General features: G+C 34.4%; 3 protein-coding genes across 5 annotated transcripts in view; 1 reads left to right on the plus strand and 2 right to left on the minus strand.

Moving 5' to 3' along the window:
- Positions 1-1,454, plus strand: part of LOC130976360 (O-fucosyltransferase 23-like) — a 2,182-nt gene extending 728 nt beyond the window's left edge. Inside the window, exon 1 of the mRNA XM_057901209.1 lies at positions 1-1,454. This exon is cut by the window's left edge and continues 728 nt beyond it. Within this exon, the coding sequence (XP_057757192.1) occupies positions 1-1,233 (1,233 nt within the window). The 3' untranslated portion in view covers positions 1,234-1,454.
- An 18,614-nt stretch (positions 1,455-20,068) lies between these two features.
- Positions 20,069-23,571, minus strand: LOC130973379 (uncharacterized). 3 transcript variants are annotated; one of them, XM_057897864.1, is made up of 4 exons: positions 23,098-23,571; positions 21,432-21,780; positions 21,145-21,333; positions 20,069-20,473 (listed from the first exon to the last, which is right to left on the minus strand). In XM_057897864.1, the coding sequence occupies exons 2-4, from the start codon at positions 21,660-21,662 to the stop codon at positions 20,390-20,392; spliced, it is 504 nt and encodes a 167-aa protein (XP_057753847.1). In that variant the 5' UTR covers positions 21,663-21,780; positions 23,098-23,571; the 3' UTR covers positions 20,069-20,389. The 3 variants fall into 3 exon arrangements, with proteins under 3 accessions (XP_057753847.1, XP_057753849.1, XP_057753848.1); XM_057897866.1 differs by having other exon boundaries at positions 21,432-21,816; XM_057897865.1 differs by having other exon boundaries at positions 21,432-21,862.
- Positions 23,572-45,085: 21,514 nt separating this feature from the next.
- Positions 45,086-45,805, minus strand: LOC130973183 (40S ribosomal protein S17-4-like). The gene has a single exon (XM_057897622.1). It carries the CDS (start codon positions 45,714-45,716, stop codon positions 45,282-45,284), a length of 435 nt encoding a protein of 144 aa, XP_057753605.1. The 5' UTR covers positions 45,717-45,805; the 3' UTR covers positions 45,086-45,281.
- Positions 45,806-72,089: the final 26,284 nt, after the last annotated feature.

Consider the following 72,089-nt stretch of genomic DNA (forward strand, 5'->3'; position numbering starts at 1 on the left):
AAGATATCATCAAATTCCATAAGCTTGAAATGTGTGTTTGTGCTTGTTGCTGTTTTGATTCTTAGAGCATTGTTGCTTCCTTCAATCCCTGGCTTAGTTGGCAGGGCTGAATGGGGCAACATTGTTTATATTCGCAATGATTCGCAGTCTGGAATCGCAGTTAGGCAAGACAATAAGTTCTTGGAGGTTCCTCAGATTGTGTGGGGACTAAACAACCAGAAGATTGCATTTGCAAGGGCTTGTCTCACTGCTCGAATGCTCAACCGAACTCTCTTAATGCCTAGTCTTAGTGCCTCTCTGTTTTACAAAGAGATTGATCTCTTGCAACCCATTTCATTTGACAAGGTTTTCCAATTTCAAAAGTTTAATGAACTTTGCAATGGCTTTGTCCGGTTGGGGAGATACTCGGATCTCTCGAATCCAACACAAGTTCTTGAATTGCAGAAAGGGAGTGGTAGAAAGTGGACATTGGAGAGGGATTTGGAACAATTGAGAGAGCATAGCAAAGGGAAATTCGATAACTATCAAGTGATTCGAATAATTGGGAAGAATCCATTCCTATGGCACGATCACTGGCCGGTGAGGGACTATGCTAAGGTTTTTGAGTGCTTGGTTTTGGTGGATGAGTTTGCTAATGAAGCAGATAGAGTTGTGTCTAGGATTAGAGCAGTTTCATTGCAGCCTCTACCATATGTTGCTGTCCACATGAGAGTAGAAATTGATTGGATGATTCATTGTAAGAAATTGGAACAGAGGCTAAACACAAATCAAATTTGTAGCAGCAAGGATGAAATCATTCAAAGAGTTGCTAACATTGAAGGTTTGAAGACTCCAGCCGTTGTTTACCTCGCCGTAGCCGATAAACTCCTTCAAAATTCTTCGGTGTTGGAAAGTTGGGGAGAAGGATTTCTACCATTTGAGAAGAAGAAACTTGGTGTGGAAGGAATTTATAGCAAATATCCATATCTGATCCAATCTGCAATTGACTATGAAGTTTGTTTGAGGGCTGATATCTTTGTTGGGAACAGTTTCTCTACATTTTCAAGTCTCATAGTTCTTGAGAGAACTCAGAAGATGATCAAAAAGGGTGAAAGTGGAACCAACAACATAACATGGCCTTCATATGCATATAACATAAAAGGAGAATCAAATGGCCCCAAGAGATGGATCACAAACATGTCTGATTTAAACCTTCAAGCAATTAGCTATGGCACTACTCACATATCTTCTTGACAATTCCTTTCTTTCTGTTCTTAATTTCTCTTTAGCATGTCTTCTGTTTGTTTATTAACTTGTTAATGTTTTGTGTATAATTTCTTGTATAAAAGTTTCTAATGATTTTTGTGTGAAGTGAAGTGGGGTAGAGGGCCATGCTTCACTTTCAAGTAACTATAGACGTGTATCTCATGACCAAACGCTCTTTTAGTTAATGTCAACTTCTTGATGTTGCCAATTCTCACGGCATATAGCCATATATTATATTATCAATTAAATAGAAGAATGTTATATGTATCATTTTTGTATATTTTTTATATTAGAAATAATTGATAAAAAATGGAGAAAAAATAAAATGTTTGTTTTTTATACCATAAAAAATATAAAAAAATTATACAAACATCATTTTTCTTATTCAATGTGTATTGTTTGGTTCACATTGTCCACTTTCATGGAACCAACCCCCAATATTTAATTTGATCTCACTTCTTTTTAGGATAAATATAGGAGTATTAGGTAAGTTTATTAATAAATATTTGTTTCTCATCATTATCTACATGTGAAGGAGAGTTTCGCTGTAAAGATGGCTTGCTACTTCAAATTGAGTTATCAAAGAAAAATGAATTAATTTGATATTTTTTTTTCCAATTATCTAGTGTCTTTTATTTTGATATCAAAATTGCTGAATTTATTTTTTTAAGTAAATATTAAATATTTAAAAATGATATATTTTTTATATTTTTAAATTAAATATTAATTTTTAACTTTGTACATAATTTGTTGAAAGTTTATGTTTCTTAGAAGCCTAAGGTCAGGAAAAGACGAACATTCCCTTTTACAGTCTGTTTATACTTTACTTTTGTTCCCTTCATTCTCTTTTGTCGTTTTCTTCTTCTTCTTTTCGATATTATTGAAGATGATGATGAGCTATTCATGAGTGTCCTAAGTTTTCAGTCTCAATACTTGCCTTTAATATTTGTGGTCACCTTGACCCACAAACCCAGGGGTATGTACCATGATTTGTCTTCCAAAAACATGAATCAATCCTTTTAGAGAGACAAAGAAGGACAAAAAATCAGTTATTAACTTGGTATTATATAAAATTAAATATTGAATATAAAAAAATTATTATATTCTTATAAAAAATTGATAAAATAATATGTATAAATATATTTTTTTATTTATAAATAAAAAGGTTTGAAATAAGAGTAATTTTTGAAAATATTATGTAGCATGAGAAATCGTATTAACTCATATTTTATTCATCAGTAAAATAGATATGGATTTATTTTAAAGTGTGAGTTAGAAATGTATTCATATTCAATATGTACATTTACAACATGTTTCATAAACTTATCATATGCAACTGCTAGTGTTGTGAATGTAATAATGAGATTATGAGGGGATGTACAAATATAGGAGTATATGTCTGTCTTTCATCTTCGTTTGTGGAGTTTGTTTCCTTTTTTAATGATAACTAAGGACGGTTCATCTGTAAATTTGTGCTCACTTATTATATGATTAATGAATTTATGTTAGGCATATCAAAATATTTTGTTGACATATGAAGTTTAACTTCAATTATTAAATATTTATTACTCAAAATTTTTTTTTAAATATTTTTATATATTACAAGATTTAATGTTTAATTCATCTAGTTAAGTAGTTTTCCTTCATCATCTAATAGTAATGATACTATTTCTACATCTGATTGTATCCCTATTCGTCCTACTCATCTTACTGATTATTATATTTCTACAATTCCGATTGGTGATATTAAGTATCCATAAACTCTAGCAGTTCCTACTTCCTACTTCTTTTCTTCTTAACACTCACTCGATGATAACTAGCTCCAAATCTGATATATATTTCTAAACCCAAATTAAATTTTTCGGTGGAAAAGAATTTCATCAAACTGACAGCATGGATTATGATCAGATTTTTAGCCTGATAATTCGTTCCTCCATTATTTGATTAGTTCTCAGATTTGCTTTATCGAAAGGGTGACAATTTAGACAATTCGATTTTCACTACTTTTGCGTAGTCAAATTATAAATTAGCAGGGATATATCTTATCTTTTGATGAATTTTTTCGACCTTTCTCTTTCCGTAAAGTTATATTTCGGCTTGAGCAAAATAAAGAAGGTGTAGGTACTTGCAAACTTCAACGCTCAAATTAGTGAATGAATAGCCACCAAAAAAAAAAATTAGTGAATGAATTATCAAATTGTACTCATATGTCTAAAAGTGCCTTATTTTCCTTTTTATAGGATGGAGTATCCGATAATTCTATTTTGAATATTTTTCTTTAATGAAAAATAATGATGTATTAAGACGTTTTTATTTGGACGACCGTTTACTAATAACCAATCTTATAACGTTTATCACCAAGTTATAGCACATGGCCAAATTATAATAGTCATATCATAGCCCCAAACTCAGCCTAGTGAGTATTTTAATAAAATAGGTTGAGCTTTAAATGATTGGGTATAATTCGGCGTGATATAACTAAGGAGCTTCAGTTCGACATATTTTATTAAATAAAATACATAAGTAATTAAATGAAATAAATGCTGGAAATGAAAAGGTCTTGTCAGTCAGAAAGGAAAAGCCGTTGCAGTTACCAATGCATTGGTAGCCGTTGATTTGAGAGAATAAAAAAGGTGTGATTTATTGTAGAAAGAAACTGAACCGATTTCATTAAATATGCTTTTATACTTTGTTGGCATCCTGAGAGGTATCATAAAGTTAATTTCTTTTGATGAAAACATGTTGAAAAAAGAAGGTTTGAAGAGATGAGTAAAAGAGGTTAGCTTCAAACTCTGTCATTTGCATTTTTGCATTCACTTCTTTCTTCATATTTCTTTTTGTTTTCAGAAAACGATGGATAAGAAAAAAGAAAAAAAAATACAAAAGGTTGATTATGACGGTTTGTATGAGTGGGTTGATGATGATGTTAAAATACAGGATTCTCTGTTTGTGGATGGAGATAATGTAGGTCAGATAGATGCAAAAAAAATAGTGAGAGAGGGTTCGGGTGTTTAGGTTGAGTTGTTGTCATGCACTAGGGCAGAACGTGTGTTTCATAGAAAGAGTGATTTTGAATTTTTCTACATGCATAGTTGTGTATTAGAGAAACTTCATGTGAAGCTTCCGTTTACGGATTTTGAATATACAATGCTAAAACAACTAAATTGCGCTCCCTCTCAGTTGCACCCAAATGATTGGGCGTTCCTGAGGTGTTTTGAGGTTTTAATGGAATTTTTTAAAATAAAACCTTCATTGAAATTGTTCTTTTCACTATTTCAAGTCAAAGGGGTTTAGAAAGAAGTTTGAGTAAACATGATAGTTTCATTGGATTTTCGATATCAATCTTCCTTCAAAGATTTCAAAGAAATGTTTTTAAAAGTGAAATCGGTTAATAAAAATTTTTCTTTTTGCTTGGATGAAAATCTGGGTGAGAAGTTTCCTCTTTAATGGTGTTGCCAACCACAACATATTTTATGTCCGGAAGAAATAGATCCGAGGAGTGAATGTATAATCGATTTTTTGGTGGAGCCTATTGATCTAAATAATTTAATATCTATTTTTGAGTTGCTCCCATGATAGGTGGATAGTGTGGCTGTGGTAAACTACCTCGGTAAGCTATCACATATTATATATATTTCTATCAAATGGTGTTTGTTTTGAAATGGTTTGTGCATGTTGTAGGTGGAAAATATCCTGGGATTTCGGTTGTGACTCTAAGAGCCCGCCTTAAAACAAAGAATCTCAAGAAGGATGGTTGATGCACCACTATTTCGTGGTACATCTTGTGCTTAATTGAGTGAATTTTATCCACTAATCTCACACTTATTCATAGAAATCGCATGTTTTACATTTTTCTTCCTGATTTTGTGCTATGATTGGAAATATGCTTCTTTGGCCTTAATTTTCCTAATTTTAATCCTCTTTTATTATCATTCGATGCTTTGATATGTGTGTTAAGTGATTTCAGGGTTTATAGGGCAGGAATGGCTTAGAAGATGGAAAGGAAGCATGCAAAAGTGGAAGGAATACAAGAAATTGAAGGAACTGCTAATGCTGTCAACCCTGACCTCTTCGCATTCAATCGATCATAACTTGAGCTACAGAGGTCCAAATGAAACGGTTCCAGTTGTGTTAGAAAGCTAACATCTGGTGCTTCAAAATGATAGATAATTTGCCATAGTGGCCGTATAGATAAATGATGCGCACGCGTCGTTCTGCGGAAAATTCAGTGACCTGTACGTATCAGAATTTGCCCCCAACGATTTCTAGGCTGTTTTTGACCCAGTTTTTGACCCAGAAAACATAGATTAAAGGCTGTAGAGTGGAAGAATCATTCAAACATCACACACTTCACATTCACATAATTTTAGGTTTTTAGATGTAGTTTTCTAGAGAGAGAGGCCCTCTCCTCTCTCTAGGTTTTAGGATTTAGGATTTCTCTTAATTTTAAGTTTATTTCTTCCCAACTCTAGGTTCAATGTTCTTTCAATTTAGTTTCTCTTCTACTCTCATGTTAGATTCGATTTTTCTTTTAATACAATTTGAGGTATTTCAGACTTGTTGCTTCTTCTATTATTTGTTATTAATTGATGTTTGCGATTGGTTATTTGGATTTAATATTCCTTGCTAGTTTTCTATGTTTTTATGTTGTGCCTTCCAAGTGTTTGATAAAATACTTGGTTGGATTCTAGAGTAGATTTTTATCCTTTTGGCCTTGGTTGAGTAATTGGTGACACTTGAGTTATCAAACTCCTTTGTTGATTGGTAATTGAAAGTTGCTGATTGGTTTGGATCCCTCTAAAGCTAGTCTTTCCTTAGGAGTTGACTAGGACTTGAGGAATCAAATTGATTAGTCCACTTGACTTTCCTCCATAGTTAGAGGTTAACTAAGTGGGAGCAATGGACAATTCTCATCACAATTGATAAGGATAGCTAGGATAGGACTTCCAGTTCTCATACCTTGCCAAGAGCTTTTCTATTTATTAGTTTATTCCATTTGCAGTTTACTTTTTCTTGTTCTCTTATCCAAAACCCCCCTAAAACATACTTTTCCATAACCAATTATAAGCACACTCCCCTGCAATTCCTTGAGAGACGACCCGAGGTTTAAATACTTCGGTTATCAATTTTATTAGGGGTTTGTTACTTGTGACAATCAAGTTTTTGTACGAAAAAATTTATGTTGGTTTAGAAACTATACTTTCAACGAGAATTTATTTGTGAAATTCTAGACCACACAAAAATCCGATCGTCAATGGTTCATCGTCGAACCCTGCCAAAGGGGATAGGGAAGGTGAGGTTGATCAACCAAAACCAGGGAGAAGGAAAATCATCTTTAAAAAGAGGAAGTCCGAGCCTGTTGATTTAGATGTGTCCGACGATTTGATGGAGAAGGAAATTCCTTTAGTGGAGCTTAGTACGTTTGTGAATAGCCAACAAAAGTTGCTTGCTTTTTTTTTTTTTGAAAAAGGTGATGGTTTGTCATTGTGGGACAAAAAGATCCCTTATATGGTTGTTGCTGATGAGATGTTGCTGTCATCAGCTGATGTGACTTTGGTTGAAAAAATTGGCAATGTTGCTGTAGATCAATTTTTGTAGGTTTGATTCTATAGTTTCATTTACTTAGAATATGGTCTGCAATATAACTGTTTTTTTATAGGTTCTTGGACTCTGACTAGCTAGTATTGGTCAGAGTGGGAAAGTAAAACATAAGAAATTGTTAGGAAAAACAGAGGAGATGGCTAGTTTGAAAGAAGACCTAAATTTGAAGAAGGACGTATTAGCAGAGATGAAAAAGAACTTGGTAGAGAAAGAGGAGGAGCTCAACTCAGTCAAGAGAAAGTATGAGAAGGATTCAGAGATCACAAAGAAAAAAGAAAGTGAACTTTCTAACTTACAGAATTAGATTATTGAGGTGACGGTTAAATTGAAGAATTCCGAGAAAAATCGACAGACTGAAATTTTGGATGCATTTACTTAGGGTTTTGAGGAGCAGTGATGCAGGCCAAGTTTTTAGTTGCTAAATGGGATTTTTCCCAGATGGACCCAAGCAAAGTTGTTCGTGAAGGGCTTTTAGTTGATGATGAAAAAGCTGCAGAGGAAGGAGATGAAAATGTGGCAGACTAACTTGTTATTAGAATTTTTTGTTTTTGTTTTTTGTTATCTTGTTTAAAGATAACTGTTTGATCTTTAGAACTTGCTAAAAACTGGTATTGTGTATTCCTATGAATTTTTTGCATTTTGATCAGTTTTTTTATAAGAATCTAGTTTTATTTGATTCTGATAGATTGTATTTTGTTTAGATTGAATGTTTGATATTTTGAGGTATATACCTGGGGTTTTTAGAGATTGGTGGTCAATGATTTGAAGGTAGTGACTAAAGAATTGATGTGTTTGATTGTTTGATTTGAGGTAGTTGGTATTATGCTATACCATAATTGATACCATATTGTTTGAATTTTGCGGTATTTCGGATAGAAAATTTATTGAGTTGGTAGAGGCACCTTATGCCAATTTGTGATTTGGTCACAATTGAATAAGTATTGAGCTTTTGTATGTTAGAGTTAAGAGCAATTTACATAAAACGTACTAGTCATTTAGGAAGTATAACTTGAATTGAGAAAGGCATGTAATCAGTAAATAAATCAGAAATTGGAACAAAATGTTTAGAGACATTTATTGCAAATGTGCAGGTAGGCTTGCCTCATTAAAACCTCTCCAAGCAAAATCCTGTATGAAAAAACTCTTGTGAGTAAGAAAAAGGGTACAAGCCTGTCCCTGTCTTTTAACTATAATAATGCTTTAACGAAGAGATAGTCCAAGTATTACGTAAAGTTATACCATCCAAATATTGTAGACGATATGTCCCATTTCCTAGAACTTCAAGAACTCGGAATGGGCCTTCTCAATTTGCGGTTAGTTTTACATGTGATGAAGGTCGTCTAGCCTGTTCAGTTTTCTTCAGTACTAAGTCATTTGTTTGAAATGATCGGGGATTGTCTTTTTTATTGTGTCACCGAGCTATGTTATGCTCATTGTTCAGTGACAGAGTGTTGCGATGTCTTTGATTTCTTCAACTGTATCCAAATCTATGCGCCGGACTTCAGTTTGATCGTCAATCTAAGTCGTAAAGGAGGACTGAAAGATCTCTAAAGGGATCATAGCTTCAGATCTATACACTAATATGAATGGTGTTTCTCTTGTAGTTGAATGAATAGTAGTATTACATCCCCATATAATTTTTGGTATGAGTTCGCCCCAGAGTTCTTTGGCATCATTTAGTTTTTCGATAAGGCATGTAAAATAACTTTATTGGCTGCTTCTACTAAACCATTTGTTTGTGGGTGCTCCACTGAAGCGAAGTGTTGTGTTATTTTCAAGTTCTGCAAAAAAGAGGTGAATTTTTTATCGACAAACTAGCGGCCATTGTCAGTGATGATATGCTGAGATATACCGAATCTACATATGATATATTTTCAAACAAAGAAAATCATTTGTTGAGACGTTATTTTGTCCAAAGGTTGAGCTTCAATCCATTTTGAAAAATAATCAATAGCAACTATTAGAAATTTTACCTGGCCTAGTGCTAATGGGAAAGGGCCGAGTATATCAAGCCCCATTGATAAAAAGGCCAACATACTTCAGAATAATGTAATACCTCGGCTGGATTGTGTATAATCGCAGAGTGCTTTTGGCAATTACGTCAAGCTTTTACTTTGGCATTGCAATCTTGCTGTAATATCGACCAAAAGAATCCGGCACGAACTATCTTAGAGGATAGGCTCGAGCTCCAATGTGGGTTCCACAAATACCTTCATGAGCTTCTGCTATAGCTAGGTCGGCTTCTGACCTGGAGAGACATTTTAACAAAGGACAAGAAAAACCTCGTCTATATAGAGAATTGTTGAATATTGTAAAGAAAGATGCTTGTCGTCGGAATTTTCGAACATTATTAAGATTTTGTATGATATTCCTGGTTTTAAGATACTGGATATAGGGCTATCGCCAATCTTCTTCCTGAGTGACACTTAAAACTTCGGTTAGAGTGATACTTGGTGTAAGCAAAGTAGATTGATAAAGAGAATAAATGTGTGATTGTGTGCTTTTGAGTTTTGATAAGATATCAGCTCGGTGATTTTTCTCCCTAGGTATGTGATGGATTTCAAATTTAGAAAAATTAGAAATCAATGATTTTACAAATGCCAAGTATTTTGTTAATAAAGGGTGTTTGACAGAGAAAGTTCATTTACCTATTGTACGACTAGTAGAGAGTCACAATATACATTTAGTTCCGAGATGTGTAGATCAATTGCTAACCTTAAGCCCGCAATTAAAGCCTTGTATTCTGTTTGGTTGTTGCTTGCTTTGAAAGAGAGGTGTAGAGAATGTTCAAGGACAAATCCGTTATCCTTTTCAAGTAGGATTCCAGCACCACATTCTTGAGGGTTGGATGCTCCATCCACATAAAGGGTCCATTGCATGTGATGCTCATCCAAATTTGGAGCAGTGAACTCGGCGACGAAGTCTACTAAATACTTTGACTTAATCGGTCCTCTGCTTTGGTATCTAATGTCAAATTCAGAAAGCTCCATGGATCATTTGATAAGTCGGCCAGCCAGTTCCGGTTTATTGAGGACCTGCCGCAATGGTTGGTTGATTCGAATGTTGATGACATGACTTTGAAAGTATGGTCGGAGGCGTCTAGCCGAGAATACGAATGCCAGGGCTAGCTTTTTTATCTTCGGGTAGCGAAGCTCGGTATGTTGCAAAGACTTGCTCACAAAGTAAATAGGTCGTCGCATTTTGTCTCTTTTTGTAACAAGGACAAAGCTTATAGCCCAGTCAGTAATTGATAGGTAAAGATAAAGCTCTTTTCCCTGAGCAGACTTTTGTAAAATTGGGAGGTTTAAAAGAGTAGCCTTTAGATCAGAAAAAGGATTTTCACATTCATCGTTCCAGTTGAACTTGTTTTTCTTTTTCAATGTTTGGAAAAAACAAAAAGACTTAGAAGCTAAACATGACAAAAAATTAGATAGGGCAGCAAGTCTCCCTGTTAGACATTGTACTTCCTTGATTGTTTGTAGGCTTTTCATTTTCAATATTGCTCAGCATTTGTCAGAATTGACTTCTATACCTCGGCTTGTAAGCAGGAATCCTAAAAACTTGCCTCCTTGTACTGCAAAGGCACATTTCTCTGGATTTAGCTGCATGTTATAGCATCTAATTTGATTAAAAATTTTAGTGAGGTCGTCAGCATGCTTGTTGCCGAGCTTTGTTTTTGCCACCATGTCATCAATATAGACCTCCATGTTTTGTCCTATATGGTTTGCAAATACCTTATCCATGAGGCACTGGTAGGTTGCGCGCATGCGTTCTTAAGTCCGAAAGGAATGACTTTATAGCAATAATTACCATATTCAGTTATAAAGGTAGTTTTATTTTTATCCGAAGGTTGAATTAGGATCTGGTTATATCTAGAATATGTATCCATAAAACTTAATGTTGCGTAACTAGAAGCATTATCTACTAAAGAATCAATAGAGGGTAAAGGATAAACATCTTTTGGACATGCTCTGTTGAGATTGGTGAAATTAACACACATGCGTCATTTACCATTGTGTTTTTTTTTATCATTACCACGTTAGCCAACCATGCTGTGAATCTGATCTCCTGTATGAAGCCGACATTGATGAGTTGTTTTGTTTCCTCAAAGGATGCTTGCTTTTTCTCAATGCCAAGGTTGCGTTTTTTCTGGGCTATAGGTCGAGCAAATGGATTGAGTGCCAACTTGTGAAAAATGATCAAAGGATCAATCCCAGACATATCAGCAGGGGTCCATGCGAATAGATTGGCATGTTGTTGTAAGAATTGTTAAATTGTACTCTTTTCCTCCCGGCTTAGAGTTGTACCTACATAAGTAAATTTGTTAGGGTCGTTAGTGAAATATACTTTTTGTAATTCCTTCGTTGGTGTTGGTCGCTTGATGAATCCGTATTTGATGATGATTTTTTTGTTAGAATTGAATGGATTTCATCACATAAACTTGCACTTATTCCCTTGAATAGCATGCTTTTGAACTTTCCTCCCAAATTGTGCTTGATTATGAAAACATGCTCTTTTGTGTCCAATTTGATATATTTTATTCCAATTACCTTCCATTTGATGCCTTTATCTTGTTTGTGAGTGATTTCAGGTGTATAAGATGGGAATTGTTTGGAGAAAATGGAAGAAGAGCATGCAAAGTGGAGGAAGCATGAAGAATCAAAGGAGATGAGTTCAGAGACGTGTGCGTGCGCACAGCCTCTTGTGCATACGCACAGGAGCCAAAGCAGAGCGCGTGGATCATTTTGAGCGCGTCGTGCGTCCAGCTAAGCATCGCCTAGTGTGCGTGCGCACAACCTTGTGTGCGTACGCTCATGAGGGAATTTTCACAAAGTGTGTGGACGCACACGCCTGTGCGTCCGCACAGGTGTCCGCACAAGTGTCCGCGCATGACTTCATTAAAGGAGCACGTGACTCGTGATTTGAGGGCTTTGGAGGCCCATTTCTGAAGTCTCTTAGCTCATATTGGAGGGGGAATGAAGGACACAACATAGCATATCATTAGTATAGTTTAGGAGTAGTAGTAGAGGTTTTTTAGTTTTAGTTTTCTCTAAGTTTTTCATCATCTCTACTAGGGTTTCTATTAGGGTTTTATATACAAGTGTCATTTCCATTTTGATCTTGGATTTCACTAATCTTATTGTAAGTATTCTCTTATTCTTACTCTTTGTAGTTACATTGTCATTACTCTTTCTTCTATTTCAAGTTATAGTTCAATTTCACTTTTCTTTTGCAATTTCAATTTCTTGTTGATGATTTTGATGTTTGATGTTTGTTATATGCTTTCTTATGTTATTCTTATTGATTGAGAGCAATTGTTGCTTTTAGTTTCAAATCTTTTCTCATTTTTCTCATGATTAAGCTTTTTGCCCACCAAGTGTTTGACAAAATGTCCAATATGGTTTTAGGCTAAATTTTTGTCTCTTGGCTTGGGTAAAGTGAGCTATTGGGTTCCTAGAGTTGGAATGTCCAATATTTAGTGTCAATTCTTGGATTGTTAATTGTTCTTGTTCCCACTAACGCTAATTTGTTGCTAAAGCAATTAGCAAGCAATTTAGGATTTGTGGGTTAAGAACACTTATGCTCATTTAACTTACCTTCCAATGTGAGGGTTGATCAAGTGAGACTAATCCATCATAATTGTCATAATTGTGGTTCCAACAAGGAAAGGACCCTTAGCTCACTCCAAGCTAAGACCCCTTTCTTATGCTTTCAACCTTTCATACATTGCTATGTTAATCTCTTTTATACTTTACTTGTTCATATTACATAGTCGGTTCTTTAATTTCTTTATTAGTTCAATCATTACAATTTTGCATGTTCTTTTATTGTTTTATATGTTCATTTCTTCATTGATAACCCCTTGATCACTACAACTGGAAATTGCACACTCATTGCCCTCAAGTAATTCCTTGGGAGACGACCCGGGAGTCAAATACTCTCGGTTTTAAATTGGTTTTGAGTTATGTCACATCTTGTGAAATTCCAATTTGATCAGTGGCTGATTGTTGGGTTTGGTCTATGCTTGCAATGTTAACCCTCTTTTAGTGTGAAAAAATCCAAACCTATGCAATTTGGCCGTCGTCATCGCTCAAGGAACTCGGCTCTTGGATCAAGGTCTGCTGGTGCTAGGAGCTCGTCAAAATTATGGACATTGTTCACTTGGGCTCCTATAGCTCGATTTGGTAATTTAAGAATGATGTTGTAGCATTGACAGGCTTCACGATGGTCACTGTGAACAGTTGCAATGAGGTCATCCTACACAGGAAACTTAACACAAAGATGAATTATAGATACTATAGCGCCGAACTTATTTAGAAAAGGTCGGCCAAGTATTAAATTGTAAGGACTGAAATAATCAACAAATAAATATTGAACGTCAAAAATTTTGGATAAAGGATGGTCACTCAATGTGATTTGTAACCACAGAGATCTCAATACTGGGATATATTTACCTGAGAACCCTACCAGGTCTCCAGTAGAGGGTTGGAGTATGTTATTGCTCAGCTTCATTTTCTGGAATGTAGAATAGAATAAAACATCTGCGCTGCTTCCAGGATCGAGCAATACTTTTCGTACCAAAAGGTCTCCCAGATGGATAGAAATAACAATCGGGTCATCCAAATTTGTGGTGTTTGCATTGAAATTGGATGGATGGAATGTCATTTGTGAAAAATGAAAAGGTGGCTGGGTTTCATTTAAACTTCCTTCAACCGAGAACATAGCTCAGTATGTACATTTTCAGGAAGAGCTTGAGCCTCCCCCTCCTGCAAAACCTTCAGATATACAATTAATGATTTCTCGTGGGTGGTCAGGATGAGTATGAGGCGTTTTCTCCTTATCTCGAGAATATTATTCTACAGAGGTGTGGTCGGTAGATGATGTGGCGCATTTTGAATGTGGCCACTGATGTATTTGTCTAAATGGCCTTACTGAGCTAATCGCTCTAACAAATCCTTGGTGATCACACACTCGTCCGTAGTGTGTCCATACTTTTGGTGGAAGGTGCAATACTTGGACTTATCCACATTCTTCATTTCTTGATAATTATTGGCCTTCCGTGGAGGCTTGATGAGCTTTCCATTTAGGACCTCTCTAATTATGTCGTCTTTCTTTGTGTTGAACTACGTATATGAATAATAACGGGGAGTTAGCTTAAAGTTCTTCTAGTTATTCTGAGCTTTATCCTCGTCCTTGTTACTGTGGGTTTTTTCTGATTTCTGAGCTTGACGAAGCTCCTCAATCTCCATTCGACCTTTGGCTTTCTCCTTGAACTCGGTGAGTGTTTTTGGTTTTGCTACCGAGATTGCTTCTTGGAATTTTCCTAGCCAAAGTCCATTTTTGATGGCATGTAGATGCACCTATGGGTTAGGTAATTGCTACCTTTGTAAAGCAAGTAATATAGTCTTTTAGGCTTTCATTTTGTCCTTACGTGATTGTATTCAGGTCACCAGGATCATGTAAGTAAATAGAAGACGCAACGAACTGATTTTCAAAAAGTTTTGCCAATTCCTGAAAATGAGAAATAGAATCTGCAGGCAAAGAATAAAACCAATCAAGTGCAGAATCGTCTAAAAAAAGTAGGAAAACAATGACATAAAAGAGTGTCAGAAGCTCCGTTTACTATCATTATAGATCAAAATTTCTTGATGTGCTTTCTTGGGTCGCCCAACCCATCATAAGGAGTTAAGGTCGTTGGCAGAGTGAACCACTTGGGCATTTTAAAGTTCATGACATCAGCAGTGAATGGACCGACAACATTGTCCATTCATTCGCATCATTAGCTCGTCGACCTTCTTTGTGCCGCTGAGTTTCAAAAACGTGTGTTGGATCAGATTCATGTTCCTCATCTTCTACTCGTTCATTATGATCGTCATTATTTTCAATTCGAGTATTGGTCAACTCGACTATTTGATTTGCCATTCTTTGATTTTCTTATGCCATGCACTGATTAGCCTGTTGTAACTCAATTACCATTCGAAGTAGCTCAGAGGGTGTTGGAGGAGGTTGATCAACCATAGGTGGATAAGAAAATTTTGAGGCCTAGGAAAAAAGGAAGAAATGGTTTTATTTCTTAGACCCCACGGTGAGCGCCAGTTGTTCTTGCATGGTCGAACTATAAATCAGCAGGGGTATGTCTCGTCTTCCGATGGATGATTCTGAGCTTTCTCCTTCAGTAGAGTTATACCTCGGCTTGAGCAAAACAAAGGGGTGTGGGTACTTGCAAAAGGCACTCCGACGCTCAAATTAGTGAATGGATTATCAAATTATACTCATGTCTAAAAGTGCCTTATCTCCCCTGGCCTTTTATAGAATGGAGTATCCGATGATTGTATTTTGAATATTCTCCTTTTAATAAAGAATAATGATGTATTGAGACATTTTTATTTGGACGACCATTTACTGGTAACCGATCTTATAACGTCTATCGGAGTTATAGGATATGGCTGAATTATTACAACCATATCATTAACAAATTATTTTTAATGGTCAATTGTATAAACAAGTTTATATGTTTCAACCTCCTCACTTTGTCAGCTCTAACAATATGCAGTGGACAAATTACATAAAACACTTTACATATTAAAACAGGCACAAAATCTGACTTTTTATTTGTTCGATTTTCTTTCTTCCTCTCAGGACTGACTGAGGAATTTGATAAAGAATGGGCCAAAAAATTAAAATTTTGTATAATTAAATATATATGTTAATTAATTTGTTTTTATATAAGAAAAATGTTAATAAATGTTTATCAGATAAAGAAGTAGTTATCTAAGTCCTTATAAAATAATTATTTTGGTTTAAGATCTGATAAAATATAAAATTGATTTATTTTTTATTTTTTAATTAATTTATTTTATTAAATATTGATGTGATAGTAAATTATATTTTTATATTTTATATAATAAAAAATATGACATGAAATAATATAAATCAATTATTTTAATAATTTTGTTACATATATTTAAAATATATTTATGAATAAAAAACAATTTACATATATAAATTATTTTGAGATTAAATTTATACAAATATAATTTTCTAAAATAAGTTAAATTTGTCTTAAACCAATTCTACGTAAATTGCTACATCCTACCACGGTTTAGAATTTACATGTAATTCGTCACATAAATCGATTGCAGATTACTTTTAAAAACACCATCATAATCCGCTACATTTATCATGGATTATGAATAAATGGGCATGCATAAACCGCTAGACGCTGAACAAATAATGAAGTATAGAGGCCGTTGTATGGAAAGACTACCGTTGGAATTAAGTCACATACATATTTCATTTTAACAAAGTTATTGGTGACTCATATTCACTTAATTCTTCACTGATTTTTTTGAGAGACAGTGTTTCTAATATGATGCAGCACGTAATCTGCGATGGTCTCTAACAAATTATACTTCATTATTTTTTCATAAATTACAACCGTTTCTAGCAGTTTATGCATTGCTATTTATTCATAATCCACGATAGAAAGTAGCGGATTATAATTATGTGTATTTAAATGTAATTTGTAATAATTACATGTAAATTCTAACCGTGGTAGGATATAACGATTTACATAAAATTGATTTAGGACACGAATGTAATTTGTTTTAAAAAATTCTATTTGCATAAATTCAATTTTCAAACGATTTATTTATGTAAATTATCCTGAATAAAATATATAAAATATATTATTTTATTGAATTTACTAATATGTTATAATTTTAATACCATGCTTCCTCTTATATAAATACTTATATACGTAGATGATATTATGATTGTAGAAATGATAAGACTGAAATTTTCTAAGATCTTTTAGGATTTTGAGGTTACATCTATTATCTATTATATATTACTAATTTTATAACTAAAATGTGTTATATATTACTTTTTTATTATAATTGAAATTAAATTTTTCTTTTCAAAATTAAAGAGATTCTCCTCTCCTCCCTATCTCTTTCTCTATTTCTTTTATTTCTTCATCACTTTATCTTTCTTATATATCATTATTAATGACTTATTACAAATTTGACAATCAAATGTATAATATGACATTCTCTAATTGTATTCAAATTAAATTAAAATTAAAATTGAAATATAACTATATTATATATTATATATTATATATTACTAATTAATTTAATAACCAAAATGTGTCACATGACACTCTCTTATTTTCCTTCCAAAATTAATAAACTCCCTTCCTATATTATCTTATCTACTTTTCTCCTTTTTCTATTTCTCTCAATCCTTCCCACTTTATATATAATTTATAATTTATATTAGTAATTTGACAAATCAAAATGTGTCACTAGATATTTTTTCATTACAATTAAAAAAAATCTTTCAAAATTAACAAACTCCATCTCTCATTCTTTGTTATCTTTCTCTCTCCTTTTTCTCATTCTCTGTTTTTCTCTACCTTTCTGTTCTACAAAAAAAAATTAACAACATAACATAATTCAAATAAAATATATTATTATTATTATTATTATTATTATTATTATTATTATTATTATTATTATTATTATATGCATATTTTTTAGGATTAAGTACAATTTTGGTCTCTAACATAGAGGTCAAAAATTTTTTTCGTCCCCAGCTTTTTTTGCCTACAAAATGCTCCCAAAGATTTAAGTTAGTTTTAAAATCATCATTTTTACCAAAATCTTAATTTTTATTACCAAATTATTCCTAATTAAAAAATATATATATAAAAAAAGAAAAACGGGTTAAAGTGCTAGGGAACGGAATCACGCGCACGCACGCACGCACGCGCGTGTGGGGTTCAGGGGTTCGAAGAGGGAGAAGGGAAGGTGGGGAAGAAAAGGGGAAGGGAATCCGCCGCCGCAGCTCGTCGTCGTTCGGTCGCTGGATCTCGCCACTGCTCCTTTGGGCTCAGCGGAGGTGCTCAATGGCGGTGGGTTCTGGTTCGAGGCAAGAGCAGGGGAAAGCTTTGGGGGTTTTATGATGGTGGGTAGAGGAGAGGTCGACGGTGATGGTGGAGCTCAAAGAAGATGGCGCGAACTGGAGGTGAGTCGAGGGAGGAGAAGAGGGCTTCGCGCTGTAACGGTGGCGCTAGGGTAGCGCGAAGAGTGAAGAAGAAGAAAAGGTGGCGGCGCTATGATAGAGGATCAGCCAGGAGACCGTGAACAGAGGAGAAGAGAAAAGATGAGAGAAAGAAGAAAAGAGAAAGGAGGGTGGTTCGGGTGGCTCGCCGGCTTTTGCTTCTGCTTCTTCCTCTTCTGCTTCTGCTTTTATTATGTTGTTGATTTCTGATTATTGTTGCTTCTGGTTGCTTCTGCTTCTTGTTGATTACATTGTTTCATTGTTGTTGTTGTTGTTGTTGTTCTGCTCCTGCTTCAGCTCGTGCTCCTGCTTCAGCTTGATTACATTGTTTCATTATACAGGTTTATTGATCCATTATCTATTTTTTTAATGTTTATTACATTGTCTGATTATTGTTGCTTCTAGTTCTGCTTTTGGTTCTGATTCTGTTTCTGCTTGATTTTGGGAAAGAAGGGGAAGGGCTATTTTGGTCTAAATGACGGTTTTAAAACTAAGTTAAACCTTCAGGACGATTTTGAAGGCAAAAAAAGGCCGGGGACGAAAAAAGTTTTTGGCCTCTAGTTAGGGACCAAAATCGTACTTAACCCTATTTTTTATTTTATTTTAAAATTTTACTACTTATCTTTCTAATCTATATTTTCAATTTTTTTTTCTTCAAATATTTATTACATATAATTTAGAGAGAATACTAATGTTGTGATTAAAAGTTAGTATCAAGATTTATTTTTTTTAAAAAAATAATTTTGAGTTAATTTTATAACTATAAGTATAAATTTTTTATGCTAATATCTAATTTTATTTTTATATATATAGAGAAAAAAATATTTTTAAATAGTAAACATAAAAATTAATTATTTTTCTTTGTGTAACAGACTTAACACCTAATCAAATGTAAAAATATACACGTTAAATTCTTTTGAATTTTAGATAACGAATGTTAAAATTAATTATTAGTAAAAAATTAAACTTTTTCACATGAAAATAATAGCTAAAAATCTTATTATTTAATTTTTTTTATTTATGGAGACCCTGGTCTTCTTAGCTGGCGGGACTTTTGTCCCCTACGACTTTTTTATAAAAATAGTTTAATTCTATAAATCTTTTGTAGAATAATTTATAATGCCAAAACAAAATAGAAGTAATTTTAAAAAATTATATTCCTGTAATGTTATAACAAATAAAAATACTAGTATTTACTAAACATGGGACTGCATATTTCTCAAACTAAGAACATGATTGATTTACTCTTGAAACTGGAATGGATAAATCTTAGTGTAACTACACCAATGTTCTCTTCTTAGAAAATTATTGCACAAAGGTTTAACTTTTTGGATAAACTTACCTTACCTATATCTATTGCTGGTGGCTTGCAATATGCTAACCTTACACGTCCTGAAATTGCTTATTCAATGAATCGTGTATGTCAATTCATGCAATAGCCGCTACAGCAACATTGGACAACTATAAAGAGCAACTTGTGCTATTTATGTGGGCTGTTCATTTGTCTGATGGTTTACTTTTATCTTCTGTTATTGACTTTAGAATTCTTGCCTTTTCTGACATTGACTAAGCTAATTATTTAGATAATGGAAAATCTACTAGTGGCTTTTGTGTTTTTGTTGGCTCAAATTTGATTTCAGGGTCCAACAAGAAGCAGGATAAAGTAAGCAAATCCTCCATAGAAGCGAAATATGACTGCTTAGCAGATACCAATTCAGAAATCATGGGATCCCGAAGTTGTTTTGTGAATTGCACTTCACACCTTTGGTTGTCCCTATCAATTTTGTGATAATCCGAGTGTTGTCCTGCTGTCTAAAAATCTAGCACTTTATTGCATAGTAGATCCAAACACTTCGAAATTGACTTGACATCTTCTCAAATTGCATATGTGCTTACAAATCCTATTACACAAATACCTTTTGAACGTTTTCAAGAAAAGATTCAGTTAATGCAGTTATGTTAGTTATAGTAGTTACTTGAGTAGGAAAGTCTCCTCTCTATGAGCCCATATATATAAGCATGGTCTCTCTGTAAACAATACAATAATAATAAACTTTCCCTATTAATCATCAATTGGAAAACTCTCTTTCTCAGTTATGTTCACAGTTATAGCAACTTCAGGTTAGTTTCATATTCCATAGTATGAGAACATATGTAGAAGTAGAATAATTATATCTTATTTATATGAAAACATATATAATTACATAGAAACATAAAATCCCCTCAATAATTCATATTTACCAAACAATTCTATGCAATTTTCCTGGGTAAAAAGGAAGATAACTAAAGTAGTTATTATCAATTGCGACAATTTTATGCCATCACAACAGAGCATAAACCACTCTTTATATCAAATGTGTTTGGCATAGGGGGCTGAAATACAGTATAAAATTTAAAGGATCAACTCGGTGTCAGGCTAATGGAGATTGAACAAAAGAAAGGGCAATTAGAAGACAAGCTTAAAACCCAGGAGAAGTTATAAAGAACCGTGTTTCCCACACTCTTCAGCTCTAGTAACACCATCCATGAGAACATCAATTGTCCAATCCTTCAAGTCCTCCTGCACACACCATGTGAGAAAAAATCAGCCATAAACACCGCTGAACACAGAAATAAACAACCCAATGCAGAGTCATAACATTGAGTTAAAATTCAAAACAGTGACTAAATGCTCCCATGTAAACAGGCAAAATTCCTTTAACACATTATCTAAACCTAAGCTAGGGCAGTAAGTGTTAAATCCCAAATGGGCAGCCTTGCTTTATCATGGGAACTAATGACTAGCAATCTCTCATTGCACATACTTGTTCTTATAATAGGTTCCGTGTATCATTTGCAAGCATATACTTTACAGGTCAAATATATTGGATATAATGGATCTTGGCACACCGGTAAACATGCATATAACATGTTTGGAGATCCATTGGGAGGCTTAGAATTTATTTTGAGAAGTTTGCAAGTCTCAAAATCAATTCTTGCATGCACTGCCAATAGAATTAATTTGGGGAGAAGTGAGTTTTTTTTTTAACCTCAATCATTTTACATCGAAATCAATTCTAACTAAATCAATTCTACAAAAGCATACACTAGTTTCTCACAGCCACTACTTCAAAGAATATGATTGGCATACTTAGCAAAATGCATTATCCTTCCATCAAATTAAACTCATATGTACTTGTAAGATAGCAGAATCAGAAGTAAAAAGTTTATATAAAAATGTAAGTTGCATACAAGACACAAGGGTTCTCCAGTTCTGATTCTCGCATTAGGGCGGGCAAGCTTGGACTCAAACGGGGTCCTAGGCCGGAGTTCTCGAACCTTGTCCCACTCCTCGCGGCTCAGCATTCTCACACTTCCCTGACCAGCTGGAGCATGCTTGATCTTCCGCTCCAGCAACTCCTGAGCCCTTGATTCATCATACTACCAAGCAATAATTCACTCAGTAATTTTATCAAACAGGTAATGTGCAAAACCATCTTCAGGCATGATTAGTGCAACGGGGTCATATATATGGTTACCATCATGAGGAGCTTGGCAAAGACTACGATGCCAACGGCGGCGACAACCATGGGCATGGTGGCGGTGTCGAGGTACGACAAGTTTTCGGGAACTTGGACGATGAACTGTTCCTTGCTCTTGGGCTTCCTCGTCTTCCTCTTCTTCTCCAATTCCAATGCCTTCTTCTTCAGTGTTTCTGTTGGGCCATCGTGCCGAAGCGTGTGCATCAATCTCTGCCTAATTATGTTCATTCTTCATCTACTCAATCACAACCACGTACAGCCAATTTTGTGTTTTTGGATGACCAACGACAAAGTCTGACCGAAAGGCAGAGGCTGCAGTGACGATGTGACTGTTGTGATCAAGGTTCTGAAAACCAGACCGGTCATCAAACTGTTTTAGTCACTGGTTCATTGTTTTATTAGTCTAACCGGTCTAACCGTGATTCAACCTTCCATAATAAAATAATAAATAAATTATAAACAAACATCCTAAATATCTTTTAAATTTAAAACCCTACGTAAAATATCACCAACTAAATGTAATTAATCATCAAAATATGCAATAACTTGCAGCAAATTTGTTGACAATTAACATAATTATACTTCCATTTAAAAATAGCTGGATTGAATTACAATGCACAAGTTAAAGATAGAGAATATTGTCTTAATGTAGCTAAGTCAAAAAGTGAAACAAAAAATGATAGTGTTGCACAATAAACACACAACAGAGCCCGAAACAAACACACAACACAACAGAGGCTGAAACAAAAACACAACAAAGCCTGACACAAAAAGAATCCAACACGGAGGAGGGGTAGCAAGTCGGCGGAGATCAAGAACAGAGACAGTGCAACCAAACAATGAAAACAGACTGGGCATCAATTTAAAAATACATTCAGTGAGCAAAACCAATCAACCAAGTACTGACTGGGCATTCGGAAAAAAAAAAGAATCAAAAGAACATTTAAATCACAGCAAAAACACCAACAACAACAGGAACATTTAAAACAAAGCAACCCAAAAAAAATCTAAAAATCACCATTGCTGAAAACAATGATTTGATCCGTGTATGCTCAAAGAATTAAAAGCTAAGCTTACAGGAAAGTGAAGAATACCAAAACCAAAGAACCTTCAATCACAGCTTAAATCAAGAACAGAAAATCACAACAAAAACAAAAAAATTAAGAGTAACAGAAGAACAACAGAACAACAACACAAGAACAATTAGCAAATTAACAAATTCACAATAACGGTTAAAATTTAACAGAAGAACACTAATGCAAGTGGAATCATCATGCTAATATGTTTTCTGCAAAGATGCTATTTGTGCAGCTAAAATTTCCTAATTACTAAGATCCAATTATTCTAATTTCACATGCAATCAACTTACTAAGTTTCTAAAAGTTAGAAATTATAAAACCAACCAGTAACATGGTTAAAGCATTTCATCAAACATGTTGAGTGCGGTGAAATTAAAACAAAATAAGAGGATTCAAAGCTTAATATCAATGTGATAGAGAAGAGAACATAACTACTGTAACTTTAATTCAGTCTATGAAATAATCCAAACCACTGCCAAATCAAATAGTTACTTATTGTAATAGAAATCAGAAGTTGCAGAGTTTGAAGCAGAGTATTGGTGTTGTGTGAGTGTATTGTCTGGTGGCGGGTTTAGGGAACTCACGGCGGCGACAAAAGATAGCAGTTCTACGGCTAGGTGGAGCGCGCGGGTTGGTCGCAGTGTTTGAAGCAGAGCAACGTGGCTTCCAGACGAACACGAATGCGAACTCGAACGGTGAACGGCGAGCGAACGCGAACAGTGAAAGCCGAGCGAACGTGAACGGCCAAGAACGCGAACGAAGACGACAGCTGAACGAAAACGCGAACGTGAACGGCAAACAAACGGCGACGGAAGCGCGGCTGAGCAGACAAAGACGACGGACGCCGAGCTCGAGGAAGCAGCCGCGATTGGTGACAGCGAACAGGGGTTGAAGACTTGGATCACGAGGGAAGCTAGATAGACGGACGGATGGCGAACTTTAACTTTGAGTGCGACGGACGCGGCAGTATGCCACTCCTTGCGGCGGTGGTGTAGGCTTACAGTGCTAGCGATTTTCGGCTGAGGTTGTGATTTTATTTCTTTCTGAATGAAAGAAAGAAAGGGGGAAAGGGAGAAAGAAACGAAGGAGCTTCCATTTTTGTGTAAACCGAGCGGGTTCCGGTTCGGTCCAACCGGTGTCCAATTCAACGGTTTTTCACAGGTTTTCTAAACGACGGTTTTACGTATCTGACCCAATCGCTAATTGAATCGGTCCGGTCGACCGGTTCGATCTGATTTTTAGAACATTAGTTGTGATTAGCAGAACTTATGTTAATGATGATATTTTTCTAGCCTTTTTAATTTGAAAAAATTTCACTTTTCTCTTCTAAAAGATATTAAAATGACATTTTCTTTTTTTCTTTAAAAAATATACCTTCCTATTACTTATGATTTTTTTAAAAAAATAATCTATTTTAACTAACACTAATTTTATCCATTTTTAAAGAAAAAATAAATTATTTTTTATAAAAATACCTTTTAACAAAAATTTTATTTATCAAAATATCCTTTAATAAATTATTTGTTACCGATTAAGTTGTATTTTTATTAAAATATTATTTTAAAAACTTTTTTAATGATTAAATTATTTCTTTTCTAAGATATCATTCAATAATTTTTTAATTATTAAATTATAATTTTGGCAAAATTTTTGTTAACAATTATTTCTGTATTTTACTATTAATTTTTTATTTCAATGTTATTATTTTAACGTTAAATAAAAAAATCTTAACACTGTTAATATGTATAACAATTAATATTAATAAATAATTTGTTTTTATAGAACTATTGAAAATTATTAACAACTTTATCAAAACTTAAAAATAAGTCAAGATAGATAAATCTAAAATTTAAAAAATTAATATTTCATTTTTTTACATCTTTACAAAGCAAGTTCTTCAATAATTAAAAAAAAATTACTGAAGGGTATCTTAGAAAAAAATAATTTAATCATTAAAAAAAATTTTAAAAAATATTTTGAAAAAAAATGCAATTTAATCAATAGAAAGATAATTTGTTAAAGCACATTTTCGTAAACAAAATTTTATCACAAAAAAAATCAAATTTTCGTTAAAAGATATTTTTGTAAAAATAATTTAATTTTTTTTGAAAAATGGGTAAAGTTAATGATAGTTAACACAAAAAAAATTAAATGAATTAAAGAGGGAGTTTTTAAAAATTATAAGGGAGGAGAGTTTTACTTTTACAAATAGAGAGGAGGAGAGTGTTATTTTAGCATCTCGATAGTAAAATTTTCTCTTTTAATTTTAATATTGGGATAGGAGTTGTGTATAGTGTGTTTCTTGGAGTGCAGAGTGAACGACGAGGGTGTGATGGCTGCATGGAACAAATTGGACAATCCGATTGCACAAATAGGAGGTACACAAATTGAACCATTCTATTTGCGTATTGCAAGCCACCCATTATCCATGCAGCTCCCCAGCCCCTGCTTGTATCTCCGTGAACAACCCCAACCATCCCTTTTTACTCAACATTCTTCTCCCTCCCCCAACTCCACCTTCTTTTCTCTTCTCTAATTGTTGCGGTAGAAATCCGTATATGAGGAAAAAATTGCCACCATTAAAAACTGTCCTTCAACAATGCTAAGGAGACGAAAAATAAAAGACGTTAATCGTCCAGAGCTTTACATTGTTAATTATCTTGATCATCTTAATTATGTAAATTTTTATTATCAAATATTTTGATTTAATAAAAATAATAATAATAATGTTAGGGATTAATATAAATATTATAGTAATAATTATTAAGATTATAAGTATGATAAAATAATTATTATTAATGATTAAAAATAGTCAGTAAAATAAAATAAATTTAGAAGATATTTGAAAAATTATTGAATTAATTATTATTATTATTATGAGTATATTATTTATATATTTAATTAAGAATTAATGACTTGTTATTGTGTGTTGTTAGTTAAATAGTTATTTGATATGTTTGTTTAATTTATTGTGTAGTACTAGAAGTGAAAATTTTAAAATTGTTTAAATATAATAATTAATCATTTTTTATTTTTAGTTAGTGAATTAATTAAGATATATTATTATTATTGTTATAGTATCATGAAAAATAAAAACCGAATAAATTTAGTGTAAATTTAGGTAATAAACTATGTTAGTAATACTAAATTTTAAATATGAACTTAATAAATTATTTATGATTATTGATAAATTTGGTGATATATATATATATATATATATATATATATATATATATATAATTTAATTGAGGTGTTTAATACTTTTTAAAATTATTCTGGTTATATAAATAGATAATAAAAAATAAGAATTATTATTACAAAATAAATAGATTTTTGACATTAAAAAATATAGTTTTAATGTATCTAATAATAATTAGATTTATATTTTAGTTTCATTTAAGGTTTATTGATTATTATTAGAAGCTAATAAATATAAATGTGATTTTTTTGTAAAATAGATTTAGTATATTTTGAGTAGTTAATAATATAGTTGTTAATATGATTATGTTTTATTGGTTAGTGATAATAAAAATTTGATTTTGTTAAACTTAATTTGTTAATTGAATATGGTTATCTATGTTTAATGTGATATATGGCTACGTTTTATAGGGTTTACAGATGTTGCAATGTAACTACTTAAAATTGTTGAATCTGTACAATCAAATCGTAGAGGGGCATTTACGAGAGACTGGTTTTTATCAGGTTTTCCAGATTGGCATAATTCAATGTCAATCGGCATTGGTTAATGCTCTAATTGAGAGATGGTGTCCTGAGACTCACATATTCTATTTTTTGGTTGGTGAGTATGCTGTGACGTTGGAGGACGTGGCGATAATTCTTGATCTTTCAATGAATGGTCTGCTAACCTTCAGTAGTTATGAGGCCTTAGAAGCCGAATGCTTGCACCAGTTTGGTGTTGCACCTAGGAAGACAGACTGTAGAGAAAGCTTTATAAAGTTGACGTAGTTTCAATGACTGAAAGATTATTTAGTGTTGGTTGATGATATTCACATTCAGAGGTACGTCTAGTGCCACATAATGTTATTATTTAGGACCATTATCTTTGGAGACAAGTCTGGGGCAGCGGTGCACTAGAAGTTTTTGCCGTTGCTTCGTAATTTCGCTGAAATCATACAATTTAGTTGGGGATTGGTATGTCTGGCACACCTGTATAGAGCATCATATAGGGCATCTCGTATCGACTGTAAGGAGATTGATGGTCTATTGACACTTTTTCTTACCTAGACTTGGATCCGTCTACCATTTCTTGCGTTGATTCTTGGCAATTCTCGACTCTTTCTGATTGTAAACAGGTAAAGTTAATTACTATCTGCTTTGAGAAAGTGTAACACGTTGTATTTTAAATTTGATCAATAAAAGTTAATTAATGGATTGTCTAATGTCAGGTGGCGTAACTGGGAGCGTGCTGATCAACCTTACAAATTTTATTCTCTTGCTCACTTTAGAAGGTCGTTGGATGATCTGCAAGAAGGACAGGTATGTTGTAAAAAATAAATATCTGTTTTTGTTTAGCCGTATTATTATTTGGTGTGTAATTCTCTTTTATTTTCAACGTGTACAGTTTGTTTGGGAGGCTTATGCAATTGGTCGCATTGAGACAGACGTAATTCCTATTGACATCCGTCAACGTTCGGTTATATGGAGTGCCACGGTGCCTCTGATATCTTTTGAATGCAATGAGTGGCATGCATCCGATAGATTAAGGAGATAATTTGGTTTGACCCAGGGCATTCCTCATCAAGAGTGGGATCTATGTGAAGCACACGACGAAGTACTGACAGGACCCAAGAATCAAGATTGGTCTGGAACCCACTCTTTTTGGATGATGCATTGGACGAATCGGTATAGTCATGTTCTGTCTGAGCCCCTGGTGTCTTCACAGCATCCTTTGAAAATTTAGATGCATTGGTATCGAGGTACATATGATGTCCACTTGCATTAATCAGACCTCGTATTGCAAGAGAATCATTAAGCCTGTAAAATGTTGTGTTAACAAGTGCAGTGACTGGGAGATTGTGCGTGTAACACCCCACCACACAGAGCTTTACGCTTAAGTCATAAAATAGAAGTGGTGTGGTATTACAACCTCTAAAATAAATAAATATATATATATATATATATATATATATATATATATATATATATACGTAAAATAATTGAAAGAAAGTGATATACAAGGAGCCTTGAAGGATAAGTAAAGCAAAATCGCAAAATTAAAAATGCAACGCTCAGGAATAAAGTTACTTGTGTACGAAGAAACATACATACACACACACACACACACACACACACACACACATATATATATATATATATATAGAAAGTGAGAATAAAAGGTCAAGGGTACAAAATAAACAAGCTCATAACTCAGCCTGCGAAGCTAAGGTTGGCCAGAGGGTATTTACGTACATACATATAATCTCAAATCTAAAGTTGTCAAAATAAACCCTAGTTCTCCAACCAAAATCCTCTATGAGACACCAAAGTAGAATACATAAAAGAAGAAATTTAAGCATATATATATATATAACAAAACATAATAGCCCAAACTCCTATCTTCGCTGCAATAGAACTTTAGACGCCTAGCGAGGTGTATCTCGACCTGCATCTGAAAAATAACATTATTGTATGAGATGAGAACTGGGGGTTCTAGCATGGTAAAGGTTCTGCATACATAAGATATAAGGTTCTGAAAAAGCCAGAGGCAATCCTAGAACTCTAACACTCAAATTATAAAACTTAAAGACTTAAAACGGAAACCATAAATAGGGATAGTTCTCTAAGGTTCTTAAACTTAACCAAATTCTAACTAAAACTCTCAATACTCCCCTTCCTCCACAATCCTCCAAAACACCATAGTTAGACATGAAGTATTTATCTATTGAAGATTCACATATTTTTCAGTGCCTGCTGTATTTTTATCTGCTTTAGTAGTACAATATATTATATATCTGCCTTATTGTTTGCGATAATTTTATAAAGTTTGATGTGATTTTGGGAAGCGAGAAAATCAAGGCAATTGCATTTTAATCTTAAATGTTAGCTCCATTATGCAAACATTGTTCAAGGCATTAACAATTTAACATATTGTTGTATGTTGTTAATTTCTGATCTTTTTGTTCCATGCAATAGGCTCCACCTGTAAGGCCCAAGACTTTTGAAAAGTCCTATTTTAAACTAATCTCAAATTATATATTTATTTATAGTTTTAATTTTAAAAATTATTTTTAGTAAAAATAATAAAAGACAATTAATTAGATTTGAAATAAATTGAGGTTTTTATCCAAACTTCATATTTATGGATTATTTTCCTATTCATGATTAAAGTTCTAGAAATTCGAGAAAATAACGAAGTTTGGCTATTTAAATTAGAATTTTATCTAATCTCTTTATCTCCAAGTCAAGAAAACTCACTTTTCATAATAACCAAGTAAATAACTTTTCAAACTCATTTCTTATCAACAACCATACACCACTCACGCAATCAAGCACCCCATATTCCAAACCAACAAACCATCATATCCACAAGACAAATATAATCACAGAAGTATATCTTTTTGCGTCAATATCTATTTATCACAACTCTATAATGTAAAATAGATTTTAAGAAAAAATCTACCTAAATAAGTCAAAACTATAGACCAAACACATCACCGGAACTCTTTTCCTCTCGACCCGACATTGGTAACAGCCGTAATCACAGCTCCACGGTGTCCGCATCCACAGCAGTAACTTAAATTCGCCAATGTGCAGCAACTGGATCTCGATCCTAAAGCATTAATATCACTGAGTCTTAACAACATATAATAGAACAGCGACTGACAGAGTTCGAAATTGAAATAAGGAATAGCTTATCGTACTAAAGAGGAGCGACTAAACCAAGCAGCCGCAATGACAACAATACTCGCTATAATCAACGGCTTAAAGCAAAAGTGGTAGTAGTGTAATGGTAGCTCCGATAGCGGCGTACGACAGAGCAACTCGCGATAAACAATCCCTGGCACAAACAACCTCAGCAACAACTCTTATAGTAACCAGGATTTTAACCGATAATAAGAGAAAACCAGAACAGGGCTAGGGTTTACCAAGAAGGTGGTGGCTCCAGCGGCGATTTCCGGCGACCAAAGGTACGGCGGTTGAAGCTTCATCGACGGTGACTTGGTAGTGGCTTGAACGACTTCTCCTCTATGCGCGCTCTGCTTAACGGAGACGGACTCAGAGGCGGCGACGACGTCACACGCAGCAGCAGTTCGTGATGACAACGATGGCAGCGCTGGCTTCATGGCGAGGAGAACAGTGGCGACAGGGACCCGCGGAGACAACGACGACGCGAGGGCAGGGATTTTCCTTCCTCGTGCTCATTCTCTGCTCTCAGACGACAGCACGGCGACCGAACAACGGCGGTGCTACAGTGGCGCGACGACTCCTCTCCCTGCACCGGCGATGATGGCGATTCGGGATGAGGGCGACGACGGCGGCGATAGCAAGACACGAGGCAGTTTTTCTCTCCTTCCACTCGCGGCTCTCTCTCTCTCTCTCTCTCTCTCTCTCTCTCTCTCTCTCTCTCTCTTTCTCAATGACTCGACGTTGACGGCGACGGCGGCTCCCAGCCCCACCGGCGCCGTCCCCTTCCTTTCCCCCTCATCCTCTCAGCTCTTCCTTCCTCCCGTGCCCCCTTCTTTCTTTCCCTTTCTTTTGTTTCTTCCTTCTGCAGGTTAGATTAGGAAAATTAAAATGAATGTGGCGGCTATGGTTAGTTTAGGGGGAAGTAGGGTTAATTTGGTTAAAATTAAGGTTTCATTTGAAAATTAGGGTTTTGTGATAAAATTTGGGGATTTTGGATTAATCTGAAATCTAATTAAATCTCTAAAATTATTCTAAAATATTATTTATTGTATCAAAATACCAAGTGATTTGAAATCAAATACTCTAATTGAGATTATAAGGTAATATAATTAATTTTCTTTATTTATAAAAATATTATTATTAAATGATATAAATTAAATTATCTAAAATCAAATCATATAAAATTTTTATTATTTCATAACTACCAATTTTATAATTTAAATATAAAAAATAATTCAATAATTATAAAATTAGACAAAATTCTAATTTAAATAGCCAAACCTCGTTATTTTTTCGAATTTTTAGAACTTTAATCATGAATAGGAAAATAATCCATAAATATAAAGTTTGGATAAAAACCTTAATTTATTTCAAATCCAATTAATTGTCTTTAATTATTTTTACTAAAAATAATTTTTAAAATTAAAACTATAAATAAATATATAATTTGAGATTAGTTTAAAATAGGACTTTTTAAAAGTCTTGGACCTTACATCCTACCCACCTTATAAAAATTTTTGTCCTCGAAAATTGATACAAATAAAAGAGATTTCATATTACTTCACTCTTGAACTTATTTAAAGAAAAGGTAAAAGGTTCTCAGTAAGTATATATATATATATATATATATATATATATATATATACATATATATATATATATATATATATATATATATAATTTCAAATACCAGAATTTTCATATGGCATAAAGGTATAAAGGGTATAAGTGTTATGCGAAACAGAAGTTACAAGATAGGCTTGATGTACAAGGCGATATGTTTCAAGCATGTGATGGTAAAGCAAGGCGACAAAAGGTTATAAAACAAGACGGAGATAAAACGATGTGCTTAACATCCATATACTAATCTCATACCAACTTCAAAGACTCAACTATTCAAACTTCAACGTAACTTATCTCCACCATTCTTAACCGTACTTCATTGAGCAACTTATCTAAAGGTTTTCAACCTCATCAACACTTCGTAAATCTTAATGGTCACAAACCCAACATCAACAAAATTCTTTCACATGAAATAAGGTTCCACAACTTCCTGCAACATCGTATATTTACAAATTTTCACATTTTGTATTCACCAAATGTGTCCTAAAGAGCTAATGTGTCGTTTACTCAATCCAATAGGCACACAAGATACCAAAACTAATCTCGAGTATACTCAGAAGGATAACAGACCTTAGAGAAGAAAAACGGCAAAGACCATATTTGCGAGAATTTGAAAGAATTGTTAAAATCACAAGTAGACAAGGATAAACAAGTAATGAAGAATGTTGGAAAGAGGATCAACTGATAACTCTAAGGGTAACTCTTGAGTCGAAGAGATTTGATAGGATCAATAAGATGAAAAACAACACATTATTTTGAAACAAATTTAAGCTGAATTAAGGAATATGAGGTTTACAGAAGAGGAATATCCAAACCAAAGACAAAGTTTATAGAACTCAAGAGTATGGTTTAAAAATATTTTCGAATGCATTATTCGTAAAGAATGGAAAACTTAAGGGGAAATCATTTCATGTTCTGAAAGAGAAAATGGGTAACAAACATCCTTCAAAATATTAATAAAAGCATAGATGTGGCATTATTTCAATATAAATTCAAGTGGAAATAGATTACACAAACTTTGTAAATGGAAAGATTAATTTGGCTAAGATCTAAATTGTATTTTCTCTTCTTTTTTAAGCATGTATAAAAACTACAATCTTGTTGGAAGAAAACCTGACATAAAGTTTTACTCATAAAAGAAAAGATGATGCATTACAATTGAACATGTTTAAATCACATACAGAAATTTTCAGAGTATAAGGTAAAGGAGTGTAGGCTGAATTGAAAGCGATTTTATTAAAACTTTAATAGACAGTTATATCACCCCGGAACGAGTTCAAATCACATCAAAGAGAGGCACTGCTCAAGTAAAGCAATTCAAAATCAGGGACAACTTTGCATAAGAAGAAATCAAAACTTGTTTAAAAAAGGTTTAAAACAAAACTCCAATAATATACTTGAAGTCACAATTTTATAAGGATGTTCAATAATATTAAGACGCGCTAAAAAGGAAACTAATTCATTTTAAGAAGGGAACTTAAATCAAAGGATTTCGATTAGGATTCATAGAGCATGTCACTCATAGAAACAAAAAGCTTAAAAAAAACATCAGCAACTTATAAGAAATTGATTCAAAACTTAAATTTCTGCAAAAGAACTCAAAACTTCATCGAAATGGTTTTAAAAAAATTTGAAAGTATACTTGGAGTAATCACCTTGCAAAAATCATTTAAGAAAATTGCGATGCGCTTAAAAAGAAATCAGCCCATGGAAGAAAGAATCTTTAAATCAAGGGAATTCGAACAAGAACTCACTAGGCATGGATTATCAAATGAGTTTTCAATTTTGTCGGGTTGGCTGGATAACCGACAGATGAGCCTCATCAGCCAGAGGACAGGCATGCATCATATGCATATGTATGCTTTGCTTGGGTTTGAACTTGTTTTGGTTTGCCTAATTGCTAAATTGTTCTTAACTGCTACTTGAACTATTTGCTATAACTGCTACCTACTTGTACTTTTCTTGTCTGTCTTGCATGTGTTTGTCCTGGAGTGCTACATTTGAGAATGAACTTTGGTGCTGAATTAATGATTATGTTGTTTGATTGCGTGGTTGGATTTCTGAAAGATTAAATATTGTTTCTTTGAAAATGTTTGAACGATTTCTTATTGGTTTTTTTAAAAAGATTCATAAGGCAATGATAATCACTGAGCTTGAAAATAGTTTGCTTATTCAATATCTTTTTATGACAACTTTGAAACTCCGTGGTGAGACCGCGTGGTTAGGCTCTCACCCCCCTACAGATTTACCTTTTCAGGAACCGGATGAAGAAGCATTAAGAAGAATTATACTGCGTTTGGTTTATATGTTGTTGTATTAATTAGTTTATTTTCTTTCCTCGTCTTTGTTATTACAAAATTGTAAGAGGGATAGGAATTGTATGTTTTATATGTATATATTATTATGAATTAGTATGTAAAGAGTCTTGTATATGTATCTATGCCTGCTTATATTTTTCTTAAGATAAGGTATTAATTTCCGGTTTTCAAAGAAATCAGCGATACAGTGTCGAGTCACATGCTCCTATTTTAGTATTTAGTATGTAAAGTAGTCGTAATACTTCTTGCTATCAGAGTAGCGCAGCCGGAAGCGTGACTTTTGATAGTGAAGGTGTTACACCACTGCTCTAGTACTTTTCCAGGAGATTGGCCATTCATTAAACCCTTCTAATGGCTTGGTATTTTCTTTTCTTTTCCCCTTATAATCTTTTAGTGTGATTGTTTTCATTAGTCTTGAACTAGGTATAATATGAAGTTGATTCCTTCATGAAAATGTGTTTAGTTCTCTTTTTGTCTCTTTTAAATATGTCTTTAATTTCAGGTGTTGAAAGTTCTCTCGGCATTAGCTTATTCTGCCAACTCAAATTCAAAGTTAGCTACTCCTCCATCACTTATTGGAACTTCAATGTCATTAGTTTTGGTTATTCAGCTATCCTAACACTTCTTCCTCATTTTTCCCTCATGTTATTGCATATATGCATGTGTTTTGTATTGTTTACTGTCCCCATTTTGTATTATTTAAAAATATTTTTTTGGTGGCTAATATATATATATACCCTTACTATTTTTTGGTTTTTCTTGGTATTTCTTCCTATTGTTTTTTACTTCTTGATTTGTTCTATTCTTGCATTTTTGTGTTCTTGCTATGGTTTGTTCTTCACTGCTATTTATTTTTTGTTCGTGGCTTTTTGCTATTATTTGTTGTTCTTGATTTTCTATTCTTAATTTGTTATTCTTCACACTATTGCTAATTTTTTGTTGTTGATTTTTAATTTGTTGTTCTTCACTATTGGTTGCTGCTATTATTATTTTATTTTATATTTGTTAATTGTTATTGATTTTAATTTAATTGTTCTATTATTTTTGTTCTTGATTTTAATTTTTTTTATTTTCACTGCTGTTCTGATGGCTGTTTTTTTTTCACGTTTGATTTGTTGTTAATTAAGTAATATATTGATGTTCTATTTTTTGGTTTTTAATCACAGTATAAGTGACAACATTGGTAAAACTGAAGGTGAAACTGGTGGACATGTTCTTTGTATAATTGATATGCCAAGTCTTAGGTGTTGTTTGTAACAGGGTCTTTTTTTTGTTAGCTAGTTTACTAATTTAGACATGTTTTTTAGAGCTATTGAATAGATACAATAACATTTGATCAAACCTAAAGACTTAGTTATTATTAGGTAAAGCTTCAATAGCTAATATCTTTAAATATGGTTTGAACTTTTTAAACGTATAATTTTGATAAAATAATTTTATTTGTATGCATTATAATCTTTTAGTTCAATTTCTAAAATAAAAAAATATACTATTTATTTTAGTATAGCGACATACTTGTTGTTGATGATGGTGATAAATTAAAGATTCTATTGCGACTGAAATATTTATGAGATACCTATTGATTTGTTACTAGCTTAAAAGAAATTTGCGATGATATTTGCGATAGTATTGCAACTAATTGACTACATATTATTTTTTAGCAAATTAGCGATTACTTCATAACTCTACTTATCATTTAGAATAGCTTTGGTTTTTAGCGACAAAATTTTTACAAATTCGATTAAGGATTTTCAAAGATTAGCTATAGATTTGCTACAAAATGTGACAGATTTGCGATCATATTAGCGGACAACTTGCAACGAATTAGGTTCGGAAAAATTCCTTGCTAATTAGCGTCAACTAAGCATTCTATTTTGTCTATGAAGTTAGCTTGGATTTAGCGATGATTCTGCTATAGTAGAGTTTGTCGCTAATTAGCGACTTACTTTTTACTCTATTTCTTCTATGGAATTAGCTTTTACTGTAGTGATTGCTTTGCAACTATTTATTCGGTAGCTAAAATTTTTTTCGATGAATTAGCAACTATTGTGTTTGCCTCACTGATCTGCGACTTGTAATTAGCGAGGAAAGAATTAGTTGCTAGGTGGTAGCTAATTCGTCACAAATTATATTTTGTGTCAGATTAGTGATGATTTTATGACTATTTTTGTGTAGCTAATCGGTCATATTCTTGTAGTGATATGGGTTGGATTTATTGTGTTTTAGAATTTTGAAGGTATTCTTTGATTGTATTCTTATACTTGCCCTTAAAATATTAAATGCTTTAGAACATCAGTTGATTTATTCAAAAAAGTTGTAGAGACGGATTTATTCTTCATGTATTTTGTTTTAGTTCAAGATTGAATTTCTAATCTAAATATATAGAGCATCATATCACATTTTTTGTGATAATGTAATGCTATTGGTATTTTAATTTTCTTCGTCCTATATTAACAAAATAAAAAATTATCTTCTAAGATATCGTTATGGAGGCAATACATTCACATTTCATGTTTGTTTTATGTTTGCTTGATTATTCCATTTCAATTTACGCCAAACTAATGATGATAAAGCTGTAAAATCAGTTATTGATCACGACTATATTTTTCACTTTTGACGTTTGTTTAAGATTTTGTAGTTTTTTAAATTGAAGTAATTAATTTTTGAAACACATGATTAGGTATATATATGAAATATTAGGTTGGCATAATTATACAAATAGAAAAAGATAATTCAAATTTTGAATTGGTATGGCTATAAAGAGAAATAATCTTAATAGTTAATTAGTAAAAAAATTTCAATAGTTAATTTTATTTTTATATTACAATAAATTTATCTATTTTTTAGTTAAAATTTGCCCTAAAAGTAGTCAACTGAAAAAGATAGTAAAAAGAAACAAATTAATGTTAATTAAAATATTATAGTTTTATTACTTAAAGACATAGGCATTTTTTTTTATTACAATCTTACAGGAGAACATATGACATATGAAAATAATCTAAATGCATAATTAATATTTTAGTTTCTTTCTACAACAAAAGTATGCTTCAAGCTAACCATACCTTCGACTTCAAACCATGCTTCTTTTTAGGAAAATTATTCAAACTATGATATTTTATAAGTGTCAAATTTTACCGTGTTTTTAGTTGAAAATGATATAATTGAGATATTTTTTTGAGTTAATATGTATTATACGTATTTTTTAATAAAATAATAATAAAATTTTTTTATGAGTTGAATCAAATAAAGGAATATAACAAACAGAAATCTTCTACCCATGTATGGTATGGATCTTCTACTAGTACATTCTAAAGGATATTGTATCAAAATTTCAATATCCGATAATTTTAACTCTATAATGCTTTGTTGAATAAATTTAAAGGTACTAAAATCTTAAAATATATTGTTGTATATTTATTTTTATGTAATATACTTATTAACTTATATATATATATATATATATATATATATATATATATATATATATATATTATAAATTTTTTTGTTAATTTTTATTATATTACTTATTTGTATCTAATTTAACTCCATTTTATAAAATTTTTGGTTTCGTCATTGATCCAATTCCCGCAATCCACACAACAAAGACGACTCTAATGCAAGATAATATATGTATTTTAGGGTTAATTTATGTCATGCAATATGTAAAATTCGAAAGATTAGTAAATAATTAACAAATGAATTAGTTTTTGTTTTAACAAATTAAAAAATAAAATTTTATAGTTTAATGTGAAAGAGCTAATTAAAACAAAAATTTTATCACTAATTTTAAATAAATTGATCCAAAATTGGGTCGAACGGACTAAAGCGGACGAACTGGGTCGTATTGGGCCCAAGACCCAAATATAAAAGTAATGAAACTCAACTCTTCCCATTAAAAACACAAAACACACACCAGTAGGGAAGGGGAGCTCATCAAACCCTTTTCCCAATTTGATAAAAGTTTCATTTGATCATAACTTCAAATTTTGAGCTCCGATTGTTGCACTATTTGCGGCCATGTAACCGCAGCGTTGAGCTCTATAAAGTCCAGTACTTAATTAGGTAAAAAGTCATTTTTCAGTTTCGATTTCTTTCTTCCCTAATTTCAAAAATCCTATGATTTGGGGTGTTGAGATTTTGTTGATTTTGATATTTAGGATCAAGTTAACTTAGTGGATGTGCTGTGTTTTGGCTCAATTCTTCCGTTGGCAAGGTGAGGAATATTTAATCCTTGTCAAGTTATCTAATTAGTGAACCCTATGTTGATTTTAGTGTTATTTTGTGAAATTAGTTTGGATTGTGTATTTTGGAAACAAATTGGCGGTGTTGGAGACTTGGTATTGGACTCTGGGGAGCCGGAGATCCGTTTGGTTAGACTTTGGAAACTTGGGTATCATGGAACGGTGACAAATTGTGATGTTCTAGGTTTTACGAGGAATCAGCCAAAGTATGATTTTGATTTCTCATATATAATATGTAATGTCTTGTGAAAACTTAGGCTAGACGACCTAGGATAAGTTGGATTGAGAATGTTGATTTTGATTGGTAGTTTAGTTGACAATGTATGTTTGATTTGTTGAGGCATGATAAATTCATTGATTTTGTGACATGAACATAGTTGATGTGGTAAGGAGGTTGTTAAATGATGACTTTGATGGTAGTAAGTGTAAATGTTAATTATGTATTCTTGGGGTTAAAATTCATGAATTGTGTATTGACGGATCATGAAGTAAATGAGAATTCTTTAGGTATGAGCATGAATAGGTTGGATGAGTATGAGTTAGTATATGTAGATATATTGTTGTATAATTATTGATGAGTATTGACCTGAAGTATATTAAATTGAGAATCTTAAATGAGTTGATGAATTGAGAATTGAATAGTTTAAATGGTTGAATGATTGATTAAAGGTTGATAAGCATTTGGCATTGATTATGAGTGTTTTGTAAGAGTTTTGGTTGATAGTGGTTTGGTATGAAAATGAAAATTTGGTAAAAATAAAGGTTGTGTTTTGAGGAAAAATTTGGTTTTTAGCCAAACTTCAGCGGGCCATAACTTGGCTTCTGGATTTTCAAATTATTTTAAACTTATTTTATATGAAAAATGGGTCTGTGAAATTTACGCCGTTCGAAGAACGGATGAAAAATATTTTAAAACGAGAAAGTTATGCGCATCGAAAATTCGGTATGTGAGGCTGAAATTCTGCAGACTTAGTCATTTTTTACTGTTCTGCACTGTATGCGTACGCGAACCTCTCCATACGCGAAGGGTCGCCTCGATCTGGCATGTATGCGTACGCGGGCATGTGTATGCGTACGCATGATGGGCCAAACGCACTCCCACGCGTATGTGTGGCCCTTATTTCAGCAAACATGAATTTTGTGATTTAAAGCTTAATTTCGAACTTCTAAACCTCTATTTTTACTCCCTAATATCCTAAACTTAAATTTAGTTATAGAAAGGGAGTTGAACATTGAGAGGATAATAACTTGTAAGTGAAGAAAGATTGTAAAGGAGTAATGTAAGTTGAACAGTTTAACGGGGATGTTATTTTGTAAATAAATGTGGTTGTGGCCCCGGGTAGTAGGCAGTGGCAATGTCCACTTGCTCCGGATATGAGATAGGGAAGAAAGGTATGAAGAAATGAATTTAATTATGGAGTAATAAATGAATGTATGTTTGTGATACGTGGGTAATAGCAAGGATGGTGGTTCGTCCCTCTTGCTCCAGGTTAATGTTTGAGATTTGATAACAATGATGCTTGATTTTAAACTGAATGAATGTATGTTTGAGACCATGGGCAATAGCAAGGATGGTGGTTCGTCCCGCTTACTCCAGGTCAGTGATTGTGACGCTTGGGTAGTAGCAGCAGTTGTGGTTATTCCACTTGCTCCAGGTTGAGCTTTTAAATACTCGCCTGGGTAGTAGCCGCAGTAGTGGTTATTCCATTGGCTCTGGGTTAAACGGATAGTAGTAAGGGGGTTGTAGCTCAGACCCACTTGCTCTGCAATGGGTGTTTCGGTCCATGGTTAGCTACTAGGACGTATCGGGTTGGCTATATAATCGACAGATGATATCATCAGCCGTAGGACAGGCATGCATCATGTGCACATGTTTGATTTACTTATTTGTACATTAGTTGGGAGTGCCTATGTAAATTAGTATGCCTACTTATGATACTTGCTACTTGCATTATTTGTACTCTAATTGTGTTTACCTTTGTTTGTATTGTTTGTCTATGCACTGGTGAATTTGGAGGAGTGGAGGAGGTAGAAGGTGAATTGTAGAGTTAGAGTTTGATGAGACAGCAAGTAGATTGTGTAAATTGAGGGATTAAGTTAGGATTGAGTTAGAACCTTAAAAATCTTAGATATCTACCCTTACTTATGGTTTCTGTTTTAGTTCCTTAAGTATTATAATCTAAGTGTCAGCATTCTAGGATTGCCTCTAGCTTTCTCGAGACCTTATTTATTATATATGTGGGCACCGTAACCATACTGAGAAGCTCCGGTTCTCATCCCATACGATAGTGTTGTTTTTCAAATGCAGGTCGAGATGCACCTCGATGAGCGTCTGGAGTTCCCTCTGCAAGCGAAGTCGGCTATCTTGGAATTACTGTATTTAGTTTTATGCTTCGTATATATATGTATATAGATTCTCCACCCTTGTATTTTGTATTTTATCCCTCCTAAAGATTGACTTGGAGAAACAGGTGTTTTGTCGTATATTTGGGGTTACTCTTTTGGGTTATATATATGTATATGTATATATTTGTTTTGGCCCGTTCTAGCTTTGTGAGTCGAGTCAGAAGCCTTGCTATATGTATCTTTAGAATTCTTCTCTCATAGTTATCACTTACGCGAGTGATGCGATTTTCTGTTTAACGCTTTGCTTAACTCTTCTTCACAGGCTTCTAATTAAAATTCCTTTAAACTATTATTATATATATATTTTTACTTTTAGAGGTTGTAATATCTTGTCACTTTAATTTTATGACTTAAGTATAAGACTCTGTGTGGTAAAATATTACACAATATATGACTATAATAATTATATAAGTGTTGTTAAAATTAAAGTTATATTTTTTTATATTTTAATATATTTTTTTAAATTAAGAAACGTGTTAAATAATAAAAAAAATATTGTTCTAATTTTAACAATACTTTTTAATACATGGTAGCCATCATAACATAGGTTTCTTAGCTTATATTATAATTTCAACCATATTAGGTATACACTAAAATGAGCTATTATAATTAGTCATAAATATAAAATATATATAAAAATATAAAAAATACACATTAAGAATGAATTAAATTACACATATATTTATATATAAATATATAATTATTAATTTTAATAATTTATTTTAATGTATAAATAATAGTTTTGCTACCATATATATGAATAAATAAATATCTATATAATTAAAAAGGGAAGTGGACGAATATAAAGATTGTATACTTGAATTTTCAGATTATTAGTTTAGGGGTGGATTAGAAGAATCCACATAATTTTTTCTTTATTTTTGAATATGACAACAAGAAAAAAAAATTCTTTTGGAACTAATTACTAATTGTTTCAGTCAATTAAAATGCGCATATGGAGGAATTTTTAATGTTTAAAATTAATTATATCAGTTAAAATCAATTTTTTTATTAAAAATAGAGAGATTTGAATTTGTAACTTTTTAGATGAGAGTATAGAAATATTATGTTATTTGAGTTATAATTCATTAGTAGTTAAAACCAAAATTTATACTTTAGTTAATTAAAATTATTATAAAATTTTATACTATAGACATATTTTAAGAACATGTTGTTTTTATTTTATTTTATTTTATTTTATTTTGTCAAAATTATACTTTTTTATTCTCTAAAAAAAAGGTTACACGTGGAACACATTACATAAAAAGAAAGGAAAATTTTCAAATAAGATGTTAAAAAAAGAAAATATTATCTGATGGATAAAAAAAAAAGAAAAAGACATCTAAAAAGAGAAGTTTGCATAAGGCTAGTTGCTGCTGTTTATCAAAGAATAATAATACACATCTAAATTTTTTTGTTAATAAAAAATAATTAAATTAGTCTAACATAATAAAAATTAATTATAATTATTATTATTTTAAATTTTATTATTTAATTTGATTAAATTTAATTCATAACGAAATTTAGATATGTAACTCAAAAAGGAAGACTAAAAAGATGGTGTTGCCGTACTCCCCCACTTGCATAGCCCGGAACAGAATTTTCCCAGCTTCCCGCGTTGAAGAACATGATGTTTAGGTAATAAAGAGAAGAAATTTAGTATATAAGCAAAAAACCATAAGAGAAACATGTTAATTACGTTTTTGGCAATTAAAATTAATTTTAAAAGCGGTATTATTTTGTTTTTATTATAGGTAAATTGAAAAACGAGCTATACTTTTTCGGATCACATAATCTTTGGATTTTTTTATAAATAAATATTTTAAATATTTTATTTATTGATATATAAGTAATTTAAACACAATTTACATATTTATTCTATTATTTATTTCGTTTACAATAAATATATAAATTGTGTTCAAATTACCTGTATTAATAAATAAAATATTTAAATATTTATTTCAAAAAATTTCATAATCTTTACGTAGTAAGTAGGGGTATTCAAAACTAATCTGGATCGATCTAAATCGATCGACCAAATAAAAAAACTGAAAATTAAACAAATCGAAAATAAAAAAATATTTTATTATTTTTATTGCGATTCGATTTGATTCGATTTTTAGTTCTAACAATAAAAACTCCAACTGAACTGAACCGGTATATTAAAAAATCCTAAAAACCAACCCCTCACGTCCCACCCCACCCCCACCACCTTGTAGCGTCGTGGAAGCCTTCTTCCCAGCCAGCACCACCCTCGCAGAGTCGTGGTCATTGACGCACACAGGCGCCACCCCAGCACCGTTTCTGGCCACCCACAGTACCAAACAATCCAGCACAGCATCACCTACACTCAGCAGCATTTCTGGCCACCCACAACATAGCACAGCACAACATCGGCCACCGAGCCACCAATTTAAGTCAGACATGAAATCCGAACTTCCGAGTCAAGTATGTAATTAAGTAATTTGACTAATTTCTGTTCAATAATCACTGATTTATTGTTGCTTGTTGTTGTTAACTTGTTATTGTTTTATTTGTTTTTCATTGTTTAGAGAAATTTATTGTTTTATTTGTTTTATTGTTTTACTTGTTATGGATTTATTGATTTCATTATTGCTAGTTGTTGTTTTATTACTAGTTTAGTGTTCATTGTTTTATTTGTTGTTCATTCTTTAAGAAAATTGCTTCTGAGTGCTGGTTCACTGATCATTGTTTAATTTATTTGTTGTTGTATTTCTACTTTTAATTTTCTAAATTATTTGTAAATTTATTTTGTTGTTCAATGTATTTTTCTTCTTTTATTTTATGATACTTTGTTCTCTTTCAATAAAATATCTTTTGTCTACATATTTGTTTATAGTTGTGTTTTTTTTCTTGCCATGACAAATAACAAAGGAATGAGACTATTCTAAAATTTTTCTTGTGCTGAAATGAAAGAATTTTTCCCAGTAATTAATATAAAATATATAATCAAGCTTTTCCCATGAAAGCTAAGCACCAAGCTTTTATGCTGTAGTGATTTCTTTGAGCTCCTCCTTGAATGAATTGTTACATCATTACACTCAAATGATCATTCTAGTGAGCTTTAATGTTGATGTGCGGGATTTATTTTCCCCTTGAAAAAGTTATTAACACAAAATGTGTCTTTAAATTTGTTATTGCACTTAGTTAAAGTGTTAACTATACTAAGTCATTATTTCTATAGATAAAGTATGTCTGCTATTTTGAGGATGGTTAACTTGTGCTCAACCTAGAGAACATAACCTACATTTGTTTGAAAAAATCGAACAAATCAAATAAATGGTTTCGATAAAAAAAAAAACCAAATCAAATACAACCGTAATTTAATACTCATTTTATTTTTATTACTTATTTTGTTTACCGTAAATACATAAATTGTGTCCAAATTATTTATATCAATAAATAAAATACTTAAATATTTATTTTAAAAAAATCTATAATCTTTACATAGCAAGATTAAAGACTAGAATATTAAATTATTTATTTTAAAAAAAATATAGCAAACCAAAGGAGGAGGATGTATTGCTGGGGTTTTTTTTTAAAATAAATAATTTAATTATTTTAATTACCAAAACAAATAATTTGCAGCGTATTTACCAATTTACAATATATTTATCTCGTTTACCGTGTAAATGAGATATATATATATTCTTTTAATTTTCATATTCTTTTAAATATGCTACAAATTATTTATTTTAATAATTAAAATAATTAAATTATTTATTTTAAAAAATCCTATTGGTGGGTGGCATGTACAATGAAATGGGTCAAACTAATGTATACACAAAAACAAGGCCCCTGTACCTCTCTCCTGCAAAGAAGGCAAAACTTGTCAAACTCTCTCTCTACTCATCCAACAATATCGGTGTAGAAGCTCTCCCCCCTTCTAAACCAAAGAACTCACCTTGTTTATAATGATGAATTATTGGGTGTAATTCATCTCGTTTGATTGACAAAACATGATTACTTTTTCTTCGGGATCGTGTTCTAGATATAGACTTTTTTAAGTAACGCAACAATGGAGGATTAGTTCGAAGTTCGAACCATGCAGCTGCTTGACCAGTCATTTACGAACGAATTAAATACAAAACCACAATAAATGGTATAACTCACCCTACTACGATCCAGGGGTATTATCAGGGTATTCGCGGCGCAGTTTGATTCAATTTTAAGGAAAAAAATCATCTGTCCGAACGTTTAATTTATGTGCGGTGCAGTTTGAATTGAACAAAATTCTTTTGAAAATCCGATCCAATTACAAACGGTTTGAATCAGTTTGAATTTGTGGTTTTTTAAATAAAAAAAATTAAATACTTATATCAAGTCTCAACATCAAATTCTAAATAATCAACAATAATATAACAAGTCTTAATAATATTTTAAAAAACCAACGATAACATAACAATAAAAATAAAATTATAAATTAGTTAAATAAATAAATAAATAACATTTTGAACATAAAATATTTATTAAATAATAATAATACATGAATAATAGAAAAATATATAACAAATTGAATATATTATAAGTATAATTGTAACTATAATAATAAAATAATATTATAGCATATTGTACGAATTGGATTGATTATGAAAAGTAGATAAATAGAATCCAATCAAATCCGAATTAGTGCAATTTCGGTTTGGATCGGACTGGATTTAAATACCCTACTACGATCCCAGTCTTAAAGTTTCCGGCAAAACATCACAAAGAATAACGCTCTCTCGGTTTGAACAAAATTATACTTTGAAGAAAACACCTTTAAGAAATCAACATCATTCAATTAAAAGTTTCAAGCATAACACACCCCACATTCCCCTTTCACCAATTTCATAGTTTCAAGGTAATAATCAAGAGTTCAACTAAACTCGTAGAGCTTACACAAATTTAGGTAATTCTCAAGAGTTTAGTTGCAAAATCTAATCGTACATATTTCAGTTTCTTCACCAATTCATCAACATATATGGCCTCTAATTATAAGTTCATAACAAATCTTAATTAAAACCAAGGCGCACAAGTTTATCCTCAAAAACCTAATTAGGCAGAGATTCATCGCCACGCGTAAATATATTCGGCCTCTCGAATCAAAGACCACATAACAAAATCATAATAATCCAATATAAAAATAAATCGCAGAATTTAACTAACAAGTCACCAGAGTATCAATTTCAAAAGACAATAATTAGAAACAAGAAAAACAAAACTGTTCAAGCAAAACATAATCCTTTTTCCCCCAAATTAAAAACCCTAATATCGATAACAAGATTCCAACACATTGAAAATTTCTTTTTCTCAGTACCTCCTCTGAGCACCGCCGAATCCAGCGCCAGGGCGGCCAAACGGGATCTGCTGAACAGGAACAGGATCGACCTGAGTGATTCCAGGGACGTCAGACATACCTAGAGACTGAAGCATGTCGATTGTCTCCTTATCGACCTCGATGTGTTGAATGTCAATGGCGGACACATCAGGAACGAAGTCCATGCGACGCTCCCTCTCCTCTTCTTGAAGCTTGAGGGAGATGCCTCTGACCGGTCCCTTCTGAATCCGCTTCATGAGGTGAGTGGAGAAGCCTGCGATCTTGTTGCGGAGCCTCTTGGAAGGAATGAGTGCGACTTCTTCTAGAACCTTCTTGTTGGTGTGGAAGTCAAGGGTCATGCGAGAGTAGTACCTCTCGATAACCTGGCGAGAAGATTTTTTCACCGTCTTGGTTCTCACGCGCCCCATTCTTTCTCTGTTTTTTCTTTCTTCTTCGGAGAGGTAGACTCTGAGAACAACACGAGAGGGAAGAGTGGGGGTGGCAGGGTATACATGAGCTATTAGGGTTTTGTGCTCTGTGATGCTGGGCCGGGTTTGCTTTCTTTTTTGACACGGCCCTAATGGAAAACAGGATCGACCAATAGAAATAAATTTCATGACAAAGAAATGATGTCATATTAAATGAATACATATTATAAAATATTAATTATCAAAATTAAAAACATAAATTATAAAATGTGAAAACAAATAATTAACTAAAATTTTAATATAAAAAATAAACATGATGTAATATGTAATAAGAATGAGGAAACTGGAAAAAAAATTATGGAAAAACTAGAAATGTTAGCAATAATATACAAGCAAATTGTAATTAGTATGTAGTTAGAAAATTAGTTACAATAAGAACTTTCTAGAAGACTCTAGAAATAGTTAGTTAGCTTTCAGTTAATTAAATCGGTTACATTATCAACTATATATACAGTTGTAGCACCTGTAAAATCAATTGAGGCAAATTCATTTTCTCATACAATTCAAATCCGATTCTTCTTTTCTCTGTATTTCTTTACTCTTCACTTCTAGCTTGATACCTCATATGGTATCAGAGCTCCAGATCCATGGAGCACACACCTCAGTTCACCACCAGTACGCCTGTGAGTGCACCGAATCAAAATGTGTTCGCTGCCTTAGTTGTAATCAAACTCAGCAAAAACAACTACAAGGCGTGAAAAAAGCAAGCTCTTGCGTGCATCAAGATCAACAAACTGTAAATCATCTCAATTTTCAAAGATTCCAACAAGACTCAGCTCAGAATCAGATCGAGAAACCGAAACTGAAAGTCATGAATATGAAGAATGGGAAGTTCAAGATCAATGGCTAGTAGCTTGGCTAATTGCATCCATGGAACCGAGCTTTGTAAACTGAGTAATCGAATGCGAGTATGCATACCAGATATGGATCACACTAGAAGAGTACTTTGCGGCAAGAGTGAAAACAAGAATCAAACAGCTGAAAACTCAGCTAAGAACACTCAAGAAGCATGGCTCGACGGTAACAGAGTATATGTCAAAGATTAATCAGGTGGCAGATTTGCTAAAAGCGCTCGGAGCACCACTCATAAGGGAAGAATACATTGAAGCAGCCTAGGCAGGACTTGGTGAAGAATACAACACATTTGTCACTGTTGCAACAGCAAGAATAGATCACACCACTGTGTAGAACCTATGCACAATTACTCAAGAGGGGGGGGGGTGAATTGAGTATTGCAACAACAATGAATCTTTTTGCGAAAGTTAAAGACAATATACAAAAGTGTTATTGTACTAGTATTTTTCCAAGAGCTTAACTCAATTGCTAAGCATTTATAAGGAGCTTTTACTTTCCAATAGACACCAACTCAAATAAATTGATCAAGCTTTTCACCAATCGGACTTAAGCTATTCCTTAAGTACTTACGAAGCTACTTTTCGATCACAATTTATTTGCTCAAAGGTAAAAGACAATAATATTGAAGAGATGAGTTTGGAGAGATGCAAATGCTATTTAGAGTGGTTCGGCACAATCCTTGTCCTACGTCCACTTTCTTTCTCAATCGCTATTGAGAAGTTCCACTATTGCCAAGCTTCAAGGTGCTCGCGCAAAACCTTTTACAATCCGAGTCCTTAGTTTCTAACACCTCACGGTATATGATCACCACTCGTATACTAACCCACTCCACTTAGAGATACCTTCTCTAAGATTTGCCTTGAGTACTTAGTATACCTCTTTGGTATCCTCACCGACTATAGTGTTTATAACTCTTGACTCAACCTTGGAGATCACACTCCAATTTACAGAGTGTACAAGAAAACAATTCTCAAAGAATTGTTGAGACGAAATGAGTACTCTCTAGAAGAGTGTATGATTACAAGTTTAGCACTATTGAACCAATTGATATTGCTCTCTCAAATTGTGTATTATAACACCTTAAAAAAAATGTGTAGAATGAAAGAATATGAACAAGATAGTTTGCAAAATACTCAAGTATTTGAAATAAGGCTTCAATCCATCTATTTATAGACTCCCCAAACCTTAGAAACGTTGGGAGTTAATGGGATGGAGCCTTTTTGTCAAAACTAGCCGTTTTTTATGTTTTTGAATCATTTGCATCGATGCATAACACTTTGCATCGATGCAAATGTGTCTTTGAAGCTGAAATTTGAATTTTCAGCTAGGTTGCATCGATGCAAACATCTTTGCATCGATGCAACAAGTCGTCGCATGCTTTGCATCGATGCAAGATGAGTGTGCATCGATGCAAACCTTAAAGAATGGCTTAAAATCACTTCAAAATACTTAGGATTGATCTCAAACTTGTTGGAGTCAATTCCTATGCTTTTGTACCTTTGAAAATAAGTTTTAAACCATTTGGCTAGCATCGAATTGCAAGATGTGCATCAAAACATTTTGTGAGTGTGTGTTGAGAGATTTAGCAATTGGTTCTTAACAAGAAGTTACCTAAGTCCTAAGACACTATACTTGTCTTCAAATGTTGTGGACTTGAGTTTCTTGTTGTTGTTGTGTTGCTTTCAACTCTTCATTCCTCAACGTTAAATGTTGGTTGATCTTTCAACATGCTTGTTCATTCAAGTTGTTTGTTGGTTTGTCTTTCATGTCGTTTGTTGGTTTGTCATTCATCAAAACCTACGAATACAAACTTCGCATACAAGCAACATGATTTACAATTTCCCCCTTTTTGATAATGACAAACCAATTTTGAGGATATGCATTTATAAATGATTTTGAAAGCAACAATAATGCACTTTGTTTTATAGAAAGCTTTGGAGAAGACTTCACAAAAAATTTTGCAGGAGTTCCCCCTAAATATGTGCATTTGTTCCCTTAAAGGGCGTTTATCAAAGAAAACGATTTAGATATCAAAGTTTTTGCTTAGCGGAAGTCTTTTTGAAATCATTGTTTCGCAAACTTATTTCTTCTTTTCAAATCCTCAAACTTCTTCTTTTTCAAAAGTTCAAAACTTCAAATATCCTCAAACTTTTCTTCCCCCTTTTGACATTATCAAAAAGAAAGGAGTTTGAAATGTGTCATAGAAGCATGCATAAAACAATGAATTTTTTTAAGTTCAATTTCTCTATTAATCTCAAGGATGAGATATTCCCCCTTTCAAAAAGAATTTGATTTCCTCTTTTTATATATAACAAGCATGCATAATTCCCCCTAAAGAAGTGAAATATATCAAGGCATGCACATTAACTTAAAATAGGGGTACCAAGCCTATTTTGAGTTATTCACCAAATAAGCATACAAGCATTAATCATTAAACAAAATTATGAAGGAAATATCAAAGTATTTAAACCATAATAGAAATCCTTAGCTTACTAGGAGTTAGTTTAACAATTCATATAATCAAATAAACATAAAGCAATAAAAAGTGACTTGATGAAGAGGAGACAATCAATCTTGGTCTTCATCATCATCATTATCCTCTTCATACGGTAGGTGGATGCCGAAATGCTCATATAAGTCATCAATACGACGATCCAAGCGACCCGTGCGATGATCTACACGAGACACACGACGATTAAGTGCTTCAAGTTGCCTACCATGCTCTACTTCAATCCTTTAGATGTTTTGGTTGATGGATTGTAATTCTCTCATTACATCAACCAAGGAGGGTGGTTCTTGAGCTTGAGGTGCTTGTGGAGGAGCTTGCTCTTGAGGACCTTGTTCATCAACATTTCTTCTTCCCATTTTGTTGAGAATATGAGTGTTGATACAAGATTGAGGTGGTACTTCCTTGGCAATCTCATTTGATACATCAATACCAACATAATCAAAGACTTTAGACCATAGGCAAAGGAATCCTAATCCACCATTCCTATCCTTCATCTTGAGCCTAATCATATGTTGTACTATAAAGTATGGCCAATTAATCTTAATCCCATTCATCATAGCCCACATGACAATCAAATCTTCATCATTTACATTCGCATGCCCGGATATTCTAGGTTGCAATATATAGGTGACTAGATATAACAAAGTTCTATGTTCCGCACTCATTGAATTGCAACTAATTTTGGAGTGAGCTCCTTGTACAAGGTTGAACAAATGCATGGCATTGTCCTTTGAATAACCCCATTCATCAATTGGGGTTTTACCACCTTGAAACAAGTCACCTTGATTTGGCAACTCCCAAATGGTGGCTAACTCATCATCATCTAGCCTATAATCCTTTCTTCCTATCTTGAAGAATAATGTGAAATTTGATTCATCTTCCTCATCAATCTCAATCATGAGTGTACTATAGGCTATGGCAACTAAATCCGGATAATATTTACTCTTAATTTGAACAAAATCCATGAGGCCTTGATGAACTAGAATAGCCTTAAGAGTATCAAATTTATGAATGACAAGAAGGGTCGGATCCAAATACCTCGGAGGAATTTCCTTTCTTCCGGCGAGCCTTGCCTCATAGAATTGAAGATCTTCATTAGAAGCAAAGTACCTTGCCAAAGGATGATTATTTGGAGGTGGAACCACACTTGAAGAGCCTTTTGACTTCTTGATGGTTCTCTTGATTCTAGGCATTGTGGATGATTTTGTTTTATGGGTTTTGTAGAGGAGAATGTGGGGACTTCAAATATGTAATTTGTTTGTAGTGGGTATCTAAGTTTTGTGAGTTGTATGAAGCTATATGTGAGCTTGTTTTGGAGGTTATGGAGGTTTGAATGTGGGGATATGAGTTGTGAGGTTGAAGATGATGAAAAAGTGGGGTTTTGTTGCTCAAAAATGCCAAATTCACGTGTTTTTGTGCAATTTGGTCGTGTTTGCATCGATGCAATAGGCTTTGCATCGATGCACATAGCATGTTGTGTGCTTTGCATCGATGCAAGGCTTGGTTGCATCGATGCAACATGCATCATTTTGCCCAAAATCACCAAATTTTCATCCTTTGGTGGTTCTTTCTTCAATCCTTTGAGTTCCATCATGTATATACTCACTTAAACCATTATAAGCTTCAATTTGTTGATCCTCCATTGTTTATAATCTTCAAATTCTTCAATCTACCTCAAGATTAATCACTCATTCATCAACTCATAAACCTACAAAACAATGGCTAATTGGATATCTCCAATGCTTAAGTTAGTAAGAGATACAAAAATAGCAATATAAATACAATGAATTCAAACAAATCATATTAGATTAGAATCCAAGATACCAAGTTCATTTCGGATGTTAAAAAAACTTTCTTTACATAAAGGTTTAGTGAAGATGTCCGCTAGTTGTTTACTAGTTTCGACAAATTCAATAACCACATCACCCTTTTCAACATGGTCTCTTATGAAGTGATGTCTAATCTTAATATGCTTGGTTCTTGAATGTTGAACCGGATTCTTGGTTAAATTTATTGCACTAGTATTATCACATTTGATAGGAATGTGATCAAGCATGAGTCCATAGTCCACAAGTTGTTGTTTCATCCATAAAATTTGGGCGCAACAACTACCGGCGGCTACATACTCGGCTTCGGCGGTAGACAAGGCTACACTTACTTGTTTCTTACTATGCCATGAAACAAGAGAGTTTCCTAGCAAGTGACAAGTCCCGCTAGTGCTTTTCCTATCCAATTTGCAACCGGCAAAATCGGAATCGGAATAACCAATCAAATCACAAGTGGATCCTTTTGGATACCACAATCCAACATTTAATGTTCCTATGAGATACTTCATAATCCTTTTCACCGCGCTTAAGTGAGATTCCTTAGGATTAGCTTGGTATCTCGCACACATGCATACACTAAACATGATATCTGGCCTACTTGCCGTTAGATAAAGTAATGATCCTATCATGCCTCTATACTTCTTTACATCTATGCTTTTACCTTGTTCATCTTTGTCAAGGTAGCAAGTAGTGCTCATTGGTGTGTCCATTGCCTTAGCATTGTCCATTCCAAATCTTTTGAGCAGTTCCTTGCAATATTTGGTTTGGCTAACGAAAGTTCCTTCTTTTCCTTGTTTGATTTGAAGACCAAGGAAGAAGTTGAGTTCGCCCATCATGGACATTTCAAATTCACTTTGCATGAGGTTTGAGAAAAACTTGCAAAGTGATTCGTTAGTTGAACCAAATATTATGTCATCGACGTAAACTTGTACCAAAAGGATATTTTTGTTTTCAATCAAGATAAATAAAGTTGTATCAACCTTCCCTCTTCTAAAACCCTTTTCTATTAAAAACTTGCTCAAACGTTCATACCAAGCTCTTGGAGCTTGTTTAAGACCATAAAGAGCTTTCTTGAGTTTAAAAACATGATTAGGATTTTCATAATCCTCAAAACCGGGAGGTTGTTCAACATATACTTCTTCTTGAATGAAACCATTAAGAAAGGCACTCTTAACATCCATTTGATAAAGTTTGAAGTTATAAGAGGATGCAAAAGCAAGTAACATCCTAATTGCTTCTAATCTAGCTACGGGAGCATAAGTTTCGTCATAATCAATGCCTTCCTCTTGATTATAACCTTTAGCTACTAATCTAGCTTTGTTTCTAACAATTGTACCATTTTCATCGAGTTTATTTCTAAAAACCCATTTTGTTCCTACAATTGTTTGATTACTTGGTTTAGGCACCAATTCCCAAACGTCATTTCGTTTGAATTGGTTAAGCTCCTCTTGCATTGCCATAGCCCAATGTTCATCATCAATTGCGGACTCAATGGTAGATGGTTCAATTTGAGAAACAAAAGCACTATATTCAAATAAATTTCTAAAAGTGGATCGAGTTGTTACCCCTTTCGAAACATCACCAATGACGTTGTCTAGAGGATGATCCTTTGAAGTACGCCAATCCTTTGGAAGTGCATTTATTTGTGCTTGTGATGGTTCAATTTCTTCAACTTGAACACTATCCTTTGTTGAGCTTGTAGAGGCTTCATTTAAATCTTTTTCTTTGTCTTCACCATTCAAATTTAGTGAATCAAAGTTTTCTACATTTTCATCAAAATCTTTTCTAGCACAACAACGGTTAGTTTCATCAAAAGCGACATGAATACTTTCTTCCATAGTCATGATGCGTTTATTATATACTCTAAAAGCTTTGCTAGTTAAAGAGTAGCCTAAGAAGATTCCTTCATCAGCCTTAGCATCAAATTTGCCTAAGTTATCTTTTCCATTATTTAGAATAAAGCATTTACAACCAAAGACGTGAAGGTGGGAAATATTTGGCTTTCTTCCTTTGTACAATTCGTACGGTGTTTTCTTAAGAATAGGTCGAATGATAATCCTATTCATAACATAACACGCGGTACTAACCGCATCCGCCCAAAAGTACTTAGGAATATTAGCCTCATTGAGCATAGTTCTCGCCATTTCTTCTAAATGACGATTTTTCCTTTCAACCACACCATTTTGTTGTGGTGTTCTAGGAGAGGAAAAATTATGCTCAATGCCATTTTCTTCACAAAAAGTTTCAAAAAGATTGTTTTCAAATTCTCCACCATGATCACTTCTAATAGATGATATATGCAAATTCTTTTCATTTTGAATAACTTTGGCTAATCTTTTGAATGCTCGAAATGCATCACTCTTGTTTGCTAGGAACAAGGTCCATGTAAATCGAGAGTAATCATCAACAATAACTAAAGCATAGTAATTGCCACCAAAGCTCATAGTCCTAGAAGTACCAAATAAATCCATGTGCAAAAGTTGTAATAGCCTTGTTGTTGAAACAATGTTTTTGGATTTAAAAGAGGCCTTTACTTGTTTTCCCTTTTGACATGCGTCGCAAAGGACGTCTTTTTCAAAACGTAGCTTTGGTAAGCCAATTACTAACTCTTTAGAGACCAACTTGCTAAGATGGTCCATGTTAGCATGAGCTACTCTACGATGCCATAACCAAGTTTCATCATTTTTACTAACAAGGCATTTCACATCATTTGAGAAAACTTCATTTAGATTAATCATGTATACATTGTCAACACGGTGCCCAATTAGCACAATTTCATTAGTGTCTTGCCTTTTTATCAAACAACATTTTGAATCAAAGGTGACTAAGTTTCCTTTGTCACAAAGTTGGCTAACACTAATGAGATTATGTTTGAGACCTTTGACAAGTATAACATTATCTATGGAGGTAGAAGAATTTTTACCAACTTTTCCAACGCCGATTACCTTGCCGGTGTTGTTGTCTCCATAGATCACGTTTCCTCCGTTTGTAGGCTCTATTGCGGTGAACTTTGATTCATCGCCGGTCATGTGTTTGGAGCATCCACTATCAACATACCAATTTGTATCCTTAGCTCCAACACGTACCTACAAAACAATTAAAATTGAGATTTAGGTACCTAAGTGAATTTGGGTCCTTGATGGTTAGTATGAGCATAATGCCCATAAGGTGCCCATCTCGTATCTTGACTACGAAAGTTTATATGTTTAATTCTAGTAAAGCATACGGGTGCTATATGACCTACTTTATTACAATAATGACATATGACATTTGGATTATGCATCCTATGCATGTTTCTAAATGGTTGCCTAGGTTGTTTCCTAAATGCAACATCTTTTGATTTATATGCATTGTGATTATAATTTCTAAATGAAGCATATTGAGGAGGATGTTTAAAGGCTTCATTCCTTTTAGGCATGCTTGCCTTTTGGGCTTGCGGTTGCCTAATAGGAGTTTTAGTATTTTTAAATTTTCCTTTTTCAAAACCTAAACCTTCCTTATTATGAACATGCTTTTGGTTTTTCAACATTTTATCTAAGTTCTTTGAAGATTCATTGAACTTAGCTAAAGTGTTCTTAAGATTTGTAATTTCATTTTCATGCATTTTACAAGATTTGTATGGATCACTACTTGTGCTACACTTATCTTTTCCAAGATTGATATTCTCGTTTTTCAACATCTCATTTTGTTTTAAAAGATCCATATTCTTTTTCTTTAGGAGAGAATAATCTTGGGTAAGTTTTGTGTATACCTCAAGTAAAGCATCATATTCATCTTGTAAATTAAAAGAAGTGGAGTTGTCATCACTAACCTTTTCTTCGCTTGCCATTAAGCAAAGATTTGCAACCTCGTCGTCATCGGAGTCGGATTCATCCTCGTTCTCCCATGATATGTATGCTTTCTCCTTCTTCTTAAATTTCTTGTTTTTGTCCTCCTTTTGAAGTTTTGGACAATTGGGTTTGATGTGTCCAACTTCTCCACACTCATAGCATTTTGGTACCTTTGTTTTGCTCTTGAAGTTTTTCTTCATTGCAAACTTATTGAATCTTTTTAATAAGAGTGCAAATTCTTCATCTCCTTCTTCTTCATTATCATCACTCTCTTCTTGTAGTGATGTTGTTTTAAGGGCGAGACTTTTCTTCTTGCTTTCTTCACCTTTTTGTCTATTTAGCATAGTCATTTCATAGGTGAGAAGATTACCTCGTAGTTGATCAAATGTAAGTTGATCATAGAGCCTTCCTTCCACAATGGCGTTCACTTTGGAGTTCCATTTTGGTGTAAGGCTTGTAAGCACCTTGGTCACAATTTGTTTATCATTGTATTTTGTGCCAAGCATGCTTAGATTGTTGAAGATCTTGGAGAGTCTTTCAAGAGCTTCTTCAATGCTCTCTTCATCTTTCATTTTAAAATTTTCCCATTCATGAACCAACATAAATACCTTTGATTCTTTAACGTGGTCGGTTCCTTCGTAAGTGATTTGGAGTTTATCCCAAATCTCTTTAGCGGTTTCAAATGTAGAGATCTTCATATAATCATGCTCGTTAAGTGCACAATGAATGAAGTTGATGGCTTTATCATTCATTGCCACTTTCTTCCAATCATCGTCACTATATTCATCTTCTCCTTTTGGTACTTGCTTTGAGACGGAGACTTTTCCTTCTTTAGCGCTTGTTGTCTTTGTTGGAATGTGATTTCCATTCTCAATCACTTTCCAAATTCTCACATCTTGAGAACGGATCCAAATTCTCATCTTATTTTTCCAATAAGAGTAATTTGTTCCGCTAAAAAGAGGAGGTCTAGCGGTTGAGTTACCTTCACTAGTGTTGTTGTTGTTAAAGCTTGTGCTTGCCATGATCTTTTCCCTTAAACGGTTAAGTCTTTCAAAGGGTTAAGCTCTGATGCCACTTGTAGAACCTATGCACAATTACTCAAGAGGGGGGGGGTGAATTGAGTATTGCAACAACAATGAATCTTTTTGCGAAAGTTAAAGACAATATACAAAAGTGTTATTGTACTAGTATTTTTCCAAGAGCTTAACTCAATTGCTAAGCATTTATAAGGAGCTTTTACTTTCCAATAGACACCAACTCAAATAAATTGATCAAGCTTTTCACCAATCGGACTTAAGCTATTCCTTAAGTACTTACGAAGCTACTTTTCGATCACAATTTATTTGCTCAAAGGTAAAAGACAATAATATTGAAGAGATGAGTTTGGAGAGATGCAAACGCTATTTAGAGTGGTTCGGCACAATCCTTGTCCTACGTCCACTTTCTTTCTCAATCGCTATTGAGAAGTTCCACTATTGCCAAGCTTCAAGGTGCTCGCGCAAAACCTTTTACAATCCGAGTCCTTAGTTTCTAACACCTCACGGTATATGATCACCACTCGTATACTAACCCACTCCACTTAGAGATACCTTCTCTAAGATTTGCCTTGAGTACTTAGTATACCTCTTTGGTATCCTCACCGACTATAGTGTTTATAACTCTTGACTCAACCTTGGAGATCACACTCCAATTTACAGAGTGTACAAGAAAATAATTCTCAAAGAATTGTTGAGACGAAATGAGTACTCTCTAGAAGAGTGTATGATTACAAGTTTAGCACTATTGAACCAATTGATATTGCTCTCTCAAATTGTGTATTATAACACCTTAAAAAAAATGTGTAGAATGAAAGAATATGAACAAGATAGTTTGCAAAATACTCAAGTATTTGAAATAAGGCTTCAATCCATCTATTTATAGACTCCCCAAACCTTAGAAACGTTGGGGAGTTAATGGGATGGAGCCTTTTTGTCAAAACTAGCCGTTTTTTATGTTTTTGAATCATTTGCATCGATGCATAACACTTTGCATCGATGCAAATGTGTCTTTGAAGCTGAAATTTGAATTTTCAGCTAGGTTGCATCGATGCAAACATCTTTGCATCGATGCAACAAGTCGTCGCATGCTTTGCATCGATGCAAGATGAGTGTGCATCGATGCAAACCTTAAAGAATGGCTTAAAATCACTTCAAAATACTTAGGATTGATCTCAAACTTGTTGAAGTCAATTCCTATGCTTTTGTACCTTTGAAAATAAGTTTTAAACCATTTGGCTAGCATCGAATTGCAAGATGTGCATCAAAACATTTTGTGAGTGTGTGTTGAGAGATTTAGCAATTGGTTCTTAACAAGAAGTTACCTAAGTCCTAAGACACTATACTTGTCTTCAAATGTTGTGGACTTGAGTTTCTTGTTGTTGTTGTGTTGCTTTCAACTCTTCATTCCTCAACGTTGAATGTTGGTTGATCTTTCAACATGCTTGTTCATTCAAGTTGTTTGTTGGTTTGTCTTTCATGTCGTTTGTTGGTTTGTCATTCATCAAAACCTACGAATACAAACTTCGCATACAAGCAACATGATTTACACACTGAAAGTAAACTGGAAACACAACTCTTAACTTAAGAAAAGCTAATTGAAAGGTTCAAAAAGACAGAACTAGGATCAATGCAAGTAAATATCGCTCAAAGCAATGAGGAAATTCAAGAAAACTCTCAAAGAAGAAGCTACAACAACTACAACAACAGAGGCTGCTTTTGAGACTCTAGAGGCAGAGGACAGTACAGAGGTGGAGGCGGCCGTTCCTCTTGGTGGCAAGGTAGTAGACTGCAATGCCAACTCTATGGCAAGATTGGTCACATGGTTGTCCAATGCTATCATCGCTTCGACCAAGACTTTATGAATCCCCATCTTCAACCTCTAAACACAGCTCAACCTCCATCTTTTGCCTTCTACAACGATTCCAACCCAAGAACCACTCAGCAACACCAACAATCACAAAATGCATGGTGCACGGATTTGTGATCATCAACAATGGCTCTAAAGACTTGGTGCTCTCACACGTGAATTACACTTAGTCACAACTCCGCACAACTAACCAGCAAGTGCACTGGATCGTCCAAGTAATACCTTACGTGAGTAAGGGTCGATCCCACGGAGATTGTTGGTATGAAGCAAGCTATAGTCATCTTGTAAATCTCATTCAGGAAGATAATAATTGGTTATGGGAAATATAAAGAGATACTTGCTTAAATAATAAAGGATAGAAATACTTATGTAAATTAATGGTGGGAATTTCAGATAAGCGTATGGAGATGCTTGTCCCTGTTGAATCTCTGCTTTCCTACTGCTTTCATCCAATCCTTCTTACTCCTTTCCATGGCAAGCTGTATGTAGGGCATCACCGTTGTTAATGGCTACATCCCATCCTCTCAGTGAAAATGGTCCAAATGCTTTGTCACAGCATGGCTAATCATCTGTCGGTTCTCAATCAGGCTGGAATAGAATCCCGTGATTCTTTTGCGTCTGTCACTAACGCCCAGCCTTCAGGAGTTTGAAGCTCGTCATAGTCATTCAATCTCGGAATCCTACTCGGAATACCACAGACAAGGTTAGACTTTCCGGATTCCCATGAATGCCGCCATCAATTCTAGCTTATACCACGAAGATTCTGATTAAGGAATCCAAGAGATATGCGCCCGGTCTAAGGTAGAACGGAAGTGGTTGTCAGTCACGCGCGTTCATAGGTGAGAATGATGATGAGTGTCACGGATCATCACATTCATCAAGTTGAAGTGCAACGAATATCTTAGAACAGGAATAAATCAAATTTGGATGGAATATAATAGTAATTGCATTAAAACTTGAGGTACAGCAGAGTTCCACACCCTTAATCTATGGTGTCTAAAAACTCCACCGTTGAAAATACATAAGTGAAAGGTTCAGGCATGGCCGAATGGCCAGCCCCCATGATCTGAGAACTAAACGTCCCAAGATGTCTAATACAATAGTAAACTATCCTATTTATACTAGACTAGCTACTAGGGTTTACAGGAGTAAGTAATTGATGCATAAATCCACTTCCAGGGCCCACTTGGTGTATGTTTGGGCTGAGCTTGATCTATCCACGAGCTGAGGCTTCTTTTGGAGTTGAACGCCAAGTTGTAACATGTTTTGGGCGTTCAACTCCGGTTTGTGACGTGTTTCTGGCGTTTGACTCCAGACAGCAACATGGAACTGGCGTTGAGCGTCAGTTTACGTCATCTAATCACGAATAAAGTATGGACTATTATATATTGCTGGAAAGTTCTGGATGTCTTCTTTCCAACACCGTTGAGAGCGCGCAATTTGGAGTTCTGTAGCTCCAGAAAATCCGTTTCGAGTTCAGGGAGGTCAGATTCCAACAGCATCAGCAGTCCTTTGTCAGCCTCCTATCAGAGTTTTGCTCAGGTCCCTCAATTTCAGCCAGAAAATACCTGAAATTACAGAAAAACACACAAACTCATAGTAAAGTCCAGAAATGTGAATTTAGCATAAAAACTAATGAAAACATCCCTAAAAGCAACTAGATCATACTAAAGCTACCTAAAAATAATGCCAAAAAGCGTATAAATTATCCACTCATCACAACACCAAACTTAAATTGTTGCTTGTCCCAAGCAACTGAAAATCAATTAGGATAAAAAGAAGAGAATATAATATAAATTCCAAAATATCAATGAATATTAATTCTAATTAGATGAGCGAGACTTGTAGCTTTTTGCTTCTGAACAGTTTTGGCATCTCACTTTTTCCTTTGAAGTTCAGAATGATTGGCTTCTCTTGGAACTTTAGAATTTCGGATAGTGTTATTGATTCTCCTAGTTAAGTATGTTGATTCTTGAACACAGCTACTTTTTTGAGTCTTGGCCGTGGCCCTAAGCATTTTGTTTTCCAGTATTACCACCGGATACATAAATGCCACAGACACATAATTGGGTGAACCTTTTCAGATTGTGACTCAGCTTTGCTAGAGTCCCCAGTTAGAGGTGTCCAGAGCTCTTAAGCACACTCTTTTTGCCTTGGATCACGACTTTAACCACTCAGTCTCACACTTGGACCTTCATGACACAAGCACATGGTTAGGGACAGCTTGATTTAGCCGCTTAGACCTGGATTTTATTTCCTTGGGCACTCCTATCCATTGATGCTCAAAGCCTTGGATCCTTTTTACCCTTGCCTTTTGGTTTTAAGGGCTATTGGCTTTTTCTGCTTGTTTTTTCTTTTTCTTTCTAAATTTTTTTCGCCATTTTTTTCACAAGCTTTTGCTTTTTCACTACTTTTTCTTGCTTCAAGAATCAATTTTATGATTTTTCAGATTGTCAATAACATTTTTCTTTGTTCATCATTCTTTCAAGAGCCAATAATTTTAACATTCATAAATAACAAGATAAAAAATATGCACTGTTCAAGCATTCATTCAGAAAATAAAGAGTATTGTCACCACATCAATATAATTAAACTAAATTCAAGGATAATTTCGAAACTCATGTACTTCTTGTTTTTTTGAATTAGAAACATTTTTCATTTAAGAGAGGTGAAGGAGTTATGGAATTATTTATAGCTTTAAGACATAGTTACTCAACACTAATGATCATGAAGTAGAGACACAAAACATAAATAGACATGAAGCATAAAAATCGAAAAACAGAGAAATAAGAACAAAGAATGAGTCCACCTTAGTGGCGTCTTCTTCTTGAAGGACCAATGATGTCCTTAAGCTCTTCTATGTCCCTTCCTTGCCTTTGTTGCTCCTCCTTCATTGCTTTTTGATCTTCTCTTATTTCATGGAGAATGATGGAGTGCTCTTGATGTTCCACCCTTAATTGTTCCACATTGTAACTCAAATCTTCTAAGGAAGTGTTGAGTTGTTCCCAATAGTTGTTGGGAGGAAAGTGCATCCCTTGAGGCATTTCCGGGATTTCTTGGTGATGAGCTTCCTCATGTGTCTCTTGGGTTCCATGAGTGGGCTCTCTTATTTGCTCCATCCTTTTCTTAGTGATGGGCTTGTCCTCCTCAATGAGGATGTCTCCTTCTATGATAACTCCAACTGAGTAACATAGATGGCAAATAAGATGAGGAAAAGCTAGCCTTGCCAAAGTAGAGGACTTATCGGCTATTTTGTAGAATTCATGGGAGATGACTTCATGAACTTCTACTTCCTCTCCAATCATAATGCTATGAATCATGATGGCCCGATCCACAGTAACTTCAGATCGATTGCTAGTGGGGATGATGGAGTATTGAATGAACTCCAACCATCTTCTAGCCACAGGCTTGAGGTCCAGTCTTTTTAGTTGAACCGGCTTGCCTTTGGAGTCTCTTTTCCATTGAGCTCCTTCCACACATATGTCCATAAGGACTTGGTCCAACCTTTGATTAAAGTTGACCCTTTTAGTGTAGGGGCGTTCATCTCCTTACATCATGGGCAAGTTGAATGCCAACCTCACATTTTCTAGACTAAAATCTAAGTATTTTCCCCGAACCATTGTAAGATAATTCTTTGGACTTGGGTTCATACTTTGATCATGGTTCCTAGTGATCCATGCATTGGCATAGAACTCTTAAACCATTAAGATTTTGACTTGTTGAATGGGGTTGGTTAGAACTTCCCAACCTCTTCTTTGGATCTCATGTCGAATCTTCGGATACTCATTTTTCTTGAGCTTGAAAGGGACCTCAGGGATCACCTTCTTCTTGGCCACAACATCAAAGAAGTGGTCTTGATGGGCTTTGGAGATGAATCTTTCCATCTCCCATGACTCGGAGGTGGAAGCTTTTGTCTTTCCTTTCCCTTTTCTAGAGGATTCTTCGGCCTTGGGTGCCATCAATGGTTATGGAAAAATAAAAAGCTTATGCTTTTACCACACCAAACTTAAAATATTGCTCGTCCTCGAGCAAGAGAAGAAAGAAGAGAAGAAGAAGAAGAAGAAAAGATGGAGGAGAAGGGGAGGTGTAGGTTTCGGCCAAGGTATAGAAGAGGGGGTTGTGTTGTGTGAAAATGAAGTAGAATGGAGGGGTATATATAGGGAAGGGGGAGAGGGTAGGTTCGGCCATTTAGGGTGGGTTTAGGTGGGAAAGATTTTTAAATTTTGAAGGTAGGTGGGGTTTATGGGGAAGAGTGGATGGATGTGAGTGGTGAAAGGGGTAATTGGGAAGAGAGATTGAGGTGATTGGTGAAGGGTTTTTGGGAAAGTGTGTTATAGGATTAAGAGGTAAGGTGGGAATATGTTAGGTGGGGATCCTGTGGGGTCCACAGATCTTGAGATGATCCTGTGGGGTCTACAGATCCTGAGATGGTCCTGTGGGATCCACAGATCCTGAGGTGTCAAGGATTTAAATCCCTGCACCAATTAGGCATGTAAAATGCCTTAGCATACCATTCTGGCGTTTAAACACCGAAGTGGTGCACATTCTGGGCGTTCAACGCCCATGTGTAGCATGTTTCTGGCGTTGAACGCCAGTTCCATGCTTGTTACTGGCGTTCAGCGCCAGCTTTCCTCAGGGCATATTCCTGGCGTTCAAATGCCAGGATGTTGCTTGTTTCTGGCGTTCAGCGCCAGATCCATGCTCTGTTCTGGCGTTGAACGCCAGCCAGATGCACCTTACTGGCATTTAATCGCCAGTAAGTCCTTCCTCCAGGGTGTGATTTTTCTTCTGCTATTTTTTGATTCTGTTTTTAATTTTAATATTTTTTTCGTGACTCCTCATGATCATGAACCTACTAAAACACAAAATAACAATAAAATAAAAATAAAATTAGATAAATAAAAATAGGGTTGCCTCCTTCTTTAATGTCAATAGCTTGACAGTGGGCTCTTATGGAGCCACAAAGGTGATTAGGTCAATGTTGTGGACTCCCAACACCAAACTTAGAGTTTGGATATGGGAGTTCAACACTAAACTTAGAGTTTGGTTGTGGCCTTCCAACACCAAACTTAGAGTTTGATTGTGGGGGCTCTGTTTGACTCTGTATTGAGAGAAGCTCTGCATGCTTACTCTCCCTTGTTACAGAAGGATAGCCGTGTGCCTTAAACACAAGGTAGTCCCAATTCAATTGAAGGACTAATTCTCCTCTGTTAACATCAATCACAGCACCTGCTGTGGCTAGGAAAGGTCTTCCAAGGATGATGCATTCATTCTCTTCCTTCCTAGTGTCTAAGATTATGAAATCAGCAGGGATGTAAAGGCCTTCAACCTTTACTAACACGTCCTCTACTAATCCATAAGTTTGTCTTACTGACTTGTCTGCCAATTGTAATGAGAATAAGGCAGGCTGCACCTCAAGGATCCCCAGTTTCTCCATTACAGAGAGTGGCATAAGATTTATGCCTGACCCTAGGTCACACAGAGCCTTGTTAAAGACCATGGTGCCTATGGTACAGGGTATTAAGAATTTACCAAGATCTTGTTTCTTTTGAGGTAGAGTTTGCTGAACCCATGTATCAAGTTCACTAATGAGTAAGGGAGGTTCACCTTCCCAAGTCTCATTACCAAATAACTTGGCATTCAGTTTCATGATGGCTCCTAGATATTGAGCAACTTGCTCTCCAGTCACATCTTCATCCTCTTCTGAGGAAGAATAGTCTTCAGAGCTCATGAATGGCAGAAGGAGATTTAGTGGAATCTCTATGGTCTCTATATGAGCCTCAGATTCCTTTAGGTCCTCAATAGGGAACTCCTTCTTGTTTGAGAGACGTCCCAGGAGGTCTTCCTCACTAGGATTTTCGTCCTTCTCCTCCCTTGTGCATTCGACCATATTGATTACATCAATGGCCTTGCACTCTCCTCTTGGATTTTCTTCTGTATTACTTGGGAGAGTACTGGGAGGAGTTTCAGTGACTTTCTTACTCAGCTGGCCCACTTGTGCCTCCAAATTTCTGATGGAGGACCTTGTTTCACTCATGAAACTTAGAGTGGCCTTAGACAGATCAGAGACTAAATTTGCTAAATTAGAGGGGCTCTGCTCAGAATTCTCTGTCTATTGCTGAGAAGATGATGGAAAAGGCTTGTTATTGCTGAGCCTGTTTCTTCCACTATTATTAAAGCCTTGTTGAGGCTTTTGTTGATCCTTCCATGAGAAATTTGGATGATTTCTCCATGATGAATTATAGGTGTTTCCATAAGGTTCACCCATGTAATTTACCTCTGCTATTGCAGGGTTCTCAGGATCATAAGCTTCTTTAGAAGCTGCCTCTTTAGTACTGTTGAATGCATTTTGCCATCCATTCAGACTTTGAGAAATCATGTTAACTTGCTGAGTCAACACTTTGTTCTGAGCTAATATGGCGTTCAGAGCATCAATTTCAAGAACTCCCTTCCTCTGAGGCGTCCCATTATTCACGGAATTCCTCTCAGAAGTGTACATGAATTGGTTATTTGCAACCATGTCAATAAGTTCTTGAGCTTCTGCAGGCGTTTTCTTTAAGTGAATGGATCCACCTGCAGAATGGTCCAGTGACATTTTAGAGAACTCAGACAGACCATAATAGAATATGTCTAATATGGTCCATTCTGAAAACATGTCAGAAGGACACTTTTTGGTCATCTGCTTATATCTTTCCCAAGCTTCATAGAGGGATTCACCATCTTTTTGCTTGAAGGTCTGAACATCCACTCTAAGCTTGCTCAGTTTTTGAGGAGGAAAGAATTTATCCAAGAAGGCCGTGACCAGCTTATCCCAGGAGTCCAGGCTATCTTTAGGTTGTGAGTCCAACCATGTTCTAGCTCTGTCTCTTACAGCAAAAGGGAAAAGCATGAGCCTGTAGACTTCAGGATGTACTCCATTCGTCTTTACAGTCTCACAAATCTGCAAGAACTCAGTTAAAAACTGGTAATGATCTTCAAATGGAAGTCCATGAAACTTGCAGTTCTGTTGCATTAGAGCAACTAATTGAGGTTTCAGCTCAAAATTGTTTGCTCCAATGGCCGAAATGGAGATGCTTCTTCCATCAAATTTGGACGTTGGTTTAGTGAAATCACCTAGCATTCTCCTTGCATTATTGTTGTTGGGTTCGGCTGCCATCTCCTTCTCTTGTACGAAAATGTCATAAAGGTTATCTCTGGATTGTTGTAATTAAGCTTCTCTTAGTTTCCTCTTCAGAGTCCTTTCAGGTTCAGGATCAGCTTCAACAAGAATGCCTTTTTCCTTGTTCCTGCTCATATAGGGAAGAAGAGAACAAGAAAAGAAAGAGGAATCCTCTATGTCACAGTAAAGAGGTTCCTTATTGTTAGTAGAAGAAGAAAGGAATAAAAGTGGAGAATCCAATCACAATGGTGAGGATAGAGGCAGTGATTGGGGATGAAGAGAGGTGAAGAGAAGTGTTAGTAAATAAATAAATAAATAGAAGAAGAGAAGAGAGGGAGAATTCGAAAATAATTTTGAAAAAGTAGTTAATGATTTTCGAAAATTAAAGATAAGATATAATTAAAATTAAAATTTAAAACAATTAATTAATTAAAAGAATTTTTGAAAAAGGATGAGATATTTTCGAAAATGAGAGAGAGAGAGAAGTAGTTAGGTGATTTTGAAAAAGATAAGAAACAAACAAAAAGTCAAATAGTTAGTTGAAAAAGATATTAAAGTCAAATTTGAAAAGATAAGAAGATAAGAAGTTAGGTAAGATATTTTGAAATCAATTTTTTTTTTGAAAAAGATAAAATTTTGAAAAAGATATGATAAAAGATAAGATAAAAAGATATGATAAAAAAGATAAGATTTTTAAGAAAAAGATATTTTGAAAAAGATTTAATTTTTAAAATTAAAATTGATTACTTGACTAACAAGAAACTAAAAGATAAGATTCTAGAGTTTAAAGATTGAACCTTTCTTAACAAGAAAGTAACAAACTTCAAATTTTTGAATCAATCACATTAATTGTTAGTATAATTTTGAAATTTTGAAATAAAATTAAGAAAAAGATTTTTGAAAAAATATTTTGAAATTTTCGAAATTAATAAGAAAAAAATGAAAAAGATTTGATTTGAAAAAGTTTTGAAAAGATAAGATTTTTAAAATTGAAAATTTGACTTGACTTGTAAGAAACAACTAATTTTTAAAATTTTTTGACCAAGTCAACCCAAAATTTCGAAAATTTGGAGAGAAATAAGGAAAATATATTTTTTTTTATTTTTTTTTGAATTTTTGATGATGAGAGAGAAAAACATAAAAATGACTCACAACATGAAAATTATGAATCAAAACTCATGATGCATGCAAGAACATTATGAATGTCAAGATAAACACCAAGAACACTTTGAAGATCATGATGAACATCAAGAACATAATTTTGAAAAATTTTTGATGCAAAGAAAATATGCAAGACACCAAACTTAGAAATCTTTAATGCATGGACTCTAACAAACAAAAAATGCATATGAAAAACAACAAATAACACAAAACAAGAAAACATCAAGATCAAACAAGAAGACTTGTCAAGAACAACTTGAAGATCATGAAGAACACCATAAATGCATGAATTTTCGAAAAATGCAAGAAAAATTTTTAAAGTATGCAATTGACACCAAACTTAAAAGTTGACTCAGGACTCAAACAAGAAACACAAAATATTTTTGATTTTTATGATTTTATGATTTTTTTTGTATTTTTATTATTTTTTTTCGAAAATTATATTTAAAAAAAAATGAAAATAAAAAAATTTTTTGAAAGATTTTTGAAAAGAAAATAAAAAGAAAATTACCTAATCTGAGCAACAAGATGAACCTTCAGTTGTCCATACTCGAACAATCCCCGGCAACGGCGCCAAAAACTTGGTGCAGGATTTGTGATCATCAACAATGGCTCCAAAGACTTGGTGCTCTCACACGTGAATTACACTTAGTCACAACTCCGCACAACTAACCAGCAAATGCACTGGGTTGTCCAAGTAATACCTTACGTGAGTAAGGGTCGATCCCACGGAGATTGTTGGTATGAAGCAAGCTATGATCATCTTGTAAATCTCATTCAGGCAGATAATAATTGGTTATGGGATATATAAAGAGATACTTGCTTAAATAATAAAGGATAGAAATACTTATGTAAATTAATGGTGGGAATTTCAGATAAGCGTATGGAGATGCTTGTCCCTGTTGAATCTCTGCTTTCCTACTGCTTTCATCCAATCCTTCTTACTCCTTTCCATGGCAAGCTGTATGTAGGGCATCACCATTGTTAATGGCTACATCCCATCCTCTCAGTGAAAATGGTCCAAATGCTCTGTCACAGCACGGCTAATCATCTGTCGGTTCTCAATCAGGCTGGAATAGAATCCCGTGATTCTTTTGCGTCTATCACTAACGCCCAGCCTTCAGGAGTTTGAAGCTCGTCACAGTCATTCAATCCCAGAATCCTACTCGAAATACCACAGACAAGGTTAGACTTTCTGGATTCCCATGAATGCCGCTATCAATTCTAGCTTATACCACAAAGATTCTGATTAAGGAATCCAAGAGATATGCACCCGGTCTAAGGTAGAACGGAAGTGGTTGTCAGTCACGTGCGTTCATAGGTGAGAATGATGATGAGTGTCACTGATCATTGATGCATGGAAACTTGTCTCTCAACAAATTTTCCTTCGGCAAGTATACCAAATTATCGTAAAGTAAAACTCACTATAGAGTGAGGTCGAATCCCACAAGGATTGATTGGTCAAGCAACTTTAGTTAGAAGAATATGCTAGTTGAGCTAAACAGAATTTAGATTGAGATGCAGAAATTTAAATGACTAGAAAGTAAATAGCAGAAGTTAAAGTGCAGAATCTTAAATGGGGAATTGGGGTAATACTCATTAAAGTAAATGGCAAAAATTAAAGAGAATGGGTATGATCAGAAATGGGGAGATCATTGGGTTTAGGAGATGTTACAATTCTCCGGATCAAGTTCATTCTCATCTCTTCCTCAATCAATGCATTCATTGATCTCCTTGGCAATCTTAAGTGATTGAATCCCAATTCCTTGGTAATCCAATCTCTCAAATCTTGATCAATAGCCAATTCCTTGGTCAATTGCTCATGAGAAGAGATGACGTATGGTCATTGATTATACCACATACATTTCCCAATTCAAGTATTGGTAGGATTATAGTCACATATCCATCCCAACCGAAATTGGTCCAGCATGAGAAAGCAATTCTAGCATGATCTCTTCATTCCTCTTCCAAGGTTCCGAAGAGATCCAATTATGGAGAGTTTCTTTTCCGAGATAACTAACCAATTGAATTAAGATTGAAAGCTTTCTAGTAAAATCAAGAGAAAAGATAGAAGAAGAAGAATGAAAACTAATATTGATCCATCAAATTACAGCAGAGCTCCCTAACCCAATGAAAGGGGTTTAGTTGTTCATAGCTCTAGGAATAAAAAATGGCAGAAAAGAAGAATCCATGCTAGAAGTACAGAAAAGTAAATATGCAGAGAGTAGTTCTCCCAGGTCCAAAAGTTTCTAGCTAGTTCAAAACTACTCCTATATATACTACTCTTCATGATCTTCTAGTGAGTTCTTCAAGTCTTGGATGTGGGCTTTGGACCTTGAGTTGAAGTAATTCTCATCTTTAGTGGGCCCATCTTGCAGAGAAATATGAATTTAGGCTCAGGCACTTAGTGAGATTAATCGTGGAATACATTTCTGGGTGCGAGAACGTTAGTGGCATTCACCTTTTCCACTAACGGTCCACCTTTATATGCCCACGTTATTCTCAACGTTAGAAGTCTTAACGTGACTTCTAATGTTCCTTCTCAATTCTTGGCCAACGTTAATGGGACTCACTTTTCCCATTAACCTTGGCTTGTGCCCCTTTTCGCAAACGTTAATGGGAATCACTTTTCCCATTAACGTTGCTTGCCTTTTGCCCCCTACGTTAGGTCTCACGTTAGCTTAGCTAACGTAGCTCTTAACGTGGGCACCTATCACCTTCAAGAGCGTTAGTGACACTCACCTTTGTCACTAATGCTCTAATTGCCTTAAGCCCCTACGTTAGAACCCACGTTAACTAAGTTAACGTGGCTCTTAACGTAGTAATGAAGCCATCTTCCAACGTTAGTGACAAAAGTGAGTGTCACTAACGTTGGTTCTTTGAACCCCACTCCACGTTAACTTTCACGTTAACAATCTTAATGTGAGAGTTAACGTAGGCAATGCAAATGATCCAACGTTAGTGACAAAAGTGAGTGTCACTAACGTTGGCATTGTTGATCCTCGTCCACGTTAGAGTTCACGTTAACTTAGTTAACGTGACTCTTAACGTGGGGCATGGCCTAGTTTCCCAACATTAGTGGTGTTCACTTTTACCACTAACGTTGAGGAGAAACGTTATTGGAGTTCACGTTTCTCATTAACGTGGAGTCCTCTTTTTCTTCTACGTTAAGTACCACGTTAACTTAGTTAACGTGGTTCTTAACGTAGGCTATGAATGGCTTCGCAGGCATTATTGGTGATCATTTTTCTCATTAACGTTGCAAGCCAATTGCTATCCCACGTTAGTAGTCACGTTAACTAAGTTAATGTGAATGCTAACATGATTCTTCCATGCTTCATTTGTCCTGAAATCAAGCGAATAAAGTGCATCAAAGCTCTAGCCAAAATCATGAGATTATGCATCATTAAAATATCATGTAATTTTGGCAAAAAAATCTCATGAAATCATGCAAAATTCACAATAGTTGCTTGAATGAAGGTGTAAGTGTATTTTCACCCAAAACTTGCCTTGTTTACTAGGAAAATGCATGAAACTACCCTAAAACAGTAAAGAAAAGGTCAGTGAAACTGGCCTAGATGCCCTGGCATCACAACACCAAACTTAAAGCTTGCTTGTCCCTAAGCAAGTACTGAAGCATAAGAAAAATGAAATAAAAGAACAAGAAGATAAGATGAAAATAGCATTCATGGTTCATGGAGTTTCATGCATAGCAACTTAGGTTCTTTCCTTTTAGGTTTCAAGCCTTTATCAAATCCCTAGTCACTCTCTTGATTGCATCCCTTGAGGCTTCTTTCTTATTGATCCTTCTTTTTTTTTTCTTTTCAAAGTTTATTTTTCTTTTTGCTAGGTGCTTTGTAAGAGGGCGACTTTTTATGATAAGTTTTCAGCCAACACTCCTAAACCAGTTGGTTTTAAGGTGCTAGGTGTTAAGACACCCCTAAGGACTTACTCCCTCAAGTCTCTTTCCCTCATACATACACACCACAGGCACATGGTTTGTTATTCTTTCTTTCTTGAGACCTTGGTGTCCAGCACCTCTTTGGGTTACTAAGTGCTCTGTAACAAGGGTTACTCTTGATAGTGGACTTTCAGCTGATAATCCCGGATTAGTTAATCCAAGTTACCAAGTGATAAGGCACCCCTAAGAGCTTATTCATCCAAGTATATCCCTTGTACATAAACACCACAGACACATGCCTCAGTTTCAAAACCCTTGGTGCCTAGCATTGTTCCTTTTTGTGTTCCCTTTCTTATTTTCACTTGTATTACTCTTTTTCTTTTCTTGTTGGGATCTTATTATTTAGCTAGCCTCAAGGAATGTGTCTCAAACTTATGACTTAGGATGGATAGTTGCTTTCTTTCCTTTCTTGGTGAACCAACTTAGCTTACTAAACATCCTACCACAAACACTTAGAATGCACTTCACAAAATGACTCAATTCTTGTTCTTTCCATAACATTTTCTTTTTGATTAACTTAAAGAGACAAGCATACAAGTAGGCAAGATGACAGTGAGCATTCAAGACATTTGGCTCAATAACATAGACCTAAGCAATGAAACTTAAATGCATAATTGAAAATCCTAAGCTACCATGGAAGCATGTTCTATTTCATACATGATTTTCCTTATTTAAAGCTTTGAAAAGGAAGGTAACTAAGAGGGAACTTCACCACCTTTCACTTGTTGGTTTGCTCATTCTCTTCTGCTCCCTTGGAATTCTCCTTGATTACTTGAGTCTCCATTCCCCTTACGCTTCCCCATCAACTTTTTCCAAAATCCGGCATCCTCCATCTTTTTCTTTAATGCTTCCTTTTGCTGTTTCACCTTCCCTTCTTCTTGTTCAGTTAAGTTCTTGCGAACTGTGGTGCACGAAATTGTGATCACTACTTTTCACAACTCAAATAATCCCTAGTAATGGCCCCAAAGACTTGGTGCTCAATACCATGGCATAAACACAACTTCGCACAACTAACCAACAAGTGCACTGGGTCGTCCAAGTAATAAACCTTACGCGAGTAAGGGTCGATCCCACGGAGATTATTGGTATGAAGCAAGCTATGGTCACCTTGTAAATCTCAGTCAGGCAGACTCAAATGGTTATGGATGATATATGAATAAAAGATAAAGATAGAGATACTTATGCAATTCATTGGTGAGAACTTCAGATAAGCGAATGGAGATGCTTTGTCCCTTCCGTCTCTCTACTTTCCTACTGTCTTCATCCAATCCTTCTTACTCCTTTCCATGGCAAGCTGTATGTAGGATTTCACCGTTGTCAGTGGCTACCTCCCGTCCTCTCAGTGGAAATGTTCAACGCACCCTGTCACGGCACGGCTATCCAGCTGTCGGTTCTCGATCATGTCGGAATAGAATCCAGTGATTCTTTTGCGTCTGTCACTAACGCCCCACAATCGCGAGTTTGAAGCTCGTCACAGTCATTCAATCATTGAATCCTACTCAGAATACCACAGACAAGGTTTAGGCCTTCCGGATTCTCTTGAATGCCGCCATCAATTCTAGCTTATACCACGAAGACTCTGATCTCACGGAATGGATGGCTCGGTTGTCAGGTGAGCGCTCGGTTGTCAGGTGAGCAGCAACCATGCGTCGTGTATCAGGAATCCAAGAGATATTCACCCAATCTAAGGTAGAACGGAGGTGGTTGTCAGTCATACGTTCATAGGTGAGAATGATGATGAGTGTCATGGATCATCACATTCATCAAGTTGAGGAACAAGTGATATCTTGGAATAAGAACAAGCTGAATTGAATAGAAGAACAATAGTAATTGCATTAATACTCGAGGTACAGCAGAGCTCCACACCTTAATCTATGGTGTGTAGAAACTCCACCGTTGAAAATACATAAGAACAAGGTCTAGGCATGGCCGTGAGGCCAGCCCCCAAGTGATCTAAGATAGCATAAGACTAAAGATAGCTACCAAGATTGCCAAATACAATAGTAAAAGGTCCTATATATAGAGAACTAGTAGCTTAAGAATTACAAAGGTGAGTAAATGACATAAAAATCTACTTCCGGGCCCACTTGGTATGTGCTTGGGCTGAG

This window comes from Arachis stenosperma, chromosome 4, assembly GCF_014773155.1.
Source record: "Arachis stenosperma cultivar V10309 chromosome 4, arast.V10309.gnm1.PFL2, whole genome shotgun sequence".
NCBI classification, from domain to species: domain Eukaryota; kingdom Viridiplantae; phylum Streptophyta; class Magnoliopsida; order Fabales; family Fabaceae; genus Arachis; species Arachis stenosperma.

Excerpts from the sequence above, each read along its gene's own strand:
- LOC130973183 (XM_057897622.1), bottom strand. The coding sequence starts at position 45,716 with ATGGGGCGCGTGAGAACCAAGACGGTGAAAAAATCTTCTCGCCAGGTT.
- LOC130973379 (XM_057897864.1), bottom strand. The coding sequence starts at position 21,662 with ATGAACATAATTAGGCAGAGATTGATGCACACGCTTCGGCACGATGGC. Across the intron at positions 21,334-21,431 it reads TTGCCAAGCTCCTCATGATG|TATGATGAATCAAGGGCTCA; the intron begins GTAACCATATAT and ends ATTGCTTGGTAG. Across the intron at positions 20,474-21,144 it reads CTGGAGAACCCTTGTGTCTT|GAGGACTTGAAGGATTGGAC; the intron begins GTATGCAACTTA and ends TGGTGTGTGCAG.